The sequence below is a fragment of the Canis lupus genome, chromosome 20 (assembly GCF_003254725.2).
Source record: "Canis lupus dingo isolate Sandy chromosome 20, ASM325472v2, whole genome shotgun sequence".
Lineage (NCBI taxonomy): Eukaryota > Metazoa > Chordata > Mammalia > Carnivora > Canidae > Canis > Canis lupus.
This window is the reverse complement of record NC_064262.1, coordinates 40,934,169-40,995,273: the sequence shown is the minus strand read 5'-3', so window position 1 is coordinate 40,995,273 and position 61,105 is coordinate 40,934,169. Positions and strand designations below refer to the sequence as shown.

The following is a 61,105-nucleotide window of genomic DNA, read 5'->3' as shown; positions in this document are numbered from 1 at the left end:
TTTATTCTATTGTCGTTTAAATTTATCTTGTATATTCAAGATTTACAATATAAACACATTTCACTATTAATCATGAGAGATTAAAACAGATATTATGGTGGAACCTGGGTGGCTCAGTCGGCTAAGCATCTGACTCTTGATTTCAGCTCAGGTCATGATCTCCTGGGTCCTGGGATGGAGTCTCATTTCAGCCCCGCACTCAGCGGGGAGTCTGCTTAAAGATTCTCTCTCTCTGCCCCTCCCCCTACTCATGCTGGATCTCTCCCTCTCTCTAAAATGGATAAATGAATCTTTAGAAAAAATTAAAACAGATGTTATGAAATTATATTCAATTGAATATTAAAAGTACAATAACCCAAAACTAAACTATGTTTATTCTTAAACCACATAGGTCTTGTGATAATAGAATGATAAAGAAATAATTTACCTTTCAGGCAGAAACAAATCTTATATGACAATTATCACTGCAATTTGTAAAATTATTCGGAATCCCTGGGTGGCGCAGTGGTTTGGCGCCTGCATTTGGCCCAGGGCGTGATCCTGGGGACCCGGGATCGAATCCCATGTCGGGCTCCCAGTGCATGGAGCCTGCTTCTCCCTCTGCCTATGTCTCTGCCTCTCTCTCTAACTGTGTGCCTATCATAAATAAAAAATTAAAAAAAAAAATTAAAAAAAATTTTTTTTAAATTATTCTTCTGATCTAGCCAATGTGAGGAAAGAGAAAAAGAGAGGAATGAACAATGAGTAGATAAAAAAGATATGAGATATATATATGTATGTGTGTATGTATATATATAGATAGATATATATGGATATATCTATATATATCCAGATATTTATATATATCAGAATATATCTCAGAATATTATTCAGCCATGAAATCTTGCCATTTGCAATGACATGGATGGATCTATGTCTTATGTTGGGATCCCTGGGTGGCGCAGCGGTTTGGCACCTGCCTTTGGCCCAGGGCGCGATCCTGGAGACCAGGGATCGAATCCCACGTCAGGCTCCCAGTGCATGGAGCCTGCTTCTCCCTCTGCCTGTGTCTCTGCCTCTCTCTCTGTGACTATCATAAATAAATAAAAATTTAAAAAAATAAATAAATAAAATGTCTTATGTTAATCAAAATAAGTCAGAAAAGACAAATACCATATGATTTCACTCATATGTGGAATTTAACAAACAAAACAAATGAACAGTGAAGGGAAAAAAGGAGACAGAGGCAAACCATAAATCAGACTCTTAACTATAGAGACCAGGCTGAGGGTTGCTAGAGGGGTGGTGGGTCGGGGGTAGGCTAAATAAGTGACGGGGATTAAGAAGGGCATTTGCTGTGATGAAGACTGGGTGTTGTACATAAGTGATGAATCACCAAATTCTATACTCGAAACTAAAATTACAATGTGTGTTAGCTAACTAGAATTTAAATAAAAACTTGAAACTAAAAAGAAAAAGAAAGAAACCAAGTAAAACATTCACTAATGAGCGATAGTTGTCTTAAGACAAAATTAAACGAAAATTCCTAGAATTAATAGAGTCCAATAAGAGCATGAGTAAATATAAGGAAATAAATCAGGTCGCCTGGCCAGCTCGGTCCATAGAGCATGTGATTCTTGATCTTGGTATTGTGAGTTCGAGCCCCACGTAGGGTGTAGAGATTACTTAAAAATAAAATTCTTAAAAAGAAATAAATAGATCTTTATAAACCAACAAATAGTTTTGAAAATGAATTAAAGAATAGGAAAACACACCAATAAAACAAAGGTGAGAGGCCAATATTGGGAGTTTTATCTTCTAAGAAAAGGAAGCAATCAGATTGCTTAGTCTCCTCTGGAGATGGTGTCAGATGGTGCACATGTAAGTCCACTGAAGGGAAGCTGTTTCACCAGACCAGATGGCAAAACAGGGAACTCCAGACCAGAGCGAAGAGGATGGAAAAGCTGAATCACAGCACTTCCACGAAGTAGGGAGACATGAGTGATGTCCAAGCAAAGCACAGAAACAGGCTTTAACATATCCAGAAATGCAAAAAAAAACAGATATAACCATATGTGAGCTATTTCTAGTAAACCAAGCATTAGAGACCAATTCTCAGCTGAGTCACAAATAGCCTCTCCTTTCAGGCTTCTTTCCATGATAAGTGATTGTCACCATTAAATACTTCTTTGTACCACCCACCCACCAGCTACCCAACTCACCTCTTCACTTCCATTCAGCGGCTAACTCATTCAAACCACCACACCCTGAAGAAATTGATGAAGAATAGGGAAGAGAGAATAAAAAAAAAAAAAAAAATAGCAGGGGTGGGAAATTATATTTAGGGGCAGAAATAACAATTAAAAACTATCCAAAAGGATCATTTGAATCTCTGTTCCTCCAAACTTACATCATTACATGTTCAATTATATACTGAAGAAAAGAAAATGGGCGGATTCTCGCTGATCACAAGCACTTTGAGTGTGAGAGACACTTACTGTATCCTTAATTTATCGGGCTCTGAGACAGAGAGAACAAAAAAGAATCTCCCAGTACATGCTATCGAAGTATGAGAACGCAAAGATTTTATTCCTTTTAATATGAGCAGAAAAATTATAAAGTTTCTAATATTTGTACATAAAAGCAGACATTTTTGTAAAAGATGACACAGGAAAATTGTAGAATTCTAAAATACTTTTTTTTTTTAAGGTTTTATTTATTTATTCATGAGAGAGAGAGAGGCAGAGACGCAGGCAGAGGGAGAAGCAGTCTCCACGCAGGGAGCCCAACGTGGGACTCGATCCTGGGTCTCCAGGATCATGCCCTGAGCCGAAGGCGGTGCTAAACCCCTGAGCCACCCGGGCTGCCCCTAAAATACTTTTAAAATGGGTATCCCAGGGGGCCCTGGGTGGCTCAGCTGTTTAGCCCCGCCTTCGGCCCAGGGCGTGATCCTAGAGACCCGGGATCGGGATCGAGTCCACGTCAGGTTCCCCACACCGGGCCTGCTTCTCCCTCTGCCTGTGTCTGCCTCTCTCTCTCTCTGTGTCTCTCATGAATTAATAAAATCTTAAAAAAAAAAAAAAAAAAGAATAAATAAATAAAATCTTTTTTAAAAAATAAAAAATAAATAAAACAGGTATCCCTGGGGCACCTGGGTGGCTCAGTGGATTAAATGTCTACCTTTGGCTCAGATCATGTTCCCAGGGGCCTGGGATCAAGCCCGGAGTCAAGCTCCCTGTTCAGCAGGGAGTCTGCTTCTCCCTCTCCCTCTAACCCTCTCCCCTACTCATTCTCTCTCTCTTAAGCTTTCTCAAGTAAATTTATTTTTATCTTTATTTTTTAATTTTTTTAAATTTCTTTATTCATGAGAGACAGAGGGGGCGGGGGCAGAGACACAGGCAGAGAGACAAGCAGGCTCCATGCAGGGAGTTGTGGGACTGGATCCCAGGATCACCAACCCCCCACCCTCCTCCAGCCAAAGGCAGATGCTCAACTGCTAAGCCACCCAGGCATCCCTAAAATCTTTAAAACAAAACAAAACAAACAAAACAGATATCCCTAGAAAAGTACCCCAAATGAAATCAAAGTAGTTAGGAGCAGAAGGGTCCAGCATATCTGAACCCCTTTCTGAGTATACCCATCCTGCAGAATATCCCATTCTCTCTGTGTTCTCAGAAAGTGATAGGACAGGAATGCCCAAATGTGTGTGCTTATTGATAGGAATTTATCCCAGTCCCAAAGCACACATTTAATGGAATATTTAACATGATGAGAGATTCTGAATCAGAAAATTGTTGAAGTTTGGGACATAGAACACAAGGCACAGAGCTAAGAAGCCTCGGTTTTGCCAAATGGTAGTATATTTTAAGATATTTGAAGACAGTGGGTATTCAAATATTTAAACTTTTCAAAGAAGTGGATGAGAGGTTGGGAGGAGAGAGAGAAGTGAGCAGATGGATGATGGTTAAAACTGCACAGGCTGCTAATAATAGAGACAGAATCAGAATATGAAGAGGTCTTGGTTTTCTGTCAAAGAGAGATACTTGTAATATGTGTCTGAAAGAGGATTTCAAGCACCTCCATTTTGACTTCAGTTGTACTTTCTAATTGATAAAATTCTTTCCAGCGTATCTTTTAATTCAGGCCAAAGATGCTGTGTGCAAAGCATCCCCCATGGGAACTGAAACTACCCCCGCAAGCAGTAAGAACTGCCCTGAGCCAGCAAAACAATGATGGTGACTGACCCCAAGATAGTGATCGACCTGACCTTCACTGGCCACCTGCAAGTACCCATTGACCCACATTTCCCTAATATAAACCTGGAAGTGTTTCCAGCACTTTAGAGATAGTCTCTGAGATGCTAATCTGCTGTCTTCCCCGTGTAGGTCTCACTGAAAGAAGTTCCTTTCTTGTTTCACCACCACCCGTCTCTCTGCCTTTGGATTTTGCCAGCAGTGAGTGTCCAAACCTGTTCTGTTTGAGACCCTAAAGCCAGGTGCTCTTGCATCCTGTGGCCCTGTTATGTTTCTATTGTAGGATGTTTTTTACAGTGAATCAGTGCTTCACTAACAGTACATGAAAGAGTAGGTAATAAATAATGACAAGGTAATAAATCATGATAAATAATGAAAGTGATAAGAATATCTCAAAAGTTTAAGAGAAGCCTACAGAAGTATCTATATTGAGGAGGGAAGGCAGGGTAGCAGCCCTGAATAAGAGAAAAGGAGCTGAAGATAAATAAATAAGCAAGAAAAATATAGAGCCAGGAATCCAAAACTGAGAAATTGAAATATAACAAAATATCAAATTATTATTAAATGAAAGACAATGACTCAGCATATAAGTTTAACTTCCAAAGGAATTGGTTTGGTAAAAGTGCTCCAGGAGAAATGACATGTGTGTGTTTATTATACAAAACATGTTATTTGTCTAAGGCAGTAAGTCATTGAATGCATGTTGAGCGCCAAGGTGATGGCAGATTGCTTGAAACAAAGTACAATGCAGCATGAACACACCAGCCTACGTGAAGTCTGGATGAATGTGTTGCTGTCCATATGGTCTTTGGACTTAATTAAAAATTGAGGATACAGGGCACCTGGGTGGCTCAGTGGTTGAGCATCTGCCTTTGGCTCAATTGTTATCTTGGGGTCCTGGGATCAAGTCCTGCGTCAGGCTCCCCATAGGGAGCCTGTTTCTCCTTCTGCCTATGTTTCTGCCTTTCTCTGTGTATCTCTCATTAATGAATAAATCAAATCTTTTTTAAAAATTGAGACAGTCTCTCTAAAATCTATATATACTGTCATTCTTCAAAACTTGACAAATCTCTTGTGTAAACAACACAGCACTGGCTGCCGTGATTGGCATGACTCTGATATGGTACTTCTAATGTTGCAATATCTGAGATCCCTTTGAGCTTAGAGAAGATGATGAGGGGATGATTTGGATGTGCGATGGGATAAGAGTGATTATAAAAGCCCAGGTACGAAGCCAGAAATTATCAGCTTTATAGCCAAAAGGGTGTGTGGTGAGGAGCAGCTAAACTCTGCATTGTAACTTCAGGAATCTCTGACCTCATCTCTTTCCAGAGCTGTGATTATCATGCCACCTGCAGCAGGAATGACAGTGGCTTCAAGGGAATATCATGCTAATTCCCCAACAAAGATTTGTTCAAGGTATTATTGTAAATGATTAATAGCCGTTAATGAAAATGCCCAACAAGACAGTCAAAATTAACTAGAAGAGAAACTTTCCAGTGATTTCCAGAGTGATGGGAAGCAGATATCCTCAGACACAGTAAATCAGTGTAGAGAATCTAATTTCACTTTCCAGAGAGAATTATGGTTCCTTTGAGGAATCAATTTCCCTGAATGTGTAATTCCATATACTTTTCTTCACAAATTTTAGATACTCAGGCATTTATGATATAAAGAATGAAATAGAAACACCAAAAAATAGTGCATAATGGGACTGCCAAGGAGGAAGTAATAAGAACGCTTTTATCCCCCTCCTCATGTCAACTTAACAAAGATATAATGTTTGATGAAATCCAAAACTGTTTAGAGGAAAATTAATATTACTACATCAAAGTAGCTCCTGAAGGAAACACAAAGTTTTGGGGAGATAGCTAGTTCCAGCAGCCTCGGTGGAATTATGGTTCTGAAGAATCTAGGAATGAAGGCAAACTGTTGTGTAGACAGCCCTATTAAATATGTTAGATATGAAAAGAAGGATGGTTTATCCTATCCTCTGGTGCCCATTTGTCTTACCTGATTATCCGGAGAATTTTCTGTGTCTTGTTCCTGAGAACCAATTAACATGATGCCATCATGTCATGATAATCAAAATCCCTTCTGATTATATTGTGACATAGAACAGAAAAGTTGTCATAGCCTCACGGAAAGAAAGTGAAGGTGAATGCTTTCTTATCCAGGCAATTGAAAATTGCTTTTACTCTTCTTTCCTGGTAGAGACAGGACAGACATACTGCTTCGACAGTGAGCTGCTCCTATTATATGGAATTCTATTGTCCCCACTGACACTAGGGAGCCCACTTTCTTGGTCACTTTCCTGTCCTCACCAGGACCTTCAGAGGACAAAAGCTCACCACTGAGTTTCTCAGTGATGTTGATACCTATTTTGCTAATACATTCTGTATTGCTTTTGTAGAGGAGTGATCTCTGAACCCTCTCCAGGACCATACTCAGGTGGGTTATAGTAATCCTAATCAGCTCCAGGACCATTCTAGTGGGTTCTCTGGAATTACACAATAATTCAGTTCTTTTTGTAAAAAGAAGTTTTATTTATTTAAGTAATCTCTACACCCAATGTGGGGCTCAAACTCCCAACCTCAAGATCAAGAGTCACACACTCTTCTGTCTGAGCCACCTAGGCTCCTCTGATATTTCAATTCTTATACATCCCTTTGCAGAAACTCTGACTTTCACAATTTGCCAAGGCAATTCCAGCATTTCTGCCTCATTACTGTGGCAACATCATGTCAAATCTTCAAAGAGCTCTCCCAGTGGGGTCAAGGGCCAGTGTCATGTGTCTTTACAATGACTATCTTGAGTCATTGTGAGTACTCTCATATCCATAAACACTTCTGTGCCCAGCCATTTCCATGGCAAGTGAAAACCTTCACTATGCTCTTCTGCACCTGTTCCCCCAGTGCCCATCAATACAAATGAGACATAGCATACAGCTCATTTGGTAAATCAGCTATTTCCTCACCAAGGCTCTACTGAGAGATCTGAATCTAGTTACTGGGCTAGGGGTCATGAAGGGTGCAGAAGTGGAATTTGAGGTGGGCAGACATCATCTTGTGAGGCAGCCATTTCAGGGGGCCTTTGTATAGCCTCAGGATAATGAGAGCCTGGTCTCTTCTTATAAAGGTAAGGTGACTGCTTCTATAGACCTAGAAGTTTTTTTTGTTTTGTTTTGTTTTTGTTTTTGTTTTTAGACCTAGAAGTTTTTAAGGGGAATCTAGAATTCAGTGGTCTCAGGAAGATCCAAATATACGTTCCTATGCTTGGTATCAGGGTCTTACTCCTTCAGCTTTAGTGTCCTAATTTAGCAGAGAAGACCTGTAAGGTCTGTGCATTGACATCCTTTTAATTCCACTGCACTTATAATTAAATCCTGGCCTTAATTTTAGCAGTCTGCCTTCTTGCTACAAGAAAGAAAGGTCCAGGGGCACCTGGGTGGCTCAGTTGGTTAAGGGTCTGCCTTTGGCTCAGGTTGTAATCTCAGAGTCCTGGGATCAAGCCCTGTGTTGGGCTCCCCACTCAGTGGGGACCCTGCTTCTCCGTCTCCCTCTGTTTCTCCCCACTACTTGTGCTCTCTCTCTCTCAAAATAAATAAATTAAATCTTTTTAAATTAAATTTTATTTTTTTAAATATTTTTTAAAAGAAAGAAAGAAAAAGAAAAAGAAAGAAAGAAAGAAAACAAAGGTCTGTTTAAATGCTGCCATGGTGGGATTCTTGTTCTCAGAGCATGTCCTTAGGTTGTGATTGGCCACTCTCTCAACTCTAGGGCCTTCCAATCATTTTCTTCACGTTACTGTTCAAAATCTAGAACTAATGCATAACTCAGTGCTTCACTTTCCATCTGTACCTCATCCCAGTTCACCACATATCTTTCTAACATTCCCAGCATGGCACTCCACACTAGCAAAACAGTCCTCACTATTATCTGACCTATACTTGACCCGTTACTATACCAATGGTCTTAGAATTGGTTCCCCCAAAGGAGATCCCAAGACAAGGACTTAAACAACATGCTTGATTTTGAAGATGGCCCCCAGGGGGAAAAAAAGAGGAAGTGGGAAATGAGACAAGAAAGGTAGAAAAGCCATCCACTGTGGCATTAACTAACAGGTTTATGCTCACTCCCATTGAGGGAATCTCTGAGAAGCTGTGTGGAACAAACTCAGAATCATCCCAGTTAAGTATGTGAGGCTGCAGCATTTACCCACCAACTCCCATGTCCCAGCACTTCAGGGGTACCCTCAGAAACTCCTCCCATCTCCCTGCTACGTGTCTGTGCAGCCAAGCAAGTTCATGTGGTACTTCTCGAGTACCAGAAAGTCTTACTCAGAGAAAAGATGCCCATGCCTGGGATATGAAGATAACAGCACATTGGGAAGCCCTCTTGCTTTACAGTTGTAGGTGAACTTGGGTGGGCCATGGGGGTGTAGAGGGGGAGACAACAGTGTATGTATGATACACATCTCAATGCAGTCAGTAGACGAATCACAGGTTCCATTTCCAAAAGGACTATCAATGGAGCTAATCTAGTCCTTTTATTGGGGACCTAAGAAACTTGCCAAATTGCTTAGGGCAAGTTCAGAGAGTCACGTTTTCTCCAAATCCTTATTAATTTTAGGATAGGTATTTGCCCATTGAAACGTGTTTAACAGGACTCTTTAAGGTTATGAGATCATACACATTAGCAGTGGGCATTTCCTCCCATATGGTGCAAGAATTGCTGATTTTCTTTCACCAGGAGGGTGAAACTAAGCAAATTGAGATAGATGGAAACATCTAATTATGGAGAGAAAATTATGAGTTCTCAAATTATTTTTTTATATGAAAGAAAGTATATCAATCATAAAGTACAATTATAATTTTTAAAGGCTGATATTAAGAAAAAAAGAATATCATAGGTAGCTCCAAAAAAGATTAAAAAAAAAAAGATTTTATTTATTCATGAGAAACATAGAGAGAGAGAGGCAGAGACAGAGGCAGAGGGAGAAGCAGGCTCCATGCAGGGAGCCCGATGTGGGACTCGATCCCGGGATCGGGATCACGCCCTGAGCCAAAGGCAGATGCTCACCGCTGAGCCACCCAGGCATCTCCAAAAGACAGTTTTTAAAAAAGATTTTATTGATTTATTTTGAGAGAGAGAGAGAAAGAGAGCACGCACATGAGGGGGGGGGGGTGGCTGGTGCAAAAGGAGAGGGAGACGCAGCTCCTCACTGAGCAGGGAGCCCGACGTGAGACTCCATCCCAGGACTCTGGGATCATAACCTGAGCCAAAGGCAGATGCTTAATCAACTGAGCCACCCAAGCGCTGCTCAAAAGACAGTTTAAACACCAGTTTGTTATGGGTTGTCAGAATTTCCCACCAGGAAAACAGTGACATTACATTTTCACAGCGGAGTAGGGCAGCCCGTGTGGCTCAGCTGTTTAGCACAGCCTTCAGCTCAGGTTGTGATCCTGGGGTCTCGGGATCGAATCCCACGTCGGGCTCCCTGCATGGAGCCTGCTTCTCCATCTGCCTGTGTCTCTGCCTCTCTCTTTCTGTCTCTCATAAATAAATAAAATCTTAAAACAACAACAACAACAACAGCGGAGTATATGCCATATGGAGAAATATAGCAAAACCATCTTCCCCTTCCATAGCATAGAGGTATCACTTCCCTTTGCACCTAGGTAGGGTCATCTAAATGCCCATGGGCTGCCACACACACCACATCCTGTGTGTGACTGTGAACCAAAGGAAGTCACAAAGCCCAGAAAAACTGACCCATCTTGGTGGGCGGGGCTACCAAGTCTCACTGTACCCCCTTACACCAGGCATAAATAATCAGACTTGTTTTGCCAACCTTAGGCTTTTCCTTTCTCTCCCCAGAAACAACCACTCATTAACACTCAAATTTCTACCAGCTGTCTATAATTAAGCCCTTTCCTAATTTGCCCATCTTACCCCAGAATAGCAAAAGTCGATTTTCTTCATAGAGTTGTTCAGTAACTGGCAGTAGTCACTTGAGAAAGCCCTGTGGAGGCCTCATCTTGAACTCAATGTGCCATCAAATATTTTTCTGGAAAATGTAGATCTGTTCAGAAAGACAGGAAATAAGTAGGGATTGCACAGCAATACATATTATACATTCTTGGATATTTTGTCTAATTCTATCAAGAAAAAATATCTAATTCTACTGTGTTTTTCTCATGAAAGGATGGGAAAATATAAAACACAACTAAACCTCTTCCAACTTATAGATGGATCTCTGATTGTTACTTCATTCTTCATTTATGTTGGATGTGACTCATGTTTATCTTGCCTTTTGGCTGATTGCTTCTGAGACAAAATGAGCGTGTTTGGAATATGTCTAAAATTCACATACCCTCAAGAGGAGTAATTTTTCCCTAGCTTTGTCAGCATCAGAGAAATGTAATTAAAAACAAAATCTCCCAGGGCGCTTGGCTGGCTGGGTCAGAAGAGCATATGACTCTTGATCTTGGGGTCATGGGTTTGAGCCCCATGTTGGGTGTAGAGATTTCTTAAAAATAAAATCTTAGAGAAAAAAATCTCTCAACCCAGGAAACCTTTACACAAAGGTAGAAGAAAAAGAAATTTCATTATTGAATAAGCATCAAGCCAGAATGTGATAGGGATCACAGGCAGTTGCAGAGAGATTACAGACAGAAAGGAATCTTACTGTTTTAGATGATCAAGCAGCTACAACCCATTCTGTACATGTTCCCAAGATAGACAATAAATGATTAGTCATCCGGCAAGAAGAATTGACAGCATGATTTATTACATAGTTCTCCCTGAATTCATCTGATAATGGGGTGACCATCTGTGTCAGTTCATTGGTTTTATACAAAAGAAAAATAAACTCTTATCTTCATGACAGGAGATGTTTTTTCAACCAGGAGCAAGGTACCCACTAAAGGTAGGTTCCTGCCCTCCCACAGAAACTGAGAGATAGGGGTGCTATCTCTCTGAATATTTACATTTTAAAGGGATGGCTCCCAGGTCTTTGAAAAAGACATTCCTGGGTCATAAAGCTGGCAAGAGTCTTATTTATTTGTTTGTTTGTTTCCCAGTATAGTTAACATACGGTGCTATATTAATTTCAAATGTACAATAGAGTGATTCAACAATTTTATACATTACTCAGTGCTCATCGCAGTACGTGTACTCTAGCAAGATTCTTATTTAGCTTCTAAAAAGATTTTATACACTTTGGAGAGACAGAGAAAGAACTTACAATTGCTAAATTTCTAAAGTTAATGCTCTAAAAGGAAAGGGAAGGAAATCTCTTCCTTTATCTTCAACAGGGAAAATTAAGCCTTGTTTTTCATTTGTATTTGTCCTTACATCAGGACATGTGTTAGCCATGGTTGTTAGCAACCGTGGCATTCAGAGTACTTGCAGTTCTCATCAGCTTAAAATGGATTCATCCATTCCTTCATTCATCGTGTTATAATTAAGTCTTATGTTTCCAGAAACAAGCCTGGACTTTGTTGGTTCAGAAGTGAGTTAGACAGATTCCTTTTATCAAAGAAATTATATTCCTTTGAGGGAGAGAGACAATAAAGAGATAAACAAATAAATATACTTAATTTATTTACAAGTGAATTATAGATGCTGTTAAGGGTATGGAAACAAAATAGCAAAAAGGACCAGACTTGATGGGAAGTGTTATTTTAGGAAAAACTTCTGTTTTAAATTTTAGGAAAAACTTCATGTGGAGGTAGTATTTGAGCTGTGATGTGAAGGAAAAGATGGGGTACTACAAGAGAAGGTGAGAGTCACAAGCAAAAGAAATTGAGAAAAATTTTGAGATTTTTGGCCTGAGCAAGAGAATGAATGTAAGTGACAGTTACGCACGGGGACACAGGGAAAATGTACATTTGAGATGTACATTTGAGTTTGAGATGCCTTTAAACATCAAAGTATAAATGCTAAGAAGACAACAGGCGACATAGTCTTAAACTCACATAGATGCCTGGGAAGGATATATAAACATGGGAGTCATGAGTATATAGACATCATTTAAACCAGGAATCCAGACACCCTTTTCTGGCTATGACAGAGTGGTTGGTGGAAGGCTCATGCTCCCACAAAAACAAGATTAAAAAGGAAATAAGATTTTAAGAAATGAATTTGTATGACATCATCAGAAAGCCGCCTAGGGAACTAGGTTTTGAGTGGGCAGATGTCAAAAGGAAGTGAACCAGAATGAGAGCCAAAACTCTTTATCTGATTTTTGTCTATTGGCACGAGGCTGTTAATAGCATGAGGGTGCCTGAAAACCCCGGTGCACAGAGGTCTGGGCAGTGTTTTGCTAAGGGTCAGGGGAATAAGCATAAAAAGTGGCGAGATTGAAATTTGTGGATGGCAATTTGTGGATTCGGGTGGCCAATATTCCAAGGAAAGGAGGAAGAGGATGAAACCCCAACATAGGATCCCTGGGTGGTGCAGCGGTTTGGCACCTGCCTTTGACCCAGGGTGCGATCCTGGAGACCTGGGATCGAATCCCACGTCGGGCTCCCGGTGCATGGAGCCTGCTTCTCCCTCTGCCTGTGTCTCTGCCTCTCTCTCTCTCTCTCTCTGTGTGACTATCATAAATAAATAAATAAATAAAAATTAAAAGAAAAAAAAAAGAAACCCCAACATATGATTTGGGTTCTCCTTCCTCTTGAGGCATTTGCCAAATTCTTGGACTATATTGAGTAGAGGAATAGAAATTGGACAGAAGGCCTCTAAAACAGATCACAATCTCTCAAGGCTAAAGAGGAAAACATCAAATTTCAAGACCAAACAAAGCATAGGGACCCTTATAAATGCACTACACTTTTAGTTGGGACATCTCAGGGTGCACTCCACAAGTCACCAGGTGATTCAGAAGTAGATGGAGCCTTAAAATATGGCAAATCTGCCTCCTGTCATCTCAGTCCCTAACCAGATTAGGATAATCTTCCCCTGGCTCTGTGAGTAGTGAATAAATGTATTGCTTAAATAGATTGATGGAACATAATACTGAATCCAGAAATAGACCCACATATATTATAATCACCTGATTTTCGACAAAGGTGTCAATCAACTGTAATAGAGAAAGAATCACCTTTTCCACATGTGGTGCTATGTCAGATGGGAATCGGATGCATGGAAACATTATTTCACAATGAACCATAGACTTAAATATGAATGGCCAAAACAACAAAGATTCAAGCAAAAAAGTAACTTTATGGTAGGCAGATGTACCTGAAAAAGGAAAAGAACAGTTTATTAAAGAAATAACTGATGAATTGGACTTCAATAAGGGCTTCTGTTTATCAAAAGTCAGCACTGAAGGGCACAGGGGAATTTGGGGCAGTAATGGACCTGTTCTGTACCTGATTATAGTGGTGGTTATACAGTTGTAGGGGCAATCAGGTGAATTCACTGTCTTGGGCAGAGAATGCTAGCTGTACTAAAAGAGGAAAGGGGGACACCTGGGTGGCTTAGCAGTTGAGTGCCTGCCTTCAGATCAGGACGTGATCCTGGAGTCCCAGGGTCGAGTCCTGCATCGGACTCCCTGCATAGAGCTTGCTTCTCCCTCCTATGTCTCTGACTCTCTCTGGGTCTTTCATGAAGAAATAAATAAAATCTTAAAAAAAAAAAAATAAAAGAGGAAAGGGATTATATCCTCCAAAAGTCCCAGATCCTAGTTGGCTTGTACCATGAGGATCAGCAGGTTAAATATCCCACATACCTCAGCTCTCTGAGCCTCAACGTATCCTTCTTCTAGGAAGAAAATAGAATAGAAATGCCCTTATTGGTCACTGGTAAGATTTAATGCTTAGAACAGTGGCAGTCAGGTAGGAAGTTTTGAAAAACTCTTAAAGCTCTTGAAACATCTGGTGGATGAACAAAGTGACAAACCATGAACTGTCTTTGTGTATTTTCTTTGCACAGTTCCAGACTCTCCCAATCAGGAGAGTCCCAGCCCGGCATCGGGGCCCTCAGCTTTCCTGTTAGACTACCATAGCTCTGCCCCAGTTGTCTCTCTCCCTGCCTGGGTCTGCACTGGGTGCCCGGGTGTGCATGGTAGATACCACAGGAGCCACCTGTCTTCCACCTGCCCAGCACCACACCCAAGACAAGGGCTCAGACATGTGAGAACCTCAAGGTCCATGGGTCACATGCCTTTTCCTGAGCCCACCCAAGGGCACCAAACACAGGATTATTTAATGAACACAGAAAGTTTCCATTTTCAAAGCCCTTCATGTGGCTTCTTTTTTTATTTAAAAATTTTTTATTTAAAGAAATTATTTTATTTGTTATTTATTTGAGAGAGAGAGAGAGAGAGATCATGAGCAGTGGGGAAGGGCAGAGGGAGAAGCAGACTCCCTGCTCAGCAGGGAGCCTGATATGTTACTTGATCCCAGGACCCTGGGATCTTGACCTGAGCCAAAAGCAGACACTTAACTGCTGAGCCACCCAGGCACCTCCCTCTGTGCAGCATCTAGACTCAATGCGTGCAGAACCAATGTCCTCCTATTCCTCAGACCCATGTCTCCTGCAGAACACCTGATCTCATCACCTCGCCTTCTACCTGCCCAGCCTCAGCACCTCTGTCTATGGACCTCTCTGTGGACCCAATGCTCTGCATAAAAGTGTTGGGGCCTACAGATCTGCTTCCCCTTCTGCTATGACTCTTGGCCTTGATCCTCACTCCCCATTCCCAGGATTCCTGCCTTAGTCCATGGCAGCCCTGTTGTTCCACCAGGATCATTTGAGGGCCCACCCCAATCCTCTGGCAATTCTACATACTGTTCAGACACACATGATTACCCTATGCAGTGCTGCCTGAGATCTCCTGTCCAGACTTTATTCCCATCCCATGTTTCCAGGTGCTCCCATTGCTTCCCCCCCCCCACCACCCCGTTCCTGTCCTTTACCTTGTCTTTACTGGCTCCTGTGTGGCCTTAGGAGATCCATGACCATCCTGTAAAATGAGATTCAGTATGGGAGATTCATTCCATGCTTGGGTAGAATGCAAAATGAAAAAAGACCCTTGGGTGGCCCAGGGTTTGGTAAGACAGTGCAAGGACTAAGACGTGTTCACAGTGGGTAGGGGAAGGAGGGAGTAGTGGCACTCATGCCCTGGATTTGCTTGCTCTGCACCTGCTAAGGCCCATTCTGGCATGAAACAGCCCCAGATTCCTCACATGGATGAGGAGGAGAATCCCATGTTGCGTGACCTCCCCAGGACATAACTGGGTGGGGGCAAGGCTCCCCGCTGATGCAAGGCTGCCATACTTTCTTTGTACTCGAAAGTAGCCCCATAAGTTGGCAGGCAAAAAACAAATATTTACTCAATGCCTTCTGGGTGCCAGGCACTGTGCCAGGTCTCTGGACATATCAGACAAAACCTCAAGAGGCTGGGAGCTCAACAGAAAGCCAGAGAGCTATTGCCTCACCTCCCTGGAGCTTGCCAACCTAACCCTACTTATACTTTCTGTCTCTTTCTCTTCTAGACGAGTCAGAGAAATCAGGAAAAGTTAAGCCCGAGTTCTCTCTCTGGTGAGCCCCAGTGCTTAGAAAAGGGACCACAAAGAGTAAGCACACATTCAATATTTGCTGAGTGAATGAGGTCTTACAGAGCTGAACCTGTGACCAGAGGGATGCAGTTTAAAATCATGAGAGACTTGGGGCATAATGGTTTGGGGGAGCAGGGGCCTCCAGGGCATAAAACATGAATTGCAAATCTTAGGTGCCATCTGTGCTCTCTCTCTGTCCCACCCCAGATCTTTGGTCCCTGAGGAAAGAGATTTTGCACATGTCTTGCACCCTGGCTTTTGTGTCTGCTGCCCAGAGGACACGCCTCTGGTGATAGCCTGGCTCTGGTGGCCAGTGGGGCTTGTGTTCACAGGTTCAACAGGAAAGTAGCAAAGAAGGAAACAGTTCTCAACTGGCTGGCACCCTAAGACTCAGCACAGAGGAAGCAGATAGAAACACTTATCTTCCCCTGAAAGAGGTATATTTCCACATTTAAAAAATTTTTTAAATTTATTTTAGAGAGAGCGCATGCATGCGAGTGCAAACAGGAGCTGCAGAAGAAGAGAGAATCTCAAGCAGATGCCAAGCTGAGCACAGAGCCTGATGTGGGGCTTGATCTCATGACCCTGAGATCACAACATGAGCCCAACTCTGCCACTCAGGCACCCCTATTTGTACATGTTTGAAAGTTGCTGCTGGAGGTTCAGACTTCCAATTAGCCTGAATCTATTACTGACTGAGATCCTCCCCTTTGGGATACTGACAGGTTATGGCACACCCTCAACTACTAGGAGCCCCTCAAAAGAAAGCAGCCTACTTGGATAATCGCCCGAGTTTGAGAGAGAACCAAGAGATAGGGCATGGTTGATCGATAAGGTTAATCTCCTACATGAGGCCTTGCCAAGACTGGCAGAGGTGGCTGTTTTATCTGATGCTTAAAATTAACACAGGGAGTCAAGGAAAATAAAGAAACAGAGGGATATATTCCAAATGAAAGAACAAGATAAAAACCTCAGAAAAAGACCCTAATGAAACAAAGATAAATGATTTACCTGATCCAGAGAAGAAAGGATGAACAAAGCGAGAATACCTCATTGCTTTCAATGTCAATTTTAATGCACATTTGTTGTATAAACACAGGGACACCTGGGCTGGAGGCAGGCAGAATGAAGAACCTTGAAGTAATTACAGGAATGTTCAATTGGGGGTGCCTGGGTGGCTCAGTCAGTTAAGTGCCTGTAGCTCAGGTCATTATCTTGGGGTCCTGAGATTGAGCCCTGACAGGGAGCCTGCTTCTTCCTCTCCCTCTGCTGCTCCCCTTGCTTGTACTCTTTCTCTCTCTGTCAAATAAATAAATAAAATCTTAAAAAAAAAAAAAGAAAAACCCACAGGATTTTTTAAAAATTTAAATTCAATTAATTAACTTATAATATATTATTAGTTTCAGAGGTAGAGTTTAGTGATTCATCAGTCTTCTATCATACCCAGTGCTCATCACATCATGTGCCCTCCTGAATGCCTGTCACAGCAGCTTCCCCACCCCCAAATCCACCTCCCCTCTGGAGACCCTCAGTTTGTTTCCTGAGATTAAGAGTCTCTTATGGTTTGTCTCCCTCTCTGTTTTCATCTTGTTTTATTTTCCCTCTCTTCCCCTGTGATCCTCTGTTTTGTTTCTTAAATTCCACACATGAGTGAAATCTTATAATTGTCTTTCTCTTATTGACTTATTTCACATAGCATAATACCCTCTAGTTCCATAGGATTTTTTTTCTTTATGACAATTTCTTTCACTTTAAACCATATTCTCTTCAAACCACAGAATGAAAAATGTGTCCTCCCATAGTTGTCAGGTTTGTACTTTATGGGCCTGTCAATGTGAAAAGTTTTCCATTGCAAATTCTGAGGAAGAGGACATTTATCCCTGAAAAGCCCAGTCTGGTTTTGGATAATGGAGTAGATAATGTTATAGGGAAAATGAGGCTTCCAAGAACCACTATTGTGGATTAGGCTGGAGGCAGCAGTTTAATGAAGGGGTTGTCACCACTGAGCCTCACATTGGAATTCATAGAGAATACTAGAATCTTTCAAGTTCTCGGAAGAAAAGGATTGGGTCATGAGAGAAAGGCACTACTTGTGGGAGCCATCTCTGAGGCGCCTTGTGCCCTTAGCATGGGCCTCTATAGGGAAGTCTGTGTGGCCCATGCTTTCTCCTTCTGTCAGAAAAAGGAATGCACAAAAGTGGAAACCCCAGGACTGTGTTAGTGCTAGGAGATAGGCCCTGCTGGCCCGATTCCACATCCCAAACTAGACCTATAAAGATGCCAAGTGGGGCACCTGGGTGACTCAGTTGGTTAAGCTTGATCTTAGGGTCCTAGGATCGAGCCCCATGTCCGGCTCCCTGCTCAACAACTCCCTCTCTCTCGCAAATAAAAAAAATTAATTGTTTTTTTTTAAAGATTTTCTTTATTTATTCATGAGAGACACACAGAGAGAGGCAGAGACATAGGCAGAGGGAGAAGCAGGCTCCCTGGACCCCGGGATCAGGCCCTGAGCCAAAGGCAGACTCGGAGACTTGAATTTAATGAATGTGTGTCCGTCAAAATTTCCTAGAGTTCTGACAAGTTCATCAGCACCTAGAGCTGCCCCAGGTCCTGCACTTTTGTTCAGATCACAGTAGCAAAGAGAGGTCGTGTTAAACAGTGACCAGTAACAGGTGAGTGCTGGGAGGGATGCCCTCCAGCGTGGCTCTGGCCCCAGGGAAGAGGCGAAGCAGAGGGCAGCCTGCAGCTGTGCACACCTGCAGCCTGTTTCCATCAGAGCCAGATGAGCCTCGGGTGGAATCCTCCCGAGTGCTGCAGACTTGGGCCAAGCCTTTAAATTCGGAGCCGGAGAGGAGCCTGAACGTAGGTTTTGCCCGTGTGAGATGGAGTTTCAAGTGCCTGACGTGCCGCTGTTGAAAATCTTCTCCTTCCTGGATGCATTCAGCTTGCTCCAGGCTTCCCAAGTGAACAGGGTAAATGCCATCCACGACCTGCTGTGGGATCCGCCCCACCCTCCTCCCAAGTCCTTGCGCAGACTCCTTTCACCTCAGTCCCTGGCGTTTCACCAAGTCCCAGTTCTTGGCGAACCCAGCCTCGGACCCATAGAGCTGCCCTCACTGCTCACATTTGCCCTGTTTCAGGCTCATCCAATCAGCTCCCATAAATCCAGGTCCCTGGATTTCCATTGCTTCTCTACAGTACGTTGAGCACCCATTCGCAGAATAGCAGGGTGATGCACTGGGTGTTGGGGGTTAGTATCCTCCACTCTGAGGGCCTCACGTTTCCTTAAATGAAAAAGACAAAGGGATACACAGGAGTCCCTGTGCTGACTAAAGGGTCCCATAGTTCCTGTGTCAAGTTCCCAAGTTTCTCCTGCTGAAACCCCAAGGGATTCCGAGGGCCTGTCTTAGCCAAGATGGGCCTCTGCTGTCCTCAAGGTGTCCCAGTCCCCCCCCAGACTGGGAGGGCTTTGAGAGCCCAGATGGTGGCTGATTAACCAATAGGTGCCTTGCTCCTACAAAATGATGGCAGAGGAGGAGCCAGTGTTTGGGTATTGACTGCCTGCTTACCTCTTCCTTTGTCTCCCTCAGTGTTGGAATAGGGTTGCAGAGAATGATCACCTGTGGAGGTAGGTGAGCACAGGAAGGGAAGGGTGGGAAGACAGGTGGCTCTCATGGGAGGTGGAGGGCATCCGAGTGTGTACCAGGAAGGCCTGTAGGCGGCTGTCCCAGGAGAGGCCTGAGTGAGACTTACAGTGAGGAAAGGGTTCATGAGACCAGGGCTCTTGAGGCGGTGAATTGACCGGGGGCAGCCTGGGGGGATGATGACTCTGTTTCCAGGAACCTGTGTCTGAAGAAATGGAGCTTCTGTAACTTCTCCCAGTGCCTGGGCTCACTGACGTGGAAGCAGTTCTTCCTCAAACAGAGAAAGCAGGAGTACCGGATGGCGTTGGCGAAGCCAGAAGACTTTACCTTCAGAGAAGCAAGTGGGAACCTCGGTACAGGGAAAGGGCTACCTTAAAGGAACGGGACAAACTTATTTTAAGAAATGCCTATTCTTTTTTTTTTTTTTTAAGATTTTATTTATTCATGAGAGACACACACAGAGGGAGAGACATAGGCAGAGGGAGAATCAGGCTCCACGTGGGGAGCCTGACATGGGACTCGATCCCGGGTATCCAGGATCACACCCCAGGCTGAAGGCAGCGCTAAACCACTGAGCCACCGGGGCTGCCTGAAATGCCTATTCTTGAGGTGCCTAGGTGGCTCAGTGGTTGAGCATCTGCCTTTGGGTTAGGTTGTGGTCCTGAGGTCCTGGGATCGAGTCCCTCATCAGACTCTCCACAGGGAGCCTGCTTCTCCTTCTGCCTATGTCTCTGCCTCGCTCACTCTCTGTGTCTCTCAGGAATAAAAATCTGAAAAAAAAGAAAAAAACAGTATTCTACACACACACACACACACACACACGTGTCTTCATTCAGTGAAGAGAAAATTAAAGCTTAATGGGACCAGGTTGCTGTGATAGCTGTCAGGGTCTCCCTGCATCTTCTCTTGACCCCCATGGTCTATGGTGCATGGAAAAACCAGAGTGATCTTTTTATGAGATCCGATCAGGCTCCTGACTCCCTTTCTCCAAAGGCTTCCTGTCCCTCCTAGAATAAAAACTTTAAACAAAAAGGAAACTTAAATAACAGAGCTTCTACCATTCACTTTACTCCTAGTACCTCTTCTAAAACTCTGAACAGTTCTCCTATGGAGAGCTCTTTATCCCCATCTTATATGTATGGAAACTGAAATGAAGGAGGAAAGGCAAGTCAGCCAGCGTCTCCCAAATGGCTAATCTGCCATTTCCATGTTTGGATGACTCTGGAGCCAGATTCTTCTCTTCTCCATAATTGTTTCCCAAACTCTAAGAGAGCGCAGGAGAACCCACAGTTATCTTTCCAGAGTCCTCTTTAATTTGATCAGATCATCCCTCAATCATCTGGTGGCCAAGTGTTGTCTGTGTTTCCTTCTAGGAATCTTAGGACCTATGGCTTATCTGTCAGGAAATGACCACACAGTGGGTGGACAAGAGAAGTCAGTCATTTGCACGGTGTCATCAAAACACGTGCTTTGTACCTGGGACGTGCAGGAGGTGAGTCTGGCCAATGAGGAGCACAAGTAATGCATGGTCGTATCCATCTTGTTCCACACAAGAAACAAGTGCTGGGGTGGGGGGTGGAATGATACTTGGAATTGGTAACAGAAGCAGAATTTCAAATCAGGTCTTCTAGCTGGTAATCTGTGACCTTTCCACTGAAACTGTAGACAAAGAAAATTTACTTTTTTATGTGTTTCTATATATAAATCTGTGCAAGGATTTATCTTCTATCAGTAACGTAGAATGGCTGTGAAATAAACTTTGGGTGTTGTGCATCTTTGTGACCTCTTTGTCTATGGTTGGCATTTGTCACGTTGGCTTTTTCAGAGAGTGGTCTCTAACTCAGATCACTTCCAAGGCACATGAAAGTCTTCTATCATCAGGACTAGTAAATGTGGTGCAAGAATCACTAGATAGGGAATTGGAAGAAAGACTCCAAAGTGAGTCCCGAGTTATTGTATTTTCTTGGCTTTCTCTGTTTGGATTTTTCTCCTTTCCCTGTGAAAATTATGTAATGACACTTTTTCACACCAGATCTTCTGAAGTATGATAAATATCCCTTTATGAATATATGAGGTGGCAGGAGAATGATGAAATAAGTCTAAAAGGGACACCTAAAGTCATGCAATGTTATATGTCAATTACATTCACTAAAGCTGAGAAAATAAATCAGAAAGGTACTACTCTCTTGGGTAACCTACTCTAGGGGAAACCAGTCACCATGTCCTTGAGAACATCGAAGCATCCCAGTGGATGATCCACTTGGTAGAGAACTCAGGCCTTCTGCCAACAGCCAGCACCATCTTTGCAGTCATGTGAGTGAACCACCTTGAAACATAACCTTCAATCCTTCAGATTATTGCCTGGAGGAGAGGCAGCTAAAATCTTACCAGCTAGAAGACCTGATTTGAAATTCTGTTTCTGTTACCAATTCCAAGTATCATTCCACTCCCCACCCCAGCACTTGTTTCTTGTGTGGAACAAGATGGATACGACCATGCATTACTTGTAGATGTATTGATTATTGTCAGCATGCTAGAACCTAATGAGGAACCCTAAACCAGAGTCACTAAGTGAATCATATATGTGCTTCATATAGGAAGTGAGCACAACCACTCAGTGAATCAAATTCTGAATTTGGGCCAACATAAGCTGTGTGAAATAAGTGTTTATTGCTTTGACTACTCAGCTATGGCGTTGGGCCACCATCTATGGGCAGGATAATTCCAAAGGCAGAACCAAGAGCCTAGAGCCTAGAGAGCCTAGAGAGTGGAGCCAAGAGTCCTGAAGAATCTTTCCCAAGCCTTGAATCCTGATCAACATTCTACCAGCACATTCTCTATTAGATCTTAAGTTCTCTGGGTAGCAGTGGTTCCCATCCCTCTACTGTCATTCCCCCTCCCTCCCCTTTTTTATTTTGGGGGGGGGGGAAGAGTGTCTATAATGTTATCCTTACCTATGTTGTAATGCCCTATCCTTGTATTTTAGGGATAACAGGTCAGACAACTTGTATATTTTCTTGTATAGGTCTAAGATTTTCACATCTAGATGAACTGAATCTAGAGAACTTCATCTCATTAAACAGTAAGATCTAGATTTTGAGATAGTGCCATAATGGTGAGATATTTGGGGGCATTGGGAGATGGTGAATGTATTTTGCACGTGAGAGGGACTGCAGGGTGGCTGTGTCAGCCAGTCTCTAAAATGACATCAATATTCCTTGTCCTATATTCATGATCTTAGGTCATCCACTCCTACTTTGCATAGGGCTGACCTTTATCACCAACTGACATTGTGGAAGTGATGGTGTGTAACTTCCAAAGCTATGTCCTGAAAGACTCTTTCTTTCCCTCTTGAGTCACTGGCTCCTAGAAACCCAGCCATAGTGTTATGAGGACCTTTAAGAAGCCCTACAGGGAGGTCCGTGTAGCAAAGTACTGAAGACTGCCAGTAGCCAGCACCCACTTGCCAGCCATATGAGTGAACCATCTTGATTGAGCCTCATCCTTATGAAGCCAACTTCAACCTCATAAGATACCCCAAGCCAGAACCACCTAGCCAAGCTATACCTGAATTTCTAGCAGAAACTGAGATAAGAAAAACTCCAGTTTTTATGGAAGGGTTTATTATTTTTTTATTTTGCTTATTTAAAAAAAATCCAGTATGGTTAACATACAGCATTGTCTTAACTTCAGGTGTACAATATAATGATTCAATTTTGTATATCACCCAAAATGAGTGCTCATCAAGACCAGTGCTCTTCATCCCCATCACCTGTTTCTCCCATTCTCCACCTCCTGCTCTCTGATAACTGTTCTCTATAGTTGAGACAAACCAAAAACCACTTTTCTGTCTTGTTTCTTAAATTCCACATATGAGTGAAATCATATGGTATTTGTCTTTCAAAATTTTTTTTTTAATTTTTATTTATTTATGATAGTCACACAGAGAGAGAGAGAGAGAGGCAGAGACACAGGCAGAGGGAGAAGCAGGCTCCATGCACCGAGAGCCCGATGTGGGATTTGATCCCGGGTCTCCAGGATCACGCCCTGGGCCAAAGGCAGGCGCCAAACCGCTGCGCCACCCAGGGATCCCGGTATTTGTCTTTCTCTGATTTATTTCACTTAGCGTTATACTCTCTAGATAAACCCATGTTGTTGTAAATGGCAAAATCTCATTCTTTTTCACGGCCAAGTAATATTCCATTGTATATGTATGTTTGTGTACACACACACCTCAATCTTTTTTTTTTTTTTCAATCTTCTTTATCCATTAACCTATTGATGCATACTTGGGTCACTTCCATATCTTGGCTATTGTAAATAACGCAATGAACATAAGAATGTACATATCTCTTCAAGTTAGCATTTTTCCTTTTTTTGTTTTTTTTTTCAGCTAAATATCCAGTAGTGGACTTGCTGGACCATGTGGTAGTTTTCTGTGTAAATTTTTGAGGAACTTCTATACTGTTTTCCACAATGGCTGCACCAGTTTGCATTCCCACCAACAGTGCACAAGAATTCCTTTTTCTCTGCACCCTTGCCAACACTTGTTGGTTGTTGCATTTTTTATTTCAGCCATTCTGACAGGTTTGAGGTCATATCTCATTGTGGCTTTGATTTTTAAGCCACCCAATTTTGGGATGACTTATTGCAGAGCAATCTGTTGGGAGTTATGAATCAAAATGGTGACGGATGCCTGGGTGGCTCAGTGGTTAAGCATCTGCCTTTGGCCCATAGTGTGATCCTGGAGACCTGGGTTCGAGTCCTGCATCAGGTTTCCTGCATGGAGCCTGCTTCTCTCTCTGCCTCTGCCTCTGTCTATGTCTCTCTCTGCCTCTCTCTGTGTCTCTCAATCAATAAATTCTTTTTTAAAAAATGGTGATTACATTTGGGGAGGGTGGAGAAGTTAATACAGCAAGTACAAGTGGGCTTAGAAGTAGTTATGATCAATTTATAATTGAATTTTACATTACTGTGTTCTTTTCTCTTTTTTTCCCTTTTTTCGTTTTTTCTTTTTTTTTTCTTTTCTCTTTATATTATATTCTTCACAATTTTTTAAAGGCTAAAGAAAATCTAGAAACTGTTTCTTTTTTTTTTTTTTTTTTTTTTTTTTTAGAAACTGTTTCTTCTGTCTTATTTGCAATGTACACGATTGATGATGGAATAACAATTATGATAGTTGACGTGCTCTGAACTCCTGTGAATTAGGGAGAGTTGTTTTTTTAAAGATTTATTTATTTGGAGGGGGGGTGGAGAGAGAGAAACCCAAGCCGACTCCGTGCTAAACACGGAGCCCAACACGGGGCTCAGTCTCACAACCCTGAGATCATAACCTGAGCCGAAATCAAGAGTCCGATGCTTACCCAACTGTGCCACCCAGGCACCCCTAGGCAGAATTCCAAGAATGTTCCATGTGCTGTGGAATGTAATACAACAGTTCTATAAGAAGCCAGGCTGGTAAGTAACTTGTTGAATGTAACACTGCTATTAAGGAGCAGCACTGATTTGAGCCCAGAAGCCTGACCATTCTTTATGCCCATCACATAGTGAGATCTTGCCTATGAATATACTGCATTGTTCCTTTTCTGTGTTCACTATCCCTTAAATAATTGAGATGTTTAGAGTTTTCTCATTCTTTTCCCGGAAGTAAGAAATGGATCTGATTTGGAGGAGACTTCCAAATAAACTCTGGCAGAATGAAAGCACAGAATGAAAGCACAGCGAAGAGTTCCTTGCACATATACAGTGTTCCTCTCCTCTAGGGCACTATGATCTGGTCCAGCCCAGTCCAGCAGTCTAGCATCATGCATCTGGCGACCCTCCCTCAGATGCATCTCGCATTCACTGTGGACTTGGAAGGAACTGTCAAAGTGTGGAATTGTCAGGATGAGGATGCCCTGGCTACTCTTGCCATGCCTCGGGTCTGTTTTTCTTTGGAAATCTGTCTCACAAATGATGGCCCATTCCTGATGGTAAGTGAGCCCTGCACCAAGACATGGCCCACAAAACGAATGCCTGCCACCTTGACAGATGTTGTGGCCCTGTGACTGTCACATCACCATATATCTTCTTGGAGTCATCCCTACCACATACCCTGAGAGTCAAAACATACTAACGAATGTTGGCCATACAAACCGCACTAGCATCTTGGCCTTTGATCTACCACAAGTACATTTCCCTATTCTTCCAAAAAAGAAAAAAAAAACCCTCACTGAATGATTTCATGTCCATGTCTCTTCTTTCAAGTGTATATTGTACAGTACTTGATTGTGGGCAGGGGTTACGGGGAGTGAGAGCTAAGGATTTGGGAAGACATTGAGGGAAAAAAAGAACAGTGTTGATGTGCTATGTATAACTATTATTGAAGACAGTGCTTTGGGGCTTAGAAAGTTTTATTCCTTGGGATCGTTCTTGCAACACTGAGGCAGCTTTTCATCTCCATTATGTGATTGAAGAAACAGTGGTATGTTTTGCAGCTGACAGTGCTGCCTTCTGTGTGCTTTAGGATTTGCTGTCTCTTTCCATTGACGTGGTGGTGGTGCTTTGGTTTCAGGTAGGCAATTCTGAAGGTGACATCTACACACTGACCGTGCCTGAGCTAAGGGGTGTTTCTAAAGTCAATGCATTTAAATATAGTGTTGACCTCCTACACTGCTCTCCTGACAGGAAATGGATCTTTGCATCTGGGACACATCAGAATATCTTGCCAATGGTATGTGTTGCTCTGTGCTTTATCTTTGGGAGGAGAGGGTCAAGTATTAGGAAGGTGGGGTTTCAGGAAGTGTTGGAGAACCTGCAGGACTCAGGGAGGACCAGATGTAGTGCTCCCCCTGCTCAAAGGCCATATCACTCATAGAATCCATTGCTATAGCCAAGAAACAATGTTCTTTGAAGTGATAGTGTCTAGTTGCATAAACAAATGTTTGTTAAAATTTGCTCATGAAACCTGAATCAGCCAAAGAGATAGAGGAAGGTGAGAGATCTCAAGAAAGGAGGATCTTTGGTATCTTTACTTTAGCTTTCCTTACTTTTATCCACATTGTCTGGAAAGTACAAAGAAGTCCAGAAGTAAATAAAAACGTACCAGCCTCTGAATGTCCCTCTGGGAAAGTCTGTGGCCTTTGAGCCAGCCATTTTTATCATGTGGTATATGTGGACCAGGCACCAGAGTCCAGGGAGCTGAGAGGAGGCAACAAAAGCAAAACAGCTCTTGACTAGTTATCCAAGGAGGGAGAGATCTGTTGAACCAATGGCAACTTGATCTGGGCTCCAAAGTGGCTGGATGATTTTTGTAACTCTGTGGTTTGCCAGAAGAGCAGCTTCAGGGGCCTTGTTCTCTGCAAGACCATGACAGGCAGGATAGGAAGACATTCCTTGGATGTCAGAGGATGAGCAGGGACTTACTCAATGTTTCCTAAGATTCAGAATAAAGTTTTGGCCACAAAACAAGAACTTTTTTTGAGTCACGTCTCTACTGACTGAGTCAGCGAGGTGCCCCGCAAAACAAGGACTTTTAAGGAGGCTCTTCTGGAGTCCCTCCTATACTGACATGCTGCAACTTCTCCCTTCACCTGACTACATGTGCAATAATCTCTCCATAGGTGTTTCTCACAGAGTGCTTGCTGAAACCGTCAGAAGGCAATAGCCCTCTGTGCCTCTCTATCCCATTTTCATCATGCTGCAGAGCTTGCTGGGCCCCAAGGAAGACAAGCAGGGTAACAGTGATGTACCGAAGAGGTTCTTTCAAAAAGACAGGATTTACCACCTTTGATCTAATGGCTAAGAGGACTGGGGGCAGGACAGACATCCAAGGTAGGGTGTGCCACATCAGAGACACGGTTTCTAGTTCCTTTCACACATGCATTCTTTGGAAGCTATAAATCTGTGGAAAGGGGGAAGGGGCTTTCTTTTCCTGGAGAATAACCCATGCATATGTGCCTTTGACCCCCGTGCTCTACCCTCTACTATGCTCCACCCCGCTCTTGGACAGATATGTTTAGATCCTATCCTGCTTTAGGGCCTGGACCCCATGCGTGCTCCATGCCTGAGCTGGTGGCTACTGTCCACGGCCCCTGTTCCTGGGGCCTAGCACCTGTTACCCTGGTTCGTGATATGTATTTATCACTGACCTACCCTTCATTTTCCTCCCCAGATTGAGGTCCTGTGAAAGGAGGGAGCATGTTTTTTTCATTCTGTGTAAAGATGTTGTTCTGACTGATCCACAGTTTGCCTGCATGTGTGTGTGTGTTTTGCATGAAAACAGCCCATCAGGTTGCAACTTTCCTGTTGCCAGTTCATATGGAGAGTCCTATTTGGATGGGAGTTGGTGATGGCAATATGATCGTGTTTGAGAGTGGGCCATACTTGTTCCTCTTCACCATCAGTGGCCACCTGCTGCAACGATTTGAGGACCACCAGAGGACCATCAGCAACCTATGGGTGGTATGTATGAGCCTCTTCTGCCCCTGCTCGTTGCTCTGACTTTGACTCTGGGCCATTCATCCCGGCTATCCTTTGAAGGATTCTGTGCACATCCTCACCACATCTATGGATGACTCTCTGCATTTGTACATGTGGGAAGACGAAGGCCGTTATCCATACCTCAAAAGCTGCTGTCACCTGGAACACATAGGGAGTGACCTGGCACCAAGCTGGTAAGCTCTGCTTTGTGACTTAAACTTCCCTTTAAGATTTCAAATTTTGACATAAAAATATGAAGGGCTAATAAGTGAGATTTTTTTAAAAGATTTTTTGAGGATATGTATAAATAAACTTCTGTCCAAAAAGCGAATTGCTAGTTCTTGGAATATGTTCACAGCCCTTGCAGTAGATTTCAAAAGCCTTTCCAAAGGGGCTCCCATTTTTTTGCCCAGTATCTTCATCAGAATATCCTCAATATTTTGTCATTACCTTTTTTGAGTTCATTAGTCATTTGGGTTACTTCTTTTTTTAAGACTTTATTTTTTCATTTGAGAGAGAGAGAACATAAGCAGGGAGAAGGGGCAAAGAGTGAGGAAGAAGCAGACCCCCCACTGAGCAGGGAGCCTGGTACGAGACTTGATCCCAGGACCCTGGGATCATACTTTGAGCCGAAGGCAGACGCTTGACCTACTGAGCCACCCAGGCACCCCTGGGTTGCTTCTTTAGTGAGCTGTTTTTATCTCCATTTTAGTTTTCTTCTAGATTGCTTGCCTTCATCTAAATTGTTTTTCTCAAGCTTTTATATACTGTAGATAGAGGTCTTGTCTTTGTATATACCTTGTTGCTTGTCCTTATGGGTTTATTCTTGGTAATATCTAACACAATACAAATACATATATCCTTTGAACTGCCTGTACCACTAGCAGGAATTTACTTTGATAGTAAGCCTCCAGCAATTAGAAATACATTGATTGTCTTGCAACATGAGTTGTGATTGCCAAATGCTGGAAACTAATTGCCCAAATGTAAGAGACTATTTAAATTACTATGGCTTATACACATAATGGAGTACTGTGCAGCTGTAATTTATATCTTTATGTTCCATTAAATTATTTCCAGTGTTTTTGAGGCAAAAAAATTAACTATATATAACTGATATATAATTATGCTTAGCAGATTTTTTACATTCATCATCTAATATATCTTAGCCTACTCTGAGTCATAAATGCTTTTTTTCTCCTTTCAATAATTTAAAAATTTTATAAAAAGATTTACTTAGCCCAAGCAAGGGGAGGGATGTGGGGGGGGAGAGAGAGACAGAGAGAGAGAAGCAGCTTCCCCACTGACCAGGGAGCCAGGTGTAGAGCTCAATCTCACAACTCTGAGATAATTTTTTAAAGATTTTTACTTATTTTGGAGAGAGAGACAGAGACAGAGGTAGTGCACAAGCAGGGTGAGGGCAGAGGGAGAGGCAGAAGCAGATTCCCCACTCAGCAGGGAGTCCAATTCAGGGCTAGATCCCAGGACCCTGAGATCTTGACCTGAGCTGAAGGCAGACACAACCAACTGAGCCATCCAGGTGCCTCCAGTGATTGACTTTTCTGAGTATTGAAACAAAAAAAAGATTTTATTTATTTATTCATGAGGGACATAGAGAGATACAGAGACACAGGCAGAGGGAGAAGCAGGCTCCACATAGGGAGCCAAATGTGGGGCTCAATCCCTGGAGTCCAGGATCACGCCCTGGGCCAAAGGTGGGCACTAAACTACTGAGTCACCCAGGCGACTCAGATGATCTCTTTAATGCTGAGTGAGTTTTGGTAGTTTGGTTTTCTGGGAATTAGTCATTCATCTAACTTGTTCCTTTCAGTCTTTTATATATCTGCAGAATCTGGTGATTTCAACTCCTTCAATCCTGATATTGGTAATTTGTCTTTTTTTCTTTGTCAGTCTTAATAGAGGTTTCCTTATTTTAATTATTTTTTCGAAGAAATAGCTTTTCTTTTGTTTCCCCCTCAGTTTTATCTCTGTCTGCTCTGATTTCCTTCCTTCTTGCTTTGGTTTATTTTGTTCTCTATTTTTTTTTAAGATTTTATTTATTCATGAGAGACACAGAGAGACAGAGACATAGAGGGAGAAGCAGGCTCCCTATGGGAGCTCAATGCAGGACTTGATCCCAGGACCCTGGGATCATGCCCTGAGTGGAAGGCAGATGCTCAACCACTGAGCCACCCAGGCGTCTCTGTTCTAATTTTTGAGGTGGAAACTTAGATTATTGCTTTGAGACTTTTTTTTTTTTTAAATTTGAGTGAACACATGAGTGAGCCAGAGGAGGGGCAGAGGGAGAGAAGGAAGAGAATCTCAAGCAGACTCCATGCTGAGTGTAGAGCCCAAGACAGGCCAGATCCCACAACCCCAAGATCACTACAGAGCAGAAACTAAGAGTTGGTCACCCAACTAACTGACTAAGCCACCCAGGCATCCCAAAACCTCTCTTTTTAAATATAAGCATTTGATACTCTAAATTCCTCACTAAGCACTGCTTTGGCTGCAACTTACAGACTTCAACTGATTGTATTTTCATTTTCACTCAGTTCCCTATACTTTCTATTTCCCTTTTCCTCTTTGACCCATGGATTATTTATTTTCCAGTTTTAATTTAAATTCCAGGGCCCCTGGGTGGCTCAGGTGATGATCCCAGGGTCCTAGGATGAGCCCTCAGTTGGGCTTCCTGCTCAGCAGGGAAGTTGCTTCTCCCTTTCCCTCTGCTCCTGCTTGTGCTCACTCATTCTCAAAGTCTTTTTAGAAACTCTTATTTAGGGCAGCCCGGGTGGCTCAGTGGTTTAGTGCTGCCTTTGGCCGGGGATATGATCCTGGAGACCCAGGATCAAGTCCCATGCCATGTCGGGCTCCCTGCATGGAGCCTGCTTCTCCCTCTGCCTTTGTCTCTGCCTGTGTGTGTGTGTGTGTGTGTGTGTGTGTGTGTGTCATGAATAACTAAATAAAATCTTTAAAAACAAACAAACAAAAAAAAACCTCTTTTATTTAGAAATAAATTCCAGTTGGTCAACATATAATGTAATATTAATTTCAAGAGTAGAGACCCATGGATTATTCAAAAGTGTGTTTATTTTTCAAGTGTTTGGATATTTTATTGCTTTTCATTGATTTCTAGTTTGAATCATTTATAGAGAGCATACTCTGTATGTTCTTCTTTTCTGTTGAACTTTCCTTTATGAGCTAAGGGGTAATCTATGTTGGTGAATGTTTGGTATGTGCCAAAGAATGTGTACCCTGCCCTTGTTGGGTCAAATGTTCTGTCACTGGCAATGGCGTCACCTTGGTTGATTATCTGTTTCAGTTCCTCTATAGCTTTCCTGATTTTTGACCTAGTGGTTCTATCAATTATGAGAGAAGATTGTTGAAATTTTTTACTATGAATGTAGATCTATTTTTCCTTTAAATTCTATCAGTTTTTATTTCATGTATTTTGCAGCTCTGTTATTTGGTATATACACATTTAGTATTACTATGTCTTTTTGGTTAGTCGGCCCTCTTATTTTTGTGTAATGTCCCTCCTTGTCCTTGGCAATTTTCTTTGCTCTGAGGTTTACTTTACCTGTTATTAATTTAGCTACTCCTACTCTCTCTCGGCTAATGTTTGTATGTGACATTGTTCTCCTTTCATTTACTTCCAATCTACTTATACCATTATAATTGAAGTGAGTTTCTTGTAGACAGCATCTAATTGGGTCATGTTTTTATCCACAGTGTGCCAAGATCTGTCTTTTAACTGGTATATTAACTTTTCTCATTTCAGCATTTGGGAAATGTTATTTCCTTCTGGCTTCTATGGTAGCCAATGAGAAATCCACTGTCATTCAAGGTGGTGTTCTTCTGTAGATAAAGTGTCATTTTTCTTGGTCTGATTTCAAGTTATTTTCTGTCTTTAGTTTTCAGAAATTTGATGTGTTTGATGTAGATTTCTTTGAATTTAACCTGCTTGGGTTTGATCAACTTTTTCACTCTGTAGGTTTACCAAATTTGAGGAATTTTAGCTATTACTTGTCTCTGCAGTGCTTGAAGGGAAGAGGAAGGCGTGCCACCTCTACTCACTTTAGTGCAAGGGAGGAGATAGTCAACAGGGCTCTACCTCAGTCTTTGCTGGGGGGTGGGGAATGGGGCAGGGAATGGTAAAAGCACCACCTTTGCTTGGGTTAGTGCAAGGCAGGGATGGTCAACAGAACTCTACCCCCAGTTTCTGGACTCCTGAAGAAAAGGAGTATTACCTCAATAATACAGGATGGGAATGGTTGACAGGGCCATGCCTCACAATCTCTACATCTCCCCCATGGGGAGGGAGGCATGGCCTCTTTTGGGTATTCACCTGGAATAGGGCAAGTGTAGTCAAAGGGAATAGAATTCTAATTTAAAATAAATATATTCTTTCTTGGGGGACCTGAGTGCCTCAGTCTTTTAAGTGTCTGCCTGCGGCTCAGGTCATGATCCCTGGGTTCTGGAAGTGAGCTCTGTATCAGGCACTCTGCTTGGCAGGGAGTCTGTTTCTCCCTTTCCCTCTCACCTTCCCCCCTGCTTGTGCTCTCATTCACATTCTCTCAAGTGAATAACAAAAAAATCTTTAAAAAAATATTCTCCTTCATCATTACTAAATAATATCTCTGATATGCTAGATTATCTTGATCATTCTGGTGATGCTATCTCAGAGCAGTTTGAAGTTGCTACTCCTACAAATAGTAATCAGCATGACTGTGCCAGATCTGTGCAGTCAAAACCAAATCTAAGAGTAACTTCAATGATCAAAGGACCAATTAATTTGCGAAGAATACTCATATCTTTGTTGGGGTCAAATTTAGTATTATCAACTATGTCCCTTTGTCCACTGATTTCGTTTTTTCTGTTGGCAGCTATGTCTCCAAAGCGATATGTGATAACATGAGCATAGTATGTGTGGTGTCAAGAATTCGTGAATCCAGCATTCTGGTGATGTATTCTTTGCATATGTAATGTGGAAACTAATGGAATTAACCCTACATCATTTCCCTCCATGTAGTAAAGAGATTTCTGTTTGCAAACCCAGAATGATTATTTTAGTAATATTAGGAAAGAAGCAATGACTTAACTACTGACAGTAAATCAGACACTATAATGGATACTACAGATCCAGCACTATAGGATAGAATGCAGAGCAACATATCCTTTGTCCTTGCCAGTATAGAATACCAAGGTAGTAAAATATAACTGGTCACACAAATCAATTCAAAGGGAGCCTATAACTGGGGAAAGCATGACTGTAGATTAAGGCTGGTTTAAAAACAAAGGCATGAGGATGCCTGGCTCGGTTGGTAAAGCATGCAACTCTTGGATTTCAGGGTTGTGAGTTTGAGCCCCATGTTGGGCATGGAGCCTACTTTTAAAAATTGTAAAAGTGAAGGTCATCTGTATTAGTGTTCTCTAATACATCTATTTTTTGCTTACATTTTAGAAAAACAGATGGTAATACTTAAAGGTAGCTACAAGAGACTCAGAATATGGATGGTAGGAATATGTGCTCATGAAGACTAGGAAATAGGAAATATAGCAAAAGCTAAATCACATGAAAGTTTGGATTTGTATAGCATCACAGCCACTGTAAGGGATATGATAAAGCACTGCCCCCTAGGTTTGTATCATTGGCTCAGGAGAGAGAGTACTGAAAAATCAAGCCTAAGATCCACAGGTCTACAGTCCTGGCTTTGAGAGGAGGGGAGGACTGGAAGAAAGATGATGTGAAGGAGTAGACTGTACTCTAATGGGAATGTAATCTAAATGGGAGATTTCTCCAAGGAGCAGTGTGGGTTTCCAGGCTGTTAAAGTGCCCACCATTGCCTTTTCCTCGAAATAAACTTCAAGCTCTGACCAGGAGGATAAAGGAAAGGAAGTCAATGAAGGGTCTCTGGAAATGGACAAGGCTGGGAGGAGAACCTGATGTGAGATGCTTTGTAAACAGCACCTGAAAATTCTGGGACATTTGCATGTTTGGTTTACGTCAGAATCAAAGTCAGCCAGTAGGAGTATATACTAACACAAGAGTGGAAAGTCACATAGACATTTGCAGGATATAATCCAAACATTTTGTTTCTTAACAAAGGGGGGAAAAAGACCCACATTGTGTAGATCTATGTTTTTCAAAGATCTTTTTTTTTTCTTTTTAAAAATTTTATTTATTCACGAGAGACAGAGAGAGGTAGGCAGAGGGAGAAGCAGGCTCCATGCCAGGAGCCCGATGTGGGTCTTGAGCCTGAGACTCCAGGATCACACCCTGAGCCAAAGGCAGACGCTTAACCACTGAGCCACCCAGGTGTCCCTCAAAGATCCTTTTAACTGTCATATAGAAAACTGATTTAGAAGGAGCCATTGCATACACTTGAAACTAATATGTCATATGCCAATTTTATCTCAATTTAAAAAATGTAGCCATCATGACTAAGGAAAGCCAGAGAGGCCACGGTCTTGCTTAGAATCTCTGTCATAAAGGGACTATGTGGTGGTGGACATGGAGGTAGAAGATGAGATAGAGGAAAAAAATCTGCGGACTACATGTGCATGAGCACAAAGACTGTAATCTGTCATAGGAAACAAGGCTAAACAGAATCCCCCAGAGCCTGTGATTTCTGAATAACTTAAAGACAGACAAAACTGAATTGATGTTGGGCTTTCATTTTCCAGAAAAAGGTGGTCAAGACATGCAGAGAGAACTTTCTACATACAGCACCAAACATTGTTCAAAACTGCACATACAAAAGAAAACCTTAAAACCCATGGGTATAAGGGGGCTGGAATTGAAGAGAAACCTTCTAAGTTGGGGAATGAGAAAAGAGGGTAAACCCAGAAAAGTCAACAAGTGTTGCATGCCTTCTTCATAGAATGTTAAAGGACTCCATGATGGAATACAGAGCCCCTGCCAAGGTCAGGTCACAGATCTGCAAGGTCTAAGACCCTCAGAAAAGTAACCATCCTTTCCTTTTAGGTAAACTGAAGGGGAAGTCTATCCATTGGAAAAGGATGATGGGGAGAGCTGCCTCTCTCAACTTCAGGTTTGGGTGGAATAAAAACAGAAACCACTCTCTCCAGAGAATTCCTAACATAACAATAATCTCCTTGGAGGTGGAGTTGACATCAGTCAAGGTCCCAAGACTAGAAAGAGGTCACAGCCAAATTAAGGTAATTTGACCTATCTTTAATGAAGGGATGACTATAATTAGGATTTGTGGTGAAAAGCATTCAAGAAGCCACAGAAGTAATACACCTAGTGGTATTTTAGCCTCTCCTTTTTGTACACTTCCCTACAGGCCCCTGGCAGTCCACTTTTGACCTGTGCTTGCTAGTCTAGTCCAGGTTTTGTTTCTGTCTCAGCCACAGGAAACTCCTGTTGGTGGGCACCAGCTGGTGGGAAGAGTTCATCTTCCCTCCCAGAACCTGGGGTCCAGAACTGCCCTAAGGGTGCCAACCCAGCATAGCTGACTTAGTTACCAAAGGGGTACTGACTCCCCACTCCTTTTTCTTTCTTTCTTTTTTTTTAAGATTTTATTTATTTATTCATGAAAGACTGAGAGGCAGAGACATAAGCAGAGGGAGAAGCAGGCTCCCGGCAAGGAGCCCAATGGGGCACTCATCCCGGATCCCAGGAGCCAAAGGCAGACGCGCAAGTGCTGAGCCACCCAGGCTCACACACACACACACTCCCTTTTTCATCCCCCTGGGCTGGCTTACTGTAGACAACAGAGAATTAAACAGGGCTCTTCCTTTAATTAGAATGCCTCTGCCATATCATTGCTTGAATGGATACATTCAAAAAACAGGAACAAGTGGTTGATATATTTGACTAACACGTTCTATTTAGTAAAAACTTTACCAGAAAGAGAGAAGTGTCCTCCCTATCACGCATGTACGTTGCCCCACTACAGGCTATGGAGCAAACTTGGACCTGCTCCTAACACCCAGGAGACAGAGCTGTGGAAAAGGAGACCACATTTGGCTGTCTTGGGGCCTTGACCTAACTGCAGTTTCAGCCCCCTAGAAATATCCTCTTTACCCAGTCAACATGGGATGTTCCTGGTCAGCACTGGGAGATTTACTGCTATGCCCCTGCTGTTCCCCTTAGGGGTGCAACCTTTCCTAAAACAATGGTTCTTTACTAATGATTTCCCTTTTTCTACTCCCTAGGAACTTTTCCTTTTCTGTAGCCCTTTGGAGCTCCCCTTGACTTGCTAGATGGAGATGGATCTTTCAAATTTACTTGGTTGAGGGGTGCCTGGGTAGCTCAGTCAGTTAAGTTCTGCCTTCAGCTCCGGTCATGATCCCAGGGTCCTGGGATCAAGTCCTGTGTTGGGCTCCCTGCTCAGTGGGGAGTCAGCTTCTCCCCCTGTCTCCCCCCCCCCCCCGCCCGCTTGTGCTCTTTTGCTATCTCCAGCAAAGAAATAAAATCTTTTTTAAACTAATTGAAAAATTATGAAGATTTACTTGGTTGAATTTTTGTTAACAGAATTAATTGCCCTGAATGGGATAGCACCATATGGGTGATTCCCAGAAGACCAACAGCTTCCCTGCAACTTTAACCCCTACTCTGTGACTATGCCTTTTCCCTATTACCTTCACCAGTGCAACTGATGAGGGATCAGAAGGCCAGCTGAGGACAAAGCACAAGCTGACACCCAGCAACCTCTCCAACTCCTGGGTGGGATATGTGTGACATTCCTCCAGGAAGCTCCCAGCTGTCTTAATGTTAATGCCTTGCTAGAGGGGAAAAAAAAAAACCCAACTTGACAATGGCGATGCCCCCAGTATTTGGTAGGTCCTCTTTAGCCTATTAAAGTTCTTTTCAAAATCTCCCTTTTCCTTATATCTCCCACCTCCCAAGTATACAATCAGCCACCCCTCACAACCCCAGTGCAGCAGCTGTTCCTGCCCACAGGTCCTGTCTCCGTGCTTTAATAAAACCACCTTTTTGTACCGAAGACATCTCAAGAATTCTTAGTCATTGGCTCCAAACTTCACCCCACCAAACCTCACCTACATTGCAAAACTACATCACAACTACACATTCTGTGGCTAGTCACCCTAGCCCCACATGGCTGGGGTGGAGGGTGTCTAGTGCTTGTTAGCACATCCTGCTGCCTGTGGATGAACAACACTCACCAATTTTACAGAGTACAGGACAGAGATCAAAGGTGCCACAATACTAACTAAAAAAAATTTATCTGCTAACTAAACAGATAAATTTTGGATCAATTCACTTGGCTCTCAACTACTAATGGGCAGACTGGCTGAAAAGGTTCTGAAATCCTAGTTTGTGACTTTATAGGATTCTGGGATCCTAAGGATGCTTTATCATTGGATCCAAAAACAGGCATGAGACCTGCTACCTCAAGAATGTGCTGGTGCCAAATTCAAATTTTAACATATTATTTTGAAATACCCCAAACAAGCACATTTTTAGCCATTGAGAGCCTGCTTTTCATATCCCCACTGAAACCTTACCTTACCTGACAGCTCTTGCCAATGACCACTGATAAGCCAGAGCCCTATGGCTATAAGCCTCAGGTTGCTGCGGTTATTGGTCATGGGGGGTGTCTTTGACCTGGAGCTCCCCAACCCAACACAAGCTGCGCTGTTGAGCTATATACCTAGACACAGAAATCCCCTTCTCCCATCTCCATCTCCTCTCTCCCAGAGTACCCTAGAGTCCTCCCCTCCTGGATGGTGGCCCCCGCACCACAGACCTCCAGCCAGCTTCATGAGATGAAGAACTTCCCCTCCACACAACGCTCTCCAAGCACCTCTCAGTAAATATTGTGTATTACTGCCTCTTGTGGTTTATCCTTTTCCTTGATGAGCCCCAGATCCTTTGAGCCCTTATAGATATATTCCAAATATATAAAGAACTCTTAAAACTCAATATTCCAAATATATAAAGAACTCTTAAAACTCAACAAGAAAACAACTGGGCAAAAGATTTGAACAGCTACTTCAGCAAAGAGGATATAAAAGAGGCAAACAAGTTCATGAAAAGGTGCTCAACATCACTAGCCATTAAATAAATCTAAAAACCATGATAAGATACTAGTATACACCTATTAGATTGGAGGGCGCAGGTGGGAAGACTGGCAATGCCAAGAGCTGGAGGATGTGGAGCCACCAGAACTCTCCTACGTTGCTGGTGGAAATGCAAAATGCTATAGCCGTTTTTGTAAAGAGTTGGGCAATTTCTTATTAAGTAAAATATGCACTTACCACATTATCCAGCCATCCCACTTCTAAGTATTTACCTAAGAAAAATGAAAACTTTTGATCACACAAAAACTTGTATATAAATGCTTATAGCAACTGTATTCATAACCACCCAAAACTGGAAACAACCCAGATGTCCATCAACTGGTGAAAGATCTACCTGGGTGCATTCATCCAATGGGATACTACCCAGCAATAAGTATAAATCAACTGCTGATGCACACAAATCTCTTTGACGTCAGCCTTAAGCAATATTTTTCTAGATCTGTTCCCTCAGGCCAGGGAAACAAAAGCAAAAATAAATGAGGCTACATCAAACTAAAAAGCTTTTGCACAGCAAAGAAAACCATCAATAAAATGAAAAGGCAATTCACTGAATGGGAGAAGATACTGCAAATGATATACCTGATAAGGGGTTAATATTCAAAATATTAAAGTATATCCTAATAATATCCCAAATAAAAGAAGTTGTATAACTCAACACCAAAAAACAATCCAATTAAAAAAATGGACAGAGGGCTTGACATTTTTCCAAACAAGACATCCAGATGGCCAACAGACACATGAAAAGATGCTCAACATCATTACCCATCAAGGAAATGCAAATGAAAACCACAGTAAGATATCCCCTCACAGAATGGCTAGAATCAAAAAGACGAGAAACAATGGGTGACGGGCACTGGGTGTTATTCTGTATGTTAGTAAATTGAACACCAATAAAAAAAAAAAAAAAAAAAAAAAGACAAAAAAAAAAAGACGAGAAACAACAAGTATTGGTGAGGATGTGGGGGAAAAGGAACCCTTGTGCACTGTTGGTGGGAAGGTAATCTGGTCCAGCCTCTGTGGAAGACAGTCTGAAGCTTCCTCAAAAAATTGGACATAGATATACTATATGATCCAGTAATTCCAGTTTGGGGTGCTTACCTGAAGAAAACAAAAATCCTAATTCAGAAAGATATGCACCCCTATGTTTATCGCAGCATTATTTATTAACAACCAAGACATGATAGCAACCTGTCCATCAATGGATGAATGGATAAGATGTGATGTGTGTACAGACACATATACACACAATGAATTACTCAGCCATAAAAAAGAATGAAATCTTGCCATTTGCAACAACAGGGATGGACCTAGAGGGTATTATAAGTGAAATAAGTTAAATAAGGACAAATACCATATGATTCCACTTATAACATGCAATCCAAAAAATAAAACAAATGAAAGTGAGAAACGCTCAAACACAGAGCACTGGTGGTTGCCAGTAAGGGGAAGGGGGTGGGGAGGACGGGAGTAAGAGGTACAAACTTCCAGTTATAAAATAAGTGACGGGGATGGAAAATACAGCATAGGAGATAGTCAATAATATTGCAATAACACCATGGTGAGAATTTCATAATGTGTAGAATTGGTTTGGGGGGGGATTTTTTTGTTTTTTGTTTTTTGGATTTTTAAAAAGATTTTATTTGAGAGAGAGAGAGAGAGCGTGTGCGCATGAGCCAGGGGGAGAGGCAGATGGAGAGGGAGATGCAGCCTTCTCTGCTCAGCAGGGAGCCTGATATGGGGTTCAATCCCAGGATCCTGGGATCATGACCTGAGCCCAAGTCAGATGCTTAACCCAGGTGCTCCAATAATGTGTATAATGGTTCAATCACTATGTTACATGCCTGAAACTAATTTAATGTCTTCTATACTTCCATTAAAAATAAATTTAAACACAAAGATTTAAAAATACTAAATAGGACCCCCTTCAAATATATGAACCAAAAAAAAAAAAAAGAGAGAGAGAGAGAGAAGTGAACAAAACTATTGGAGGCACGTGGAAGGGGAGCAGATGGGAAACAGACTAGATGACGTACAAAAAGCAGAGAAGAATCTGGGCCGGGCAGGTCCCCCAAGAGACCCGAGGATCTGGTCCAATAATAGAGCTGGGGACCCAGGGGTGAAGGAGGCGACACAGGGAACCCAAGTGCCACTCCTCACCAGGCAGGAGCAGGGTAGGAGGTTGAACCCGGGCAGTATGGAGCTGCAAGAGGCCTAGGTTCCATCTGGGAGTCAGGAGAGGCTGGTGCTAGTCCTCCTTGCTGCCTGATGGTGAGCAAGTCACTCCCTCCGGATGGAATCAATCTCCCGGCCGCCCCCACTCCCCACCCCATCCCTGCCACCCAAGGACAAGACACTCTCTGTGCCTCCTCCAGCTGAGCTCCCAACCAATGGACAGTGCCAGAGCAGCACCTCTCACTTGTGGGGATAATGTGTGCTTCGCCACTTGTGGCTTCGCCAGCAAGAGAAGACAAAGGCGGGGCCTCCCTGCATCGCCAGGAGCCTGAATCCATTGTGCAGGCAGGGGAGACCCCAGACAGGAACCTGGGCATGAGGAGTCAAGAAACCTCCTGGGTTGCACTGCCTGGGAGTCAGAGCAAGGAGGCCACGCAAGGTGTGCAGCCTGCTGCGAGCACCTTCCGCTTCCTGTCCTCCTCCAACAAGGCGCTGGGCAGCCTCCCAGCTCCCTGCCCTCCAGGCCATGGAGGGCTAGCTCTTGCCCTGCAGGCTCTTGTAGCCCTCAGGGTCTCCAGGGGCCTACCTTCTCCAGTGACACTTTTCACAAGACACCCCTCTGGAAAGGTGCTTTGGGACCCACATCTTACAGAACCTGAGGTGGATGTTGCAAGATGGTCAAGGCCAGGCCAGAGCCCAGTTCTGGAGCTCCAGGTCCATGGGGCTTTCCACCAGGATGGCATCTTTCCTCAGGGCCAGAGCATCTGTCTGCCCCCAGTGCCACACACACACAGCAAACATACACAATACGCAGTGACGGCGAGCACTGCTGCCTTGACTCCAGGTCAGTAGGTAGGAGGCACTCCCTGCCTGGGAGATTGGAGTGCCTGCACGCATTTCAGTGGGTGTAAGGAACACGGATACACGGGCCTCCTGCCTCTCTGGGTGGGTCTCTGCCCTGCCCTGGCTGGATTCTTCTGGCCTGGGATAAATGCATCCTACACAGCCTGCAGCTTGAGTTTCCCTTGGGTCCCTATTTACATACCCAGCCTCCCACGCAGCCGGCAGAGGCGAGGAGGCCAATCAGCTCTAGGGAGGTGAGGTATCTGAGGCCCTTCCAGGGGAAGGGGCAGCAGGTCATAGGGCGTGGGGGGCAAATCCCTGGGAGCTGGGAACCAAGCCTCACTGTGGTGTTAACCCTGCGGCCCTGAATGACAAAACACCTTGCCTCTCAAGGCAAAGAGGTGCTCGTGCTGGATGCTCTGTTTTTCCACCAGGCCCGTCCTGATTTTTCACCCAGCTCTGCACTCAGAAGCCAACCTCCCCATGTGCATCCGCCAGGCTCCCCGGCCCTCTGGTTCTCAGGCAGCTTGGCCAACAGGGGGAGCTGACAGGAGACTGGGAAGTGGTCAGAGCAAGGGGCCAGGATAATTACTCCGCCAGTGTCCTTGCTGCCGTGGGGCAGGCTGGGAGGCACTGCCTTCCTCCTCCGGAGGCTTCTGTGCCTGTGGGGTGGCCCCTCCGTCAGCCTCAGCTCCCACGGCTGCTGCTACCCGCTTCATCCCTGCCCCCACGCAGGGCCAGTATCTGCGCTCCACCACCCTTGAAGGCTTCCCTGAGGCCCGCAGCAGCTCGGTAGTTTCTGCGCTGACCCCACTTCCATGACCTCTTTTCTGGGAAGCCATCAGCCTCCCACCAGGAGCTGGATGGACCCAGCACTTGATAAACATTTCCTCATTAAATCCTGTCAGGTGCCAATTTGGGGTCCTGTGATATCCTGCGACACAGGATGGCTCCCGCCACGTACCAGAACGGTTGTGCCCTTCTCTCCAGAGGCCCAGCAAGTCAGAGGAGGAGAAACTCAACCTAGAATCCAGATCTTTGGCCTTCCTGGCTTGAGCTTTTGGGGAAGAGATGAATTGCGAGTGCTGAAGTTTTATAGTAGGTGCTTAGTGGGGAAGTCAGGTCCAAGGGTTTCTACAGCATTAGCAAACACCCAGCCCTGGCGCAGCCCGTGGGCACCGGTCACAGGGCTGTGCCCCTGCCAGTTTAGGGGCAAAAAGGCCTCAGGACCTTTACTCCCTGGCTTTGCCCTCCCAACACCTTGGTAATCGATGGTCTGTTTGAGACACCCTGGTTTATTTTCTGGACTAGTCCACTCACTGTTACAGGATTAACTACCTCCTTAGACATACCTCACGTCTAAACCAGAGATCAGAGCAGAGACAAGACATGGCAAGGATCCCCCCTGAGCTCCAGCACCACTGAAAATCACCATTGTGATTTTCTAAAGAGCTCCAGACACAGAAATACCCATAGCAGACTCTGATAAAATTCCACACTGTGACCAGAAGATGGCAGTACGCCACCACCCACCCCAAGTTCCAAGCTTTCCCCAGGGGTCCAGGCACGCACTCCTAGACCTGCCGCCACTGGGCCAGCCCACAGATCATTCTGCTTCAAGTGCACGTATCAGCCAGGTAATCCAAGCACTTAAAAGTAAAACCCCCAGGAACGTCTGGGTGGTTCAGTCGATTAAGCAGCTGCCTTTGGCTCAGGTCATGATCTCAGCGTCCTGGGATTAACCCCCCCCCCACTACCTCCCTGCCCCACTGTGGCAGGCTCCCTGCTCAGTGGGGAGTCTGATTCTTCTTCTCCCTCTGTCCCTCCACCCTGCTCATGCTTTGTCTTTCTCTCTCTCTCTCAAATAAATAAAATCTTTTTAAAATGTTTAAAAAAATAAAATAAAACCCCCCAATTGCCATCATGGAATAAATTCCTTTCAGATACCAAGATGTTATCTTTGCCTTAGATTTCTGGTAAATATTTGCAATAGGATAAACCATCATCCTTAATTAGAACAGGATACTCTTAAAGGGAGATCCACGAGCATCACCAGATGGTCTGGGTCTGAATTTGTTCTGCTATGTGTTATCCTAAGGAGAAGCTGGGGGGATGAAAGGGCACTGGATACACCAGTGTCGGCACCCAACAGAGAAGCCTGGGGCAGCCAGGCCCACCCTGTGGCCCCCAACACAGTCGACAGTCACCTGTCCGTGCTGGCCAAGAGGATCTAGAGTCCTTCTGCCCACTCCCAAGGTTTCAAGTGGCTTCCAAGATGATACTACCATTTATCAGCACACATCCAGCTGTCGCACCGATTAGCACCGTCTTTTGAATACTAAAAAAGTTAACAAACACACACAACTCTCAGATCTTGTCTGGACAATTATTCCAATATTTAAATTGGAGAAAGTTCATTTACTAAGGCAAGTCGCTTCATAAACTCCTGAAGGCGCCCCCAGCGAGAAACAAGGCTCTTTGCATGCGAATACGGTTGTGGGAAATTCAGCCTGGAGACCACACTTTTCCCACCTTGGTGGGAAAAATTAGGAAGGAAGAGACTGGTCTGGTCAGCCTGGATGACAAGTGTGTGACACTGAAACTGGCCCAGACCCAAGTGAACAATCACAAAGAGCTGCTGGCGTTGGAATCTCTGTTCTCAGCTGCGGCGTTTGAATGAGGCCTTAGATATTCCTACATTATCGTGGTAGATTTTCATTCTCTACCTTTTTCTAGAACAATGTTGAGTCAGCTGAGATGTGAAAGTGAACAACTCAGAGCACGGTTCAACACTCAGCCTTCTTAGGCACACAGGTACCTGGTTTCCTTCTCTCACCTCCCAGCCTCCTGGAAGCTGTAGTGGCCTGGGCCTGGAGCAGAGGTGAAGGGCCATTGTGACCGAATCCACCCCACACTGAACTCCCCATTGGGCCTGCTCCCTGAGATCCCCTCCTTGGGCTGGACAGCCTGTGAGGGAGTCTGAGCCATTCTAAAAACCTGACTGGAGCACCCATTTGAAGCACTAAAGCGCCCATGCTCCCAACTTATGTTGCTGGACCCCTGACCTCTGTGGTTCCAACTTTGGGTGGAAATGGGGAAGGGGGGACTTCAGGACAGGGAATAGCAGCTGTGAGCATGGTGGACAGACCAGTGTGGCTCCTCCTGTCGGAGGCAAAAGAACTCCAACACAGCTTTATTTAGGGCCACTGAGAAGGAAGGAAGGGACTCCTCTTGGAATGCTACCAGCCTCTATCTCTTCAAACCCCATGAAGACCTCTGAGTGGGGTGTGGGGCCTCTGGTCAGAAGGGAAGGGGGGCTGGGGTCTTTGGGCGTGGGGAGTAAGCAGAGAGCCAAGGGGGAGAGCCTTGTCAAGATTCGAGGGTGTTTCCATTTGGCAGGCTGGCCTCCTGGGGAGGCCAAGGGTGGTCTCAAAGGGGCATCAGTCCACAGCCCTTCAGGCCCAGCCAGAGAAACAAGACCCGACTGAGACAATCTCGATGCTCACTCCAGCTTCGAATCAGGAACACCACCCAAGGGGGCCTCCACACAGGCAGACAGTAGGGTAGGGGCCCCTACCCCGGATGCCTGGAGTGAGGGTACAATCCAGTATCTAGGAGCCCCTTTGATGTCCCAGGCAAGAGAGGTGTGGGGAGCCCAGAGAAGGGCCCCAAAACTCTGCCTGGAGACGCCTGTACTAGTGCCCTCCTCTCCCAGTTCCTTCCAGATGACAGCGGCCTTAGAACACTTGCGTGACAGACACACAGGGCCCCCAAAGGGGTTCAGACCCCTCTGCCTCAGGTTGCAGGTGTCCCAGCCCATCCTGGATGGGATTCTCACTTCCTTCCAGAAGTGTTTGCCCCAGCAAGCCTGCCCAGAAGCCAAAAAGAGCTCAGCCAGCCCAAGGGTCACAAGGTACAGGTCGCACTCCCTCCAGTGCCTGCTAGGTGCAAGCTGCCACCCTCCTACCAAGGGAGGGGCTGGGCCAAGCCCACACATCAGACACCATTCAGAGTGTTATCCTTTAATGAAGAGCTGGGTCAGTGGGGCCACCACTCTCGTCCAGGCCCCTGCAGCAGGTGCCCCTCACCACTGGCTGCCTCTGAGGCACGGTGGCCCCGAGGCAGCCAGCCCTGCAGAGGAGTCAGTCTGCAGTGGCCTAGCAAGGGCATTCATCTCTCGGACCTAGGGACGTGGCAGCAGCAAGGCCGGAGGCAACTAAATTGAGGTCAGGGATGATGGAGGAGGATGGGACAGGAAGTGGGGTTCTCCTCCTCTCCTTCCGAATCCCAGTGGGATAAAGGCCAGTGTTCAGGAACAGTACAGTCTCTCCAGGGGCTGGAGGCCCTTCCAGCCACTCTCCGGAAGCCCTTAGTCCCTGACTCCCCACACACAGACCTCGCATACAAAACAGCCCACAGGGTCACTGGGCTCAGGGAGCAGGCTGGGCACCACCCGGTCAGCCTGAAGGCCCCAGGCCGGCGAGGTAGGTCCAGCAGGGCCCAGGCCAGAGGCCCCAGGAGACTGGAAGCCACCTTCCACTAACTCTGCTTGTCAGGCACTACAGGCATCTAAGAAGGTGACTTCTCCCTCACGGTTCCCGGGCTGCTCAGGCAGGGCTGAGGCAATGGCAAGCCAGGGCTAGCCAGGTCCCTACAGGTCTGTGACCTTGTTCTCCACAGCAGCAGCGATCTGCTGGAGCCGGTAGCCCAGCTGCATCTTCTGAGCTGCGCCGTCCTCCTCCAGGGCTGTGATGATCTGCAACAGAGAGTGGCCGGTCAGGGGAGCACGCCACCACCCTCACCCGCAGACGTCAGCTGGCCACCTCAGACACTGCAGCACAGCCAGGGGAAAGGAGCCCCAGAAAGCCAATGAACTACCTCACTTCCTCAGTGCCTGGCTGGTGAAGTCAGCATAGGGTTTTGGGGATTAGAGAGGAGAGAACTTACTCAGTACTCAGTACTTAGTACTTAGCACTCACGGTAACAAACATTCATTTCCACTGGTAAAATCGTTTTGCACCCACTATACCGGCCTGGTCCCCGCGAGCCCCCTAGAAGCCCTGTTCTAGCCACCCTGGCTCCTCCTACCCACCCTGCAAGAAGCAGGGACCCCACGATGATGGGACACACGTGATCCTGCCCTCATGGAGCTCACTGATGGCAGGACAGATGCTAACCCAATACCAGCAACTACAGAAGGACACATGGCAGCTGTCACAGGGCAGATGGGGTCGGGGGGGTCCCTACCCTGACTGCATGAGAGCACATGACGCACCACAGACCCCTGCCTCCCTCCCTCCCTGCCTGCACTGCTGGAGCAAGACCGGGGTGCCTGGAGTTCACATTTCTGTGTCACACGTTTATGGAATGACTGTCCTCACTCCAGGCCTGGACCACGAGGCAGGCACCGCCTCATCTCTGAACAGCAACGGCCATGTGGCTGGTGGACAATTCTGCAGGCACTTAGCAGGCTGACTCGTGGGCACTTGGACCCGAGGCCCAGTCCAGGGATCCCCCAGACAGCCCCCTCACTGGCTGGTTGTGCCCGTGCCCACCCTGGCAGGACCCTCCTCTCTGGCAGCGTGTGCATCCCACAGAGGAGGCCGCGCACGGCACACTGCCACTGTGGACTCGGGGAGGGATGCAGGCCAGGGCGAGGTGGGGGCAGAGGGGGCAGCTGTGTGTCCCTCCCAGCACATCCCCCACACCACCTCCAGGCCCTGGCAGATGCCCCAGGGGCCCTGCCCCAGTGTCTGGGATCCCTGCCGCTGCTGAGGAGGTAACCCGAGGACAGGCTAGAGCACAGCCAGTTCCAGGGCCCAGGCCCACAGAGTGCTTCCCCAGCCTGCTCTGTGCCTGGGGGGCCCCGGCAGGGGTCAGGGCCCAGGGTTCTGCCCACCTGGTCGTAGTACTTGTTGATATACTTGTAGAGCTCATGCAGGGCCACTCGTGCCCCGAGGTCCCCAGAGTAGTTCTAGGGAGGAGACAAGAGATGAGAGAGAGTAATGTGTCACCAGCCACAGGACGCCTGGGAAACGGGGGAGGAGGTGGCGGAGGGGACAGGCCCTGCGGCAGGCAGCCCCATCTACACACCAGGGCTCCCAGGTCTGCAGCGTGAATAGGGCCCCAGTGGTCACAGGGCTGAGCAGGGACGGGTGCCGCTTACGGGCTGTGACCCAGCATAGGTCAGCTCTGATCTCCCTCACGTCTTCCGTGAGGTCACACCAGGCCCCTCCACAGAGCCATCTCTGAATCTGCACCTCCTCGTCAGGACAAGGGCGCTGATGCACCTAACCTGTGGAGCTCCCCTGGGGGCCAGGCGAGTGGACAAAGCACCCCCCAGCAACACCACCAAATTGTAGCTGCAGTTGTTACTGCGTGTGCTTGTGGTGTGCATCATTGTTTCAGATGCACTGTTTATAAGTTCCCCGGGGCTGTTTAGGAGTAGGTGGGGGCACATCTACACCCCCGAGGGAAGCAGTACGGAGACATGGGCAGGCCTGGGGCTGAATCCCAGCCACCTCGCTGCCTTGGATGCACTGTCCCCAGATCCCAGCACAGGCTGTAGGCACCCAACTAGCCAGGTGAGTCAGGTTAGGTGGCAGCTGCCAGGAAAAGTCTCTGCTGCTCTGCAGTGAGATGTTGGGAGCCCTGGCCTTTTATAGGGGCCAGTGGAACGTTCTGCATTTATGATGATGTGTCCTGCCCCAACCAGCTCATGGGATTGCTGAGGCCCCAAGGGCTTCCTTGCAAAAGAGCAGGACCCTCACGGCAGGACACCTGTGCCCAACCCAAGAAGCAGAGGGAGGGCCGTACCCGAGACAGCTCAGCCAGGATGGAGTTCATCTCTTGATCACTGGCAGGGACAGTCTGCCTGATGTCTGCGTAGTACCTGCCAGAGACCAGATACGGCAGCTGCCAGGTAAATGAGCCACTCCTCACCCCACCAGGGCCCACCCCTAGGCTGCAGCCATAAACATCCATCAATCTGTCCACTCATCCCTCTTCCAGACCCATCTCCTCGCCCTCATACCTTTCCACCATCCGTTTATAACGGGGAATATCTCGAGCATATAGAAGTTTGTTGATGGGGGAGTCCTGGGCACCAGCAGGAAAGAAAGAGAGCCCCCTTAGGGTGACCAACTGTCCCAATTTTCCCAGCACTGTTTCAGTTTTAAATATCCCAGGAAACCCCTCAATCCCCAGCAACTGGGATGGTTGGTCCCTCTGACCCATTTCTTTCTACAAGGACCTCCTCTACCCCTTCGCCTCCATCGATGTCCAGTCTCGGCTTTTGTCACCTGGAGCTTCTCCCCAAATTGTTCCAAGGTCACTTCTCAGCTCCCCATGCCTTTGCCTGCGTCCAGCAGGGAACAGGCATGGGGGTGGGGGGGCAGTGCTCTGTGGAATCCTAATGCTGCTTCTCCACATGCTGCTCATTCCCCACATAATCATGTTAAAAATCAGGAAACTGATCCAGAAAATTAATGTAAATCGCCCCACATCACTTCACCCTGAGGGGTAGAGCTGGTGCCTGAAGCAGGTCTCTCAAGTCAGAACCCACGTCTTAACACACACAGACACATCCTCCACCAAGAGGTGGGTTCCAATCCCAGCTCGGCCCCTGAAGCAGTGGGTTCTGGGCAGTACACTTCCGTACTCAGCACCTGCTGCCTCATCCTACAGCAGCCAGGAGGGTAAGGCAAGATGGCACCAGCCCTGTGTGGGCAGTGTCACAGTCCTCGGCCTGAGTCAGCATGCAAGCCTCCTCACCAACACTCCGTGAGGGGGACCTTTGGCATTCCTAGTTTGGACTATTCCTGAGCTACTCAGCAAGCATTTGCACTTTTGCTGGGAAGGGCGGGGTGGGGGGTGGGAGGGGTCGGCAGTGTGAAGGTTGAGCAAAAACCCAGCCACCACACAGCATTCACCTGAGGTGGCCCCTGGAACCTGGTGGGACCCTGTGCTTCTCAGCTCATTATAGGCTGACAAGAACGCACAGAACAAAAATGGGCCCCAAAGACAACACTACAGAGTAGAACTTAACATTCTGTTTCTCCACAGAGATCGAGAGATAGATCTCTCAAGAGATAACAGGTTCCCTTCATGGGCCTGAGGAGCCACCAGCCCTGTCTGCTGAGGGCCTGAGCAGTTGCAGCAGTGACCCCTTATCTGTCATGCGACTCTCTTGGCTCTTACCACTGTGACAACACTCCACCACCACCACCACGTGCTATCAGACAAGCCCTGGCCTCTCCTATGTGCTCCCAGCTCCCCTCCCCAGCACCTTGCTCCACGCCTGGCACTCACTGCCCTGGCCTCTCCTGTCTACTGCACTGGCAGGCAGACACCTCCTCCACCTCTGAGTGTGGGGGATGAGAAAGAAGCAGGGGTCACTTCTGATCGCTGGGCCTCTGGCTACGATTTGGAGGAGGGGGAGCCTGAGGTGATGCGGGGCCACCAGGTGGTTTCCAGGTGAACAGGTGGATTCTATGGTCACAGAATAGCTCCAGGCCACCTGGTGGATTTGGTTCCTGAGGGGTCATCTCTGAAGACTGAGGCACTGCCACATTCCAGGGAGCTCAGGGACAAAGCCTGGCCTGGCGCTGGAGTCAGAGGCCTCCCCAGCCCTCCTCCCTGACATTCCGGAATCTGTGCACACACAGCACCACCCATCCCTGACCCATTACTACCCCACCCCATAATGCCCTCCGTATCCACCCTGACCCACTCACCCGGCCCAGCTTGTGGTCGGCCAGAGTGCAGGCATCCATGAAAGTCTGTGCGATGACCAGGAGCACTGCATCCATGTTATCAGATGTCTGCACGTCGAACACAAACTGCGGGTTTTTTATTATATTTATCCAGAACCTTAGCGGCAGGCTGTGGGCAGGGCAAGCATGGCCGATGAGTGTGCTGGGGAGGCAGGAGAGAAGACCCCACACACACCTGGCCCAACCAGCTCCAGCCCCACCCTCACCTGTTGGTCTTCCAGATATGGACAGTGTCCTGGTCAGAGATGCCGTGCTGCTGGGCCTGCTCATCCAGCAGGTCGAAGAAGTACTTAATAGCAAGTGGCACGGGACGGCTGGTGCTGAGTATCACCTGGAATAAGTCGTCCACAAACTTCTGCAGGGTGCCCTGGGGCGGGGGTAAGCACAAGAGGAGGTGCACTCAGCAAGGGGACCTCAGCCCCAGCCCAGCCCCAGATGCCTTGGGGTACTACACCCATGCCCACCCCACACCACCCTCAAATCCTATAAGTAGCCATCCTCCCCCACAAGCCAGACCTACTGCCTGTCCTGTCCCTGACCCCAGCCTCCAACCCATCCCTCCTGCCCCACCTTCATGGACAGTAGGCGAGTCAGGTAGATCTCAGGGATGGCCTTGGCTCGCTCACGCTCCCCGCCCCGAAGGCTGCCTCTCCGCGGCCTAGGAGGCTCCGGCTCCTCACTTGGCTTCACTAGGTGCCAGGGTCGGATGCCCCCCTCATCCACATCCTCCAGCATGGGAGTCCCTGTGCCAAGACCCCACAGCTCATCACCCCTCATCAGGTACCACTTTCCCTGGGCCCCCAGGCTCCTGCCAACTTCCAGGAGTGGACGCATGGGTTGAGGGCTTCTCCAGGTGGAAGGGAAGTAGACACAAGCCCATCCTAAGGTCCAGAGGGCTTTCCCCATTACTGGGGACTGGGCGAAGCAAGGGCAGAGGATGGAGATTGGGTGGGCGCTGGACCGGGGGTGGTGGGGGAGTACTCACTCTCTCCAGGGACATAATCCTGGTTTTCCCGGAGAACATGCTTGGTGAGGCAGGGGACCAGGGCCACAGTTGCTCCGTCTGGGACCTGCTAACCACAGCTCGTGACCCCTCCACCAGCCCCACCCCACCCTACCCCTCCTTCCGCTCTCACCCCTCCCACCTTGTAATGCTGCAGGGTGTTCAGGCGCCTCCACAGACCCTGGACCTCTGAAGTGACATCCTCATCAGAAAGAATGAGATGCCCAGCCACCCCAGACCGCCACTCTGCAAGAGCAAGGTGGGACTTGGTCTAGGGCTCCTGGGACACCCTTCCTGTGTCCCTCCACAGGGTTATGAGCTCCACCATCAGGGGGCAACATCACCCAACCTCTGCAAAAAGTAGGATGGGGGGGGGGTGCCCTCACCATGGGAGAGGTTCTGTATAGAGGTATTCCACAGCCCACCTCTGCCCCTGCAGGCCTGGGCCAGGGCAAGCCCAGCCTTCACTCTGACTCAGTCCCCCAGGTTACCCTTCCCCTCCACCCTCACCAACATCCAGGGTGCGAGGATCTGGCCGCTGGGTGAGAGGCACTCCTTTATAAAGCTGGTCCAGCATCTTCTCTTTGGCCTGGGAGATGGTGTCGCAGTCCAGGACCTTCACAGGCACACCCTGGGCCTCTCCCGCGGCAGGCCCCACAGCCAACAGTGCATTCAGGGTCTACCAGGGTATCCACAGGAACAATTAGGGCTCATGCCACACGCGGAATGACCCAGGCGCAGACAGCCCAGGAGGAAGCCACTGCCTCTGACCTCCAGGCACCAGAGTCCCTAATTCATATCTCTTTACCCACTCGCCCCCCAACTCCCTGGGACAGCAGCTCCCTCCTCTGTGACCCCAACACCTAGCACAGTGCACTAAGAAAATGTCTATGGGCTGAACAGCAGAAAAAACTCAGGTCCCCAGGTTCCTGGTTCAATCGGACAAGCTGAGACACCTGACAGAAGCCTGCATGAGAAGTGACAAGTCCCTACCAGCCTGAGAGAGGACCAGGGCTGGTGCAGCCTGAATGAGATTTTCCCAGGGGTACCCCATGTGGGTCACTAAGGAAGGGACTCCACCAAGGGAAGGCAACCCAGAGGAAGAGACGTAAGGTCTGACAGAGCTGGCGCCCGGCTTGGTGGGTGCATCGCAGCATTGGCATGACACCAATCAGGCAAACACTCAGGCCCTGGCTCAGTGCAAGGACCTGGACTGCTCCCCAAACCCTGGCTGTGTCCACACAGACCCCATCCCAAGCCTGAGGTCCTATCCTCAAGTCCCTCTGCCTCAAGGACTGGTCCTCAAGACTCTGTCCTGCTAAGCCCACCTAAGGGCCTCTTTCCAGCAGCCAGCCGGAAGTCAGGCTATCTGCAAGCCAGACACATACATTCATAATGACCACACACACTCATTGTCTTCATCCTCACCAGGGGCTGACACCATTGTTGCACAAATGTGTTCATGCAGTCTCTTCCTCCCTCCCTGTATCCCTTTCCCACTCGCTTCCTCCCTCCCTCACCAGGGGACGGTACTCCACATCCTCTCTGAGAAGGCGGTTGTCATTCAGGGTGTATTTGGCTTTGCCAGTCACGCTGTCCACTGGTCCCTTGTCCACTTGATGCTTAATTCCACGGAAAAGCATGTACAGAGGCTCCCCTACCGAGTCCTAGAGAAGTGACGTGGCAGTGAGGACCCCCAGGGCAGGTAACAGGCATGAAAGGAAGTTGTATGGGACATGGCCCACGATGAGGCAGAGGACAGGCTACAAGGGGCCCCAGGTGACATAGACAAGCTGGGTAGGAGCAGACAAGCTGCATGGGGACTAGAAGCCGAGAAGTTTAGAGTCCTGCCCCAACCTGGAGCAGAGCCCAAGCCCCATCCACCTCTGTCTTTCTCACCCTCACGAACGTGTATAGGCAGATGGACATCCAGTTGGTGAGCAGCTTTTCCACCACAGTCTCTGTCCTAGGATGATGGGAAAGGTTGGGGCAGGGTCAGGGCCTTGGGGCTCTGAGCAGCAGCAAACCCCCAGAGGGTTAGGAGCTCTGCCTCAGCTCCTAGCCCCAGCCCTTAGAGACACCTAACCCTACGGCTTTCGACAGCCATACAGACCTGCGCAGCATCAGCTTGGGGTTCTTGGCCACATACTGGGCCACCAGGTCACTGAGTAGGGTGCGGAGGATGTCGGTGAAGTACTCAAGCTTCCCATGCAGTGCGACGGTGAGCAGAGATGCCACATAGGCGCGGTCCCGAGCTGAGAAGGTGCGCTGGCTCTCCAGGGTATGGATGAACTGGTGCCAGGGAGACAGGAGGAGGAGGGAGGGTCCCATTCAGAACTGGAGGGACAGAGAAAGGGCAGGGGGCGGGGCAGAAGGGGTGGGGCCAGGAGACGCTTCTTCCCCCCCCACCAACCCGCTTTGTCCTGTGGAGAGGTCTGTGGGGGGCCTCGTGGCACCTTGGTGAGGAAGAGCTTGCTGTTGAGCAGGTTGGAGAGCTGCCCCAGGCCTTGTTCCACAGTGGGGCGCCGGCTCTCAGGTACACCCAGGTCCCGGTGCAAGGGTGACTCCTGGTGCCCAGGGAAGAAGACCCTCTCAGCATACACCTTATAGTCAAGGAAGGGGATGCCACTGCCCAGAAGGTCACTGGTTAGATCGGTCATCTCAGTCATGAGGTCTGTTGAGCAGAGGAGGCCAGGTTTGGGTGTGGATCCCACACTGTGGGAACAGCCTTAGGCAGAGCCCCGGAGGGTGCTCAGGCCCATTGCCGGCGGCCTCACCTGTGAACTCCTTCTTGCAGCGGTCCCGCACACTGCTCTCCAGATTCTCCAGCTGGATCTGGACCTTCTTATAGTCCCTCAGGGCCTGCTTGCTCTTCCTCCTGCTCAGCACCAAGGTTAGGAAGGGGGAGGCCAGACAAGGCCAGAGCCCTTTCTGGTGCCCCTGGCCCAGGCCTATCTACCCCAGCCTCACCCTGGACCAGGCTGATACCGTCCAACATGGCCATGCCCAGCCAAGCCAAGACTTAGCCCAAAAATAATTTAGACTGTCCTGTCCTGGGCAAGTCACACCCTCTCCGCAGGCTAGCCCCGGGGTTAGCCTAGAAATCAAGGAACTACAACCAGGCCAAATCCGGCCCACGGCCTGTTTCTGCAAAGATTTGTTGGCACACGGCCACATTCGTGTGTTTACATATCGTCTATAGCTGCTTCTGCATGCTTAACAGCAGAGCTGAGCCACTGAGGCCACTCAGCCCACAAAGCCTAAAATTGGTACCCTCTGGGACTTTACAGGCAATGTGTTTATTGACCCCTGGCCTAGTCTCCCCTTCCCATCCAGCCTCAGCCCAGCCACATCCAGCTGCACCCACCTGTATATGAGGACAATGATGATGACACCCAGAGCCAGAAGAGAGGTGCCCACCCCCAAGCCCACCTGGGCTGCCATGGGAAAAGCCACAGGGCTCTCGCCATCATACTGCACATGGCCCAGGGAAAAGCGCAGGTTTCCCATCTGCACCTACACAGGAAGGCACCTGTGAGTAAGGTTTCAGCACGTGCCCAGTGCCTGGCCCAGCCCACAGCCCACCTACTGACCGTGAACTCAGGCAAGGCGTCCGGTGCCTCTCGAAGGGCATGGTGCTGGGGCAGGGGCTGCTCCATGGGGGGCTCACAGTATAGGTGGTGACGGGTCAGCGTCTTCACCACGCAGAGGCCATCCCCTATCATGGCCACCACCTCCTCCTTAGACATTGCAAGGTCCAGATTCTCCCCCTGGAACACGAGGTCACTGATGGATCACTCAGAACTCTTCCCTAAGGGGAGTTGCTGGTGGTCACTCAGATCCTTTCCCCCTAAATGTGGGAAGGATGGTCCTGACACCCATCCCTAGGGGCAGGGCTGATGGTGCCTCAGCACCTCTTCCCCTGCATGAGAGGTGACAGTCCATGGGTATCTTCCAAGCTGTCCCCTGACCCTCCTCTGCCCTTCCCATCCTCCTGCCTCACACTTTTACTTCTCCAGAGCTAAAAATCCAGACAGTTATAGTTGCCCCCGAATCCCGCCCAGTTACCTCACAAAGCCAGATCCCCTGCTGTGTCTGCTGGCCCACCCGGTGCATGATGATGGGTTTCAGAATGCCCACCTACTATATGTGTCAGAATCCATGCCAACTGTTTGTCCACATTGAGTCAAGCTGCCAAATGGGCATTAGCCCAGGCGCCTACTGTGTACCGTGCCACCCAGCTACTACGTGTGCCAAACCATCTACATGCAGCCATTCAGACTCCTGCCACAGAGTGTGCTGGGACCCAGGCTACAGGACCCAAGCCCCGGGCAGATGTGTCAGGCTGGGCAGCCCACCACTGGTCCCTTAGCCCTCACCACATTAAGGGTAAGGAGCCAGGTCCATGCACAGGTCCTTGCTCTGCTGTCATGCCCCTACACACAGCAGTAGTGCCCAGCAAAGTGAAGGGTCATGTGGCCCCACCACGTGTGAGCAGGAACAGTACCTCCACAGACAGCACACTCCCGGGCTTGTGCCGGAACGGCATGGTGGGATCCTCGGGGTTGAGGGGCTGCAGAGTGGGGTCGGCCTCATAGGAGAAGGGTGTGGGGTTCAGCATTGCGAAGTCAAAGACCAGATTATCAAGGATAAATTCCACCTGGACCCAGGGGTCCTCAGGCAGGCCTGGGAGGGCAGGCGTGTGGCACATGATGAGCTGAGAGGAATTCACATGGCACGGCTCCTCAAACTGGGGCAGAGGGAGGAAAAACGGGGGAGGATCAGTTGAGAGCCATGTAGGAAGGAGGTCACGCAAAGACTGAAGGATAGCCTCTTTGGTACCCGCCAACCATGGCTGTGCACAGGGTGGCATGTGGGGTGATGTGGGTGATGGCCAGCCCAGTGCACATGGGGGATGCCCACGGATATCCTACATGATGACCGCCACAGGAACCACCGGGGGAGCATGCGGTTTCCGGGATCACACGGCGCCTCCGCCCAAGCCCCTGGTAAGGCTGCAGGGTTCTTGGGGCCACAGTCACTCGGATTCTTGGTGTCTGGACCGCATCCAAATTCTGGCCATGGACCCATACCTTACGTCCTCCACTGCAACACAGACCATGACCCATGGGTGGCTAGGAGAACCAGGCTAGCCCAGCCCCAAGCCACATGCCCCCCACTCCCAGTACCATAGGAGTCAAGCCTCCATAGAAAGCTCCGCAACCTCCCCACATCCTAGAGCTGCAGCCCCAGTACATGTCATGCAGCCATGCCCTTGGCCCAGCACCTGAGGAAGCTCTTGGCAGGGCCAGCAGAGGTGACATTGGGGTTTGACGTGTACTCGAATTGGCTATACAGAAGCCTCCGCTCAGTGGCCCCAAACCACACGGCCACAGGGAGTGTGGCAGGTACAGGGTATGGGCTGGTCTCACACCGCAGCTGCTCAGCCTGCTGCTCCAGGAGCCTAGGGCAGGGAGGGACGAATGGAAGGCAGGGCCAGGAAGGGGAAACAGAAGATTCTGGGCCACAGGACCCACTCAGACCTCAGCTTACTTCCCTCAGCTGACTGAAAGCTCCATAGGTGAGCTTGGAGGCCACATTCCCATGACAGCCCCAGCTTAGAAAGGGTCTGGCCTCTTTCCGACAGAGTAGACCTGGCCCTCTCCTCTCTCTGTTCTCCCCAGCATCCCACCCCTCTGTCTTCTTCCTAGAGCACATGGATTTTGGCAGAATGAGGAAGCAGCCCTCACAGGTGACAAGGCTGATCTCCAATGACTACTCTGATGTCCTCCAGCCGCCCAGTCAGGAGCTTGGAGCCGTGCAGGGTAAGGTGGGTGCCCCCGGCTCTGGGGCCCCGGGTCGGGAAGATGGAATGCACCTTTGGGTCCTGTGGGAAGTGGAACAGGGAGAGACAGCCAAACATGAAGCCACCAACAGAGAGGCAGGAGTAGCCTGGGGCAGACAAGAAGGCCTTAGAGTAGGAAAGCCCAGGAAGGCAAAACTAGATGCACTGAGGAAAGCTACTTCACCTGGTAGGCAAAATCGTGCTCTGAGACACCGCGTCCTCTTCCTGGCACCTCCACCGTCACTGCCCCAGCCACCTCCCCATCACTGGCCTCAGTGATACACACGAAGCTGTGGGCACAGGGCAGGCTGGGGTGCCAGGCTGCACCAAGGGCCCCTCCAACTGACCGGCTGCTCCCTCCCTGCCCTACTAAATCACGTGTTCTTCCCACTCCCAAGGTTGACAGAGACCTTCTTGCGTTGGAGGAAATTCTTTATGGCACACCAGAGGGCTTTGGCATCTAAGAATTAACATTCATAGTTTCAACCATCCAAGTCCAACCCTAAAGCCCTCTAACAAAGAGGACTTTACCTCTCTGTGTGGCACAAATTTACAAGGAGCCCTGCAAGGCAGGCTGTGGGGATGAGGTGCTCAGCTAATGAATGGCCTAACTGGCTGCCATTGCCACATGCACCACACCATTTGCAAAGGGGTGGAAACTTGATTTCCTCGTGGAAAAAAAATCCCTGGAAGCCTCTAGTCAGGTCTGGGGGTAGATGGAAAGGGAAAGTGAGCAATCTAAGAAAATGCTGGTTCTCAGCCAGAAAACAAAAGCTTGGGGCAAATTAATTTCCCCAATGTGAACCTGGCAGTGGCTCGATTCTGTGACATTGTCACACTCACTGCCAACACTTCAGAAAACAGAACAAGTGATATGTAAAGTACCTAGGAGGGACTTTAGCAAGAGAATATTTTAATCTCTTTATAAATCACTTTTCAAGTTACTTTAGTCTCATGGTTCTAGAATCATTAACAATCTAGACAATCACCTAAAGGTCTTGGCCATGACTCAGTGAGGGGGAAACCACATACTCTAACAAAGTCTGGTTTAAAATACAGATTATGAGGGGTGCCTGGGTGGCTCAGTCAGTTACAGTGTCCAACTCTTGATCTCAGCTCAGGTCATGATTATGAGATCAAGCTCTGTGTCGCTGAGCATGGAGCCTGCTTAAGATTCTCCCTCTCCCTCCCCCCCGCCCCTCCTCATCACCACCCTCACCACAGCCACTCTCACACATGTGTATGCTTGCTCACACTCTCTCTCTCAAGATAAATAAATTAAATCTTTTTAAAAAAATGTAATACAAATTACCAAAATAAATAAATTAATTAAATAAGATATAGATTATGGGGCCCCAGCACAGGCCTGCTGAGAATTCAGATCTCTGAGGTGGGTTCCAAGGACCCATTCCTTTGGTGGCTTTGGAAAGGCTCTCCAGGTAACTCTGATATTCAATCAGGTTTGGGATTTGCTGATTGTGGATATTTCCTTGGGAATATCCTGTGTGGGCACCTCTGGGACCCTGTAGCTGCCAGCCAGGCTACCATGACCAGAACCTCTATCAGCTATAGGCCCTGGGAAGGCAGCCAGGATCCCAGGGACTAGACAGAGGAGTCACACTCAGCATGCGGGCCACAAGTCCCTCCTCCTAAAGAGCCCTCCTGAGGCAATGTTTGGAGAAGAAAGAGCAGCAGGTGGAAGGTCAGCCTCTGAGCCCAGCTATCTGGGGTCTGAGAACCTTGCTACCACAGCTACATCCACAGTCACTCAGAGAGCCAGGTGAGAACACCTGGACAGGGCCACCTGTTGACTCTAGGCAGTGACTGGGCCTGGGTCCAGCAATGTTCCCCAGCAGCCCACACTAGGAACACGCATATCTGTGCACAAAGCAGAGGTGAGTGCTCTGAGGCTTCAAATGGCAACCCTAGTTCTGAGGCATTGTGACCAGAAAAAAGGAAAGGGGGAGAAGGAAGGACAGATGAGTAGGGAGTGGGTGGACAGGTGTGAGTGGGAAAGCCAATCAGGGAGCCTACAAGGTGTGCTAAATTCCTACTGGTCCAGCCAACTCACCTACTAGAGATCTCGTATTCCTGAGCATCCACAGCACATGGCACTCCGGCCACCCTGACCGTGTCCTGTACATCCTGCACATGCTGGCCCAGGTTGGAGCCCCTGATGGTGACACGAGTGCCTCCGTCCACAGGCCCAGTCAGCGGCTCTACCTGTTCCAAGAGGTGGACTGCTCACCTCCACCCACCAGTCAACCTTTGGCAGCCTGAAAAGGCAGTTCCAGTCTCCCACCTTTGGGCCCCCTGGACTCACAGTACCCCCGCCCTCCCTCTAAAGGCAGTGGTGAGGAAGGGACACACCAGTGTTTCAACACACCGAGTGGATGAGGGGTGCAGGGCACTGAGTGGCCACAGCTTCAGTCTCGCCACAAGCCTCCTGGGCCACGCAACGTGGATGCTCTCCCTTGCACCACACACAGCCATATTGGGGCATGGCAGTTTGGCAGCGGCTGCAGTCCCCATGTCCCACAGAGCAGTCATACAGTACCACTGGGGGTAGCAGAGACAAAAGTGAGAGGCAGGCGTGGAGGAGCCCCAGGCCCCCAGAGGCCCCAACTAGCTCACCATGCAGCCCATCAGCACTGTCCACACGCAGACGGCCAGCCCGACGCAGAAACAGCCCCACACGGAGCTCTGGCTGCAGAGCCTCATAGCTGAGCTGGAGAAATGGGAATGAGGTCAGAGCCTGGGGCTGGGGGAGGCATCAGGCCTGGGGAGGGGGTGGTCAGAAAAAGGGACCAAAATGACTAGTTGCGGGAACACAAGGTCAAAGTTGAGGTGCAGGGACCTCAGGCACATAGGGTCAAAGGTCAGAGCCGGTTACCCAGACTCCCTCAAGGTCACAGGGTTACAGCTGGGCTAGGATGAGTGTGGTGAGCCAGCTGAGGTTGGGAGCCAGCCTGTGGCCAGCACATGTTGCCCACCCAGGTATTCATAATCCATACCTGGTTCTGCTGGCATGTAACATGGCACTGGGTATCAGGAGGTGGCTCACACTCGACCCGGGCCTCAACCACCACTTCGCGGCCCTCCAGCTCCATCACACACTCATTGTCTCCTGGGCTGTCCTGGGGGCAGAGAACACAGCTGGTAGGGCAGGCAGTAGTAGGAGCTGAGCCCAGTGAGCCCCGTAGGGCCCCTAGTAGAGCCCCTGGGTTGGGATTGAGACTTGGGGCCAAGCTCTCTTCCTGCTCTCCAGGGCTTGTGTGTGGCTGGTCAACAGCCAAGGAGGCTGCAAGTACACTAGCAACCCAATGCACCCACCTGGAAGAGGCGCAGGTTTCTGCCCAGCAGCCGGATTTCTCGTTCCACATGGACGGGTATCAACGTGGAGCCCTGAACACTATCTACACAAGGGCAGGAGCTGGCCCCCTGGTTCACCTCCTCCTGCAGACACCAAGAGCAAGGCAGTCTATGGAGCCCACCCTGTCAACTCACCCATTCCCCATGCAGAACCTGGGGCCCAGGCCAGCATGGAGCTGCAGAACCCACCCTGCCCCTTGAACCCTCCAGATGCAGAATTGCAGGTAAAGGGCCGAGTCTGCCCTGCGTCCCCTCCCGAGGCCTCCTTCCTGGGCTGGGCCTCACCAGCTCCCAGAGCCCGGGGGTGTCGTATTGGTAGTCGAGGCTGGACAGGAGGATGAGGGGGGCAGGAGGGCCCTCGTGCTCAGCCGAGTCTCCATCACCTGAGAGGAGGGTGGAAGTGGAGAAGGCGGGTGTGTCACCCCCTGTCCACTCGTCCGCCTCAGGCAGCTCGCCGCCTTCTCTCATGAGCCAGTCCAGAGCAGGCTTCACGGAGCCAGCGGCCCCTGGGAAAGTAGTGGCGGGAGCAGTGCCGGGGGGCTGGTCCAGGAGTGCCGCAGAGGGGTCGGCCTCGGGGCCGGGGTCTGCAGGGGCAGGGGGCAGTGCTGCTGCATCTGAGGGCGATGGGTGGGAGGCTGAGAGGTCTTCGGGTGTGGCCATGGGTCCGGAGTCAGTGGGGGCAGGGACAGCGGTTCCAGGTCTGTTGGGGGGGTCGGGAGGGGGAGGTTCCTCATGGAGAGGTGACTCTGTGGAGGCTGAGGCAGGTACGGGACCAGGACCTGTCCCTGGCCCCCAGGGGCTGAGCAGGGAAGGCCCGTCCCCAGGTGGGACATCCGAGGCTGTGGCTGTGGAAGGGGCCCCAGGTTCCATGGGAAGGGGGTCAGGAGCAGGGGTGACAGGGGCCTGGGGGTTTTGGGATGGGAAGGGGGTGGGTACATCTCTTGCTGGAGGGGCTGGGGAGAGAAGCAGGCTCTGAAGGGGGAGGCAGAGAAAGACAGGAGGGGCCACTCAGCAGGCAGGCGTGGGAGCAGGTGGCAGGCAGGCAAAGGGTGTGTTAAGAGGAAAGGAGACCAAGGGAAAGAGAAACAAAAACAGCCCGTTAATTCTCCAAAGGAGA

At 47.6% G+C, this 61,105-nt stretch overlaps 2 protein-coding genes across 11 annotated transcripts in view; one reads left to right on the top strand and one right to left on the bottom strand.

The window, feature by feature from the left end:
* The first annotated feature begins 3,354 nt into the window (after positions 1 to 3,354).
* FBXW12 (F-box and WD repeat domain containing 12) lies at positions 3,355 to 36,873 on the top strand. 6 transcript variants are annotated; one of them, XM_049097999.1, is made up of 15 exons: positions 3,355 to 4,433; positions 5,565 to 5,651; positions 6,646 to 6,683; positions 11,949 to 12,017; positions 15,739 to 15,784; positions 16,280 to 18,773; positions 19,392 to 19,429; positions 19,641 to 19,798; positions 20,819 to 20,937; positions 25,208 to 25,417; positions 25,999 to 26,157; positions 27,047 to 27,257; positions 27,709 to 27,887; positions 27,966 to 28,099; positions 32,792 to 36,873. In XM_049097999.1, exons 6-15 carry the CDS (start codon positions 18,684 to 18,686, stop codon positions 32,889 to 32,891), a joined length of 1,398 nt encoding a protein of 465 aa, XP_048953956.1. In that variant the 5' UTR covers positions 3,355 to 4,433; positions 5,565 to 5,651; positions 6,646 to 6,683; positions 11,949 to 12,017; positions 15,739 to 15,784; positions 16,280 to 18,683; the 3' UTR covers positions 32,892 to 36,873. The 6 variants fall into 6 exon arrangements, 3 of the variants coding, with proteins under 3 accessions (XP_048953956.1, XP_048953954.1, XP_048953955.1); XR_007404213.1 differs by having other exon boundaries at positions 16,280 to 19,798; positions 32,792 to 35,087; positions 36,409 to 36,873; XR_007404212.1 differs by having other exon boundaries at positions 16,280 to 19,798; positions 32,792 to 35,087; positions 36,090 to 36,873.
* Positions 36,874 to 45,000: 8,127 nt separating this feature from the next.
* PLXNB1 (plexin B1) overlaps positions 45,001 to 61,105 on the bottom strand; it is a 24,903-nt gene continuing 8,798 nt past the window's right edge. For all 5 annotated transcript variants that reach the window (XM_049097995.1, XM_049097996.1, XM_035703226.2 and 2 more), the window contains 28 exons: positions 60,274 to 60,960; positions 59,950 to 60,072; positions 59,631 to 59,753; positions 59,251 to 59,344; positions 59,003 to 59,175; positions 58,688 to 58,839; positions 56,801 to 56,906; positions 56,522 to 56,658; positions 56,059 to 56,235; positions 55,706 to 55,877; positions 55,279 to 55,521; positions 54,365 to 54,541; positions 54,139 to 54,287; positions 53,549 to 53,649; positions 53,228 to 53,445; positions 52,885 to 53,063; positions 52,671 to 52,737; positions 52,292 to 52,438; positions 51,282 to 51,450; positions 50,914 to 51,017; positions 50,754 to 50,838; positions 50,339 to 50,511; positions 49,975 to 50,135; positions 49,730 to 49,877; positions 48,028 to 48,092; positions 47,811 to 47,886; positions 46,894 to 46,968; positions 45,001 to 45,750 (listed from right to left, as the gene is read on the bottom strand). In XM_049097995.1, coding sequence (XP_048953952.1) covers positions 45,646 to 45,750; positions 46,894 to 46,968; positions 47,811 to 47,886; positions 48,028 to 48,092; positions 49,730 to 49,877; positions 49,975 to 50,135; positions 50,339 to 50,511; positions 50,754 to 50,838; positions 50,914 to 51,017; positions 51,282 to 51,450; positions 52,292 to 52,438; positions 52,671 to 52,737; positions 52,885 to 53,063; positions 53,228 to 53,445; positions 53,549 to 53,649; positions 54,139 to 54,287; positions 54,365 to 54,541; positions 55,279 to 55,521; positions 55,706 to 55,877; positions 56,059 to 56,235; positions 56,522 to 56,658; positions 56,801 to 56,906; positions 58,688 to 58,839; positions 59,003 to 59,175; positions 59,251 to 59,344; positions 59,631 to 59,753; positions 59,950 to 60,072; positions 60,274 to 60,960 — 4,386 coding nt within the window. In that variant the 3' untranslated portion in view covers positions 45,001 to 45,645. The remainder of the gene's footprint in view (positions 45,751 to 46,893; positions 46,969 to 47,810; positions 47,887 to 48,027; positions 48,093 to 49,729; positions 49,878 to 49,974; positions 50,136 to 50,338; positions 50,512 to 50,753; positions 50,839 to 50,913; positions 51,018 to 51,281; positions 51,451 to 52,291; positions 52,439 to 52,670; positions 52,738 to 52,884; positions 53,064 to 53,227; positions 53,446 to 53,548; positions 53,650 to 54,138; positions 54,288 to 54,364; positions 54,542 to 55,278; positions 55,522 to 55,705; positions 55,878 to 56,058; positions 56,236 to 56,521; positions 56,659 to 56,800; positions 56,907 to 58,687; positions 58,840 to 59,002; positions 59,176 to 59,250; positions 59,345 to 59,630; positions 59,754 to 59,949; positions 60,073 to 60,273; positions 60,961 to 61,105) is intronic.

Bases quoted from the DNA above. Each gene is read 5' to 3' on its own strand.
- FBXW12 (XM_049097999.1), top strand. From the start codon at position 18,684: ATGGAGTTTCAAGTGCCTGACGTGCCGCTGTTGAAAATCTTCTCCTTC. The intron at 18,774-19,391 runs GTAAATGCCATC...TGTCTCCCTCAG, and splicing joins AGGCTTCCCAAGTGAACAGG to TGTTGGAATAGGGTTGCAGA. The intron at 27,258-27,708 runs GTAGGGTGTGCC...GCATGAAAACAG, and splicing joins GGGCAGGACAGACATCCAAG to CCCATCAGGTTGCAACTTTC.